Source organism: Equus caballus, chromosome 22 (assembly GCF_041296265.1).
Source record: "Equus caballus isolate H_3958 breed thoroughbred chromosome 22, TB-T2T, whole genome shotgun sequence".
Classification (NCBI taxonomy): Eukaryota; Metazoa; Chordata; class Mammalia; order Perissodactyla; family Equidae; genus Equus; species Equus caballus.
The window spans coordinates 4,472,178-4,543,598 of NC_091705.1; the positions used below are offsets into that span (position 1 = coordinate 4,472,178).

Below are 71,421 nucleotides of genomic sequence, written 5' to 3' on the forward strand. Positions count from 1 at the left end.
AACCAAAAATTATATTAGCTCCAAATTAAATTTTAAGTATTATAACCGTAAAAACCTCACTTCTCAACCATTTATTGTGATTTACATTTTTACTTTTAAGTGACGTAGGCTAGAAGGGAATAAAATGAACATTTGGTCCAAAATCCTACTACCTACTTATAGTTTGAATTTTAAAGAAGAAAACATTTTTTCACAAAGCTCTAAACATTTTAAAAAGTAGTTGGTATTGGCGAACTTCACACCATCTTCCCTCAGGAAACTCGGCAAGTGGGTTTTAAAGACTCTCATTCATCAGCCACCACACAGGAAGTTCTTTTTCCCCCTTGTTGTCTCACCCTGAAGCCATCTGAGATTCTTCAGATACCATTTTCTGAGTCAGTATTTATTAATCACCCTGGAGGATAAGGCCACGGGGACACGTTTCAATATTTATGAGCCTTTGCTGTTGGAACATCTTGTCACTCCATGTCCTTTGTGCTGCCCCAGAATGAATTTTCTTTCCTCCTGACCTCAGCAGAGGTGGAGAGTAGGAGGCCCACTCTTCTGCTGGCGGTCTGTTACGCGCTACTGAAGACCGTTCCCATCCCCACTGCTCCCCGAGGAGGGAGACACCTACCACAGAGCATCCTCAAAAGCCTAAGAAGGGAAGAGCAACCCACCTCCACCCTCCATACTACAGGTAGGAAGCATCTGTCGTGTCTGGCTGGAATGAATAGTACTGGAGTTGCCTGGACAAACAGTCCCTGCAAATCCCAAGGACGTTCTGGATATGCGTCCTTTTGGAGTCTATCAATATTGATGCTGTGTTTACGAAATGAATCATCATCCACCAACGTCTCTCTTCTCCTCTCTAGTCTGTCATATGTAAACACTTCTGCGATTCTAAGTGTGGGGTTTTCAGAAAGCAGTATATCTCATTTCCTCCTTGTACATAGCAAGCATCTGTTCCCGCCATGAAGAGGCCTGTGGGAGGTAACAGGAGACTGTCATCATACCGTTTCCACATGAAGAGCTTAGCGCTCCACCTAAACCACCTTCCAGTTCTGCAGACTTGGGCCAAGAGAACAGGCGTGTCCCACATCTGGCTACAAACAGCTCCCCTGCTCTAACAATGAAGTGGCATTTCCCCCAGGATGGAAACACGTGTTCAGGAGAATAAACAAACCTCTGAATGCTATCTGTAACAGCTCCATCTGCTGGTTCCCAGATAATGTTACAGATCTGACAGGTGGACATCGATCATATTGATCCAATAACAAACAATGCATTATAATAGAAGTCTTGTCGTTTTTCTTCTCAATTCATCCAGAACTGCTCCTGCCCCAGACATCAGCCAGGGTACACAAACAGCAACTGGGGAGGCTAAAATAGAGCCTAAGATTGCCTTGGAAGACAACCTCAATAAACAGAGAACTCTCCAGAATAAAGGATATGACAGAGGCAAAATGTGGCCCTTCCTGCCCTCTCTGTGGCATTAGACAACAGATCTTCCTATTCTGTTCCTTGAGTTTTCCTCCCCCAAGATGGAAGTAGTGATACTTGCAACTCAGATCCGAGTGATGGTAAGAGGATTACAGTAATGAGGCCATGCTTGGTATGCTGTGAGCTCCTAAAAGTCGAGTCACATAAAGACCAAGGCATTCTAATTACATCTTAATATTCACTAGCATTTATTAGAAAGGCCTAAAATCTCCCATTAATTCAGTGAGAATTAGATGTCTATCAGAGACATTCAGTTAGATGCTGCGATATCAAAAAAAAAAAAAAGTAGAGATGGAGAAAAAAGCTGTGACAGGAATAGTAGGCAGAGGTCAGATACGAAGTTCATAGCTGCTTCATCCACAGGCAGAAGGGTCCTAGGTAACTTGCTCGTTTTTCCTAAGCTATTTAATACATAATGCCCATTCTCCTAAAGGGATTGTTATCCCAAATTGTTATTTCCATCCATCTAGAAGTCATATACCTTAAACGCCAAATGCCCACCATCAACTGCACACCCAACCCCCAGGCCTTCATACTCAGAGGCAGGTGCTAGAATCAGTCTAAACATCGGCATCACAGGCACGGCTCGGGGCTTTGGGCCTTCCATGATCTTCATCACTCCCATCCTAAACCCATCCCAAGGGTCACAGATTGAATTGTGTCCCCTTAAAAAAGATATGTTGAAATCCTAACCCCCAGTACCTCAGAATATGACTGTTGTTGGGGTTGGATTTTTACAGAGGTCATCAAGTTAAAATGAGGTCATTAAGGTGGGCCCTAATCCGATATGACTGGTGTCTTTATAAAAGGGGACATTATGGAAGCATGGACAGACAGGCACAGAGAGAACACAATGTGAAGAGATACAGGGAGAAGACCGCCATCTAAAAGGTAAGGAGAAAGGCCCGGAGCACATCCTCCTCTCACAGCTCCCAGAGTGAACCAGTCCATGCCGACACCTCGATTTCGGACTTCTAGTCTCCAGGACTGTGAGAGAGTCAATTTCTATTTAAACAATAGAACACTATCCAGTTTGTGGCATTTGTTACTGCAGCCCTAGCAAACTAATGCACCAAGTAAACATGTGGACTAAGCAAAGACAATGAGCTTGTTAACTGATTGAATAATTTTAGAAGAAGCGAGAGTCATTCCACTTCCTCTGCAAAGGGCAGAATGGTCACATCATTTCCTCTGAAGTGAAATCCTCATGATACAAAAAGTTCACACGCAAACAAATTTAAACCTTGAGCCCAATGAGATCTATAAATTCTCAGAGGATCTTTAAATCGACAAGAGAAAAAAGAAAACTTTTCCCTCATCGCCAAGTCCTTTATCAAATTCACTTCCATGGTGCTTCCCATTGAAATTGAAAACTGTCAAAGAATCACGGAGATTTATGATGAGTTGTTCCTTTCCCCCACAGCAACATCAGCACCGGTTAACATTTGACAACCGTAATCTAGATGACAACGTTATGATTGGGTCTGAACGTAATTTGTTCTTCCTCCACTGCTGTAATTGACAGACCTTATCACTTACTTTATTGTGATATCAGCCATGATACCTTTTCTCCCAAAAGATCACCCAAAGAGCTAAACTCACCAGGGTCAGATAAATATTAACTTCTCCAAGAAAACCCTAGAGGGCTCGAAAGCAGACTTGTAATTCAGCCGACGGATCGCCCATCACCTATGGAAAGCTGCTCGGGATGGGGAAAGTATAACCCGCTGTAATTTCCTGTCTTCAATCGCCTATTCTTAACATGTTAACACACCAGGGAGTCGGTGACCATGAATCCAGAATAACTAGAGGAAATGCCAATTCATTCACTCTCCGCATCTTGTGCTAAGTGTTTTACTTCCAATATTGCAGTGAAGCCAGCTGCCTTCTGGGAAAAGCGAAGCCAGTGTTCCTTCTCCAAGTTGCACAAGCCCAAGCAATATGCCCTCCCTAGGCATTCCTTCCTTAGAGCAGATCTCATAACCCCCAAGACCGATGCAGGACAAAGGAGCAAGTGGGGGCATTGACTAGGATCCATAGTAAGGGAGATAAGGAGTTACTTAAGGAGAACCCGCTATGATAAGAACTGACCATCCCACCCTCTAGACAGCCTTGAGCCTGGCCCTACCTAACCACAGGATTTGATTCAACCCAATCCTACTCCTGTCTAGTGGCTTCCTGTCCATAAGAGAAATACACCATGGAGACAAACTCTCCAAAGCAAAGAATCAGACTTAACTTACATTCCAAATGCAAAACTTCTCTAAACTAACGTTATTTGAAAGTGACATGATTTTCCACGTCAAACTTCCAGAGTCTTCTGCTGCATCCTTTTACTGGAAAGCAATAAAACAACCCAGGAGCCTGTTGTTTACTTAGGCCTGAATGCCAGCAACTGAGACAGTGCCCTTCATTGCCAGCAATAGAATGGACCATGAATCAAAGAGAAAGAAAACATTACAAAGAAAAAAATTAAAAGAAAAGGGATTGGAGGAGAAAAACGAAGAAAGCTCCCTTCAGGGTGAGGAAACACTCTCCAGAATTTCTCCAGCTGCCACTCACTGACAAAGCCATGTGCCATGATGTGACTGTCGAGAGCATGGCTTCTGGGGTCAGGTAGACCCGGACTGGAATTCCAGCTCTTCTGTAACTAGAGCTAGCAATAATGACGATAACCGAAGCAAGAAATTATGGAGTGGCTACCATGCGCCAGGCAGCAGCAGATTCTGTGCTTGAAACACATTATCTCACCTCCTGCTTAGGACAAACTAAGAATAGGTTCTATCGCGAGCTCCATTTTATACATGAGGGAAACGACACTCAGGGAAGTTAAGGAATTTGCCCAAAGCCGCAGGGAGGAGGGTAGATTCAGGCCCCTGCTCTCTGACTCCAGAATCTGTGGGTAACCTCCCTAAACAACAGTTTCCTTCTCTTTACAATAAAGGTAATAATTGGTGTCCCCTAACTCATGAGGTTATTGTGGGAATTAAATGAGATGATACCCATAAAGGACCTTAGCACTGTGCCAGGGACATAGTAAGTGTCCAATAAAACATATGCTCTTAGGATCCAATCCCCTTCTGGCTAGAAGTTAAATGGTAACTACTCAAAATGGCCCAAAATTGTAGTTGATTCCCATTTCATAATTCTCATCATTCTCTTCCAAGAATTAGCCCAATATTAAGGATGGCTTACTCCACATTTGCATGGTTCTTGGAATCCAATATCCCTATTTGGAAAGAAAGCAATTGTATGGCCTTAAAAATGTTGGCAAGCCTCTCAGTTCATTCAGAGAATCAAGACAGAGACCAACATGAGCAATATTCCATTGTTTGAAAGCCCAGGTCTAATCTAGGATGATTAAAGATTCAGGGGTCATGTGTATTCAGCCTCAACAGGGCACATTTTGCCCTCCAGCCTCAAAACAAGTTCCTTGATCTTTTTCCCACCTACAAACAACTGGATATTTGTATGGGCTGTAAATGGCATTATCCTGGCCATGTGCCTTACAGGAAGTGCATCCAATGACTGATTCAAAGTCTGAGGTGTGATGAAAGATATTTACCAGGAATGTCACAATAATAGTCCAGGCCAATGCTAGGAAACAGGAAAGGCAAGATTTGGAGCAGAGGACATGGCACCGTGTGGTGTCTTGTGCTAGAGCTGCTCAGAAACTTAGCTCAAGGTTTTCCACAAAGTCTCAGCGCTCCTGGAGCGAAATTTCCAACATCAGTTGATCGGGGGGTGTGATGGGAATTTTGTGTCAACTTGGCTGGGCCACAGTGCCCAGATATGTGGTCACATATTATTCTGGATGTTTCTGTGAGGATGTTTTTGAATGAGATTAACATTTAAATCAGTGGACTTTGAGTAAAGCAGATTGCCCTCCATAACATGGGTAAGCCTCGTCCAATCAGTTGAAGGCCTGAATAAAACAAAAGGCTTGGACCCCTCCCCTGAGCAAGAGAAGATCCTCCAGCCTGCTGGCTGAACTTGAACTGCAACCTCAGCTCTTCCCTGGGTCTCCAGCCTGCTGGCCCACCCTGCAAATTTGGGATTTGCCAGCCTCTATAATCAGATGAGCCAATTCCTTAAACTCAATCTCTTCCATTTTGTCTTGTTTCAATGGTGTGATACTTGACATACACTCAGTATTTTTATTGTTTTTAATCTGTAACACATTTGAATTCCATCAAACTGCGGAAGAAGAGTTTTTTGTTCCTCTTTTTTTTTTTTTTTGGCTGAGGAAGATTGGCCCTGAACTAACATTCATGTCTAGCTTCCTCTACTTTATATGTGGGACGCCTGCCACAGCATGGCTGGACAAGCAGTGCATAGGTCCACACCCAGGATCCAAACCAGCGAACCTCAGGCCCCTGAAGCAGAACGTGTGAACTTAACTGCTGAGCCACTGGGCTGGCCCCATAAGAACTTTTCTGTGGTTGGTGATTCATGGTAGGTCAAAATGTACACAGAAGTCTTCCCTGATAACTTGAGTTGCTGAGAAGGACTGAGAACGGCTCGTTCTGCAGGTCTGTGGGATTCTCCAAGGTCCTCATCATTTTCTATGTCTCCCTTTTCCCTCAGCACTTCCCGGTGCATTGCTCTGCATCAGACAACTTGGATAATTTGAGCATCAAAATAATGGTGCTAGTTGATGATAACGTGTTAACATTTTCAATTCCATGATGGAGGCTGAGGGAAAGGAAGCTCTTCTTTGCAGAAAAACATCAGCAAGTACAGTAGAAGGAGCAATAGAATTCAGGCAGTGGATGCTAAAAACCACTGAGAACTGGAGAATATGGGGAATATTTACAGAGCGACAAAGAATATTGAGACAACGCCAAAGGATCTCTCACCCCTCTGAGTACTTACTAATCACTTACTGACCCACAGGGGGCGGTCCGGTGGTCACCACCTTAGTGGAGTAGCAAACCCAGCCTCACTCCTAGAGGGCCATGATTTGCTTCCTAATGAGACGCAGTGTGACACACCTCACATGTGGCATTCTTACCCCAAATGTGTAGCATGGACAGAATCCAGACTCTAGATCTAACATCCAGCTTATGGCTGTGCAGCGGGGAGAGGAGCAAGGGAAATGATACCAGGAGAAAACAATCTGGCAAATCCAGAGGGGCGGTATTCTACAAAAGGCCCACAAAACAGTTTTCAAAAGTCAATGCCAGGAGGAAGGAAGGAAGACAGTGAGGACTGTTGTAAATTTAAGTGAATAAGGACATAATTTCCAAAAAAAATGCAGCACATGAACCTTGAATAGCTCCTGGGTCTGGAAAAAATAAATTGGCTATAAAAATATATTTCATTTTGTGTAAAATTTGAGACATTTAACTGAGGAATGAATATCAGATAATATTATGGAATTACTGCTAATTTTCTAAAGTGTGGCAATGGTGTTGTGATTATATTGAGAAAGGTCTGTTCTTAAGAGACGCGTGCCAAAATATTTGGTGGGGGAAGCATTGTGATGTCCGCAACCTTAACTCCAAATAGTTCAGCAAAAAGAAAATGTATTTATATAGAGTGATAAAGCATATGTGACAAAATGTTAACAGCTGTTGAATACAACGGAAGGTATACGAATGTTCACCCTACTATTCTTTCAACTTTTCTGTGTGCTTGAAAATACTCAGAATAAAAATTGGGAAAATGAAAAACAACTTTCAGGATCACTTGTCTCCCCCCAACCCCTCCATTTGCTGTAGCTGCTAGCCCAGCCCTTCCAACCCAGATGAAAAAAGAGATGCATTTGAATTTTTTAACTGCTTTATTGAGATGTAATTCATACACCATTTATGTGAAAACCAATTCACCCAATTTAATGGCTTTTAGTATATTCACAGAGTTGTGCAACCATCAACACAATCAATTTTAGAACAGTTTCATCACCCCAAAATGAAATCCCACACCCCTCCCCGTGGCCCCCCAAACCAAGGCGACCACTAATCTAGTTTCTGCCTCTAGACACATTTGACTTACTTCTTGAAGATTTGACACAACTTGCCAAACTCCTTGGCTGCTGCCAGTGCTTTAAGAAAATGATCTGTGCCCTGCTCTCTTTATTCATCCCAGTCCTCTGCAGGGGATAAGAGGGAGCTGGTATCATTCTCAGCCTCTGGGAACACAGAAGCCTCATAAGACCATGGCTGCTGCCTTCTGGCTCTGCTAAGGGTGCACTGGAGGAAAAGAAGCAGGTCTGCTTTCAAATAAAGTGGACCAGGATTCCACATCAGAGGAGTTCAACTGACACTTTCAGTGGTTGAGGGCACTTGAAGGAGCATCGCCCATCTGCAGGGCCTCCTCCACAGCCCATTTTGTATTCTGATGATAGTTGCAGATGCACAGAGCTTCCTGACAGCTCCCATCCTGTTGTCGGGGGTGGTGGGCACTGACTTTCCTTCAAGTCCATCTCAACTCTCACCTCCACAGAGCCACTCTGGCCACCACACAACGCCCAGGTAAAGCACAAACAAGGCACCTGCCTTCCTCGACTGGGTGTACTGTGTAGGAAACCAAGAAGCTTTAAGAAGGAAGGAACTCTCTCTGTGGGAACCGCTGTGTAACTCTTCTCAAGACAATGCAGTTATATCCTAGCTTGGTTCAAAGCAGTCTAAAGTTTTTGTTTGGGTTGATTGTTTCCTTATAAGTACTGAGAACTGCTCACTCCACAGAGAAACAACACAAGCACCTTGCTGCTGCTGATACCTTTGGGGAACTTCGTGGAGGAAGGTTTTTTCAGTGTGAAAAGTCCATGAATTTTGAGTCCATGGGTAGGACAGGAATGGCTCTGAAGTGACAATAGCATAAGAGACCATGGAACTACAAAAAGACATTGCATGAAATCTGCTTAGGTCTGAGGATGTCTCTGTGTATCAAGTTTAGCACTGGATTGCTAGATGTGCCCAAAGAGAGGACATGTGAGTTGGATCTAAGCAGTTGCATTTCATTTAAATCTTGCTCCCCACTGTATCTTCTTTGTCACGGATTTTTAGTATCAATTACCTAATTGATGCCCTGGTACATTTGCTATTTTTAAATAAGGTTTCCTCAATAGGCAGTCATAAAAAGCCTGACTTGATGTGCTCTTTACTTCACATCTCTCAGTTTTCCACCCCGAAACCACCACTCACTGACTTTCTAAACTCTTTGTCTGCATCTCAGTTCACTGTATAGCCAGTGTCAGCAATACGGGCAGGGAAAAAACACAAGCCTCTCCACAAGGCACTTGTTAGACAAAGATACCCATTCCCACGAGGACTACAAATGTGAGGTCTGTTTTTAAATCCCTTTGGCCAGTTTTGGGCATGAAGCAATATTCTGACCTGAAGAAGCTATTCATCAGTGATCCCAGAGTTTATGCTTGGAGGTGATGTAAACCCACAAATACACTCTAGGTTTAGCTTTATAACCACAAATAAAGACAAAATCTAAGAAAAAAGAGTGAAAGTGCAGTAGTAATTTTCCAAGATTAATAGCTCCTGCAGGCTCGAGTGTAGCCACAGGTTTCTCTGCAGTAACTAAAGATTTCTTGGGGCTCACTCTGTGGCCCAGGAAAGCAGACCTGCTCAGCACTTAAGGGTAAGAGGTTCATTTCATAGCTTTTTCTTGCACCTGTTGAAGGGGGTCCTCCTCCCCACCCCCACCCCAAATCCATTCTCCCTGTCTCTCCCACCCTCTTTCAAGAGCATCATTTTTCCACCCTTAACTGCCACCTAAGGACAGTTATCCAGTGAACACAGACCGAGGGGAAGTGGTAATAGTGAAGCCAAATGCTTATGTTTTTCCCTGCAGTAGGGCAACATTTTTCATCTCTTATTTTCCTTGGCCAGGCGAAAGATGTCATTCAGGGAACCCCAGGTGTTCTGAAGATGAAAAGGAAGGTAGGGGGCCTGGCCCCGTGCTTATTAACCACAGAGAGAATTTGGTTCACTTCAAGAAATAGTAAAATAATGGCACGGGAGAGACAATGACTCTTAATGAATTCATGTGAGTAAAGTGTGCGGTGACCAGTGTGGGGACAGGCAGTCCCGAGGCCGCCTTCCGGAAGAGAAAAACAAAACAATTGTTTTCCATTGCTATACAGTATTTACCTCCCTCTCCTGAGGCACACAGGGCCACTCGGATTTCATGTCCAATGCCAGGATTGCTTCTGTCTGAGTGCCCTGGCAGCCATATAATTTAAATAAGGCCAGTGAGATGCCACACTGGAGCCCACAGTCAGGCTTGAGGTAGGAATCATCTCAGCTGCTCCCTCAGCCAGGTGAGTTGTTCCACTTCCATTTCCTCCCCCCGCAAAAAAAAACCCTCCCTCAGGGACCAGGAGCCCCCCCCCCCTCAAATCCCACCCACCCGCAGGGTTGAACGTCTTCAGCGTTCAAATGCCACCTTTCCCGTTCAGACCAAAGCCCCGCGGAACCTATCAACCGCCTGGAAAATAAAACAGCCTCCCAGGCCCTGTGGAAAAAAAGGGAAAAGAAATAAATCACCGCGGCTGCCTCTAACTCTGGACAGGTGGCACCTTGGCACAAGCGCACTGAAATCACTTTCTTCCTGGGCTGCAGAGAGCTGAATCCCTTTGCCAGCAAGACCAGCATCCCTCAATCTGGAAGGGGGGAGTGTGCTGGGGAGGAGCCTGGAGCTCAGGGCGAGAGGTCTGTGACCTCCCTCGAAGTCGCGCTATCGGCCTTGGTCGGCGTATCTAGTGTAAACGCGGTTTTCACACATAAATAACGTGCCACATCTGGCCCTTCGGTTTTATGGCTTCTTAGCGACGGAGCAATTTATAGATGGCGACCTTGTTAACCAGCAGCCCGGCTCGCCAGGACTGCAGGGTCCAAGGCACGGCTGGGGACGGAGGAGGGGCGAGGGAGACGAGAGACCAGGGTCCCAGATCTCCAGCTCAGGGGGCGCTAAGGAGAAGGAACCTACTCGCCTGTTTGGGGGCCAGGGGCCGAGGGAAGGTGGCAGCCGCCCTCCCCCCAAGCCGGCCATGTGGCAACTGAGAGAGCCATCGAAGCCCAAGTGTGTTTGCGCTCATACCCAATTTATTACCGCTGAACATATGGCCAATATTTTGACTCACGTCAGTCGGGCAAGGAAAACAAACAGAGCGCGCGCGGCGCGGGGGAGCGGCCCCCGCCGCTGGGCTGCGCGGCCGCCGTGGGGCCCGGCGCCGGGAGGGTGGGGCCGCCGGGCCCGGGCCGAGCCGGGAGGGGGGCGCTCGCCCGCCGCGCCGCGCCGCGCCACAGCCCGAGCGCCCGCGGCCCGGCAGCCGCCCGCGGCGCGGGATAAAGAGCGGCCGGGGCTGTGCGCGCTCGCCGAGCCCGGGCTCCAGCGGCGCAGCCGCGCTCCAGGTGAGCCTCCCGCTGGCGCGCGGTGCCGGGGGCACCGGGGGCGCCGTGACCGCGGCTGAAACTGGGCGCTGCAAGGGAGCCGGGCGTCGCCCCTCGCTGTCAGGTGCGGACTGTCGGCGCCTCCCGCCCCAGCTCCCGCGCGGGCCGCCGCAGCCACCGGGGACCGGAACGCGCTCCGGGCGCTGTCCGTGCGGCAGGCCAGGGGAGCGGCTTTCGGGGCACCGCATTGCCCTCCGAGCTGTGCCAAGGTTGCGCGCCCCGCCCTCTCACCGCTCTCGACTCGGCTCGGTCCCCAAGCCGCGGAGTCCGAAAGCAGCAGGTGGACAAGTGCTGGGCGTCTAAAGTCCTCCGCTGCCTCGGCTGGTCACGAGGGGGGCACTCGGGGAGGGACCGAGCCCCGCCAGTCACGCCCGCGGACACGAAAAGTTCTACCTGCCGCCGAGGCCAGGTGCTGCGGCCGCCGCGCGCTTTCCGGCACCGCCCGGGCAACCGGACTGCCCCGGGGCCTGGGCAGGTGCTGGGGACTGAGGAGCGGGTGGAGGGAGGGGCGCGGCGCCGGCGGCCGTGCCGCAAGCCCCGCCCGGGAGGGCGCGCGGTGGGGGAAGGGCGCGGGGAGGGGGGTCCGGGTAGGTGGAGGGCTAGATAAAGACGCGCCTTGAAAGGCGGCGGGGCTGTCGCCGCAGCGCCGGGAAGTGGGAGGCGGAGCGGGCGCGCGGAGCGCCTCGCCAGCCCCCTCCCCACTGCCGGTACCGGATGCTCCTCGGCTGCCCCGGCCGGCCGGCCGTGGCAAGGAAGGGCCTCCTCTGCACCCACCTCCGCCCGGTGAGTCTCCCCCTGGGCGCCGTGGAGGGGCTCGGGATTGAGGGCTAAGGCAGCGGCAGAAGTCCCGAAGGTAATCTGGAGATGGCGCCTAATGGAGAAGACCTGGGCCACGAGGTGGGGGACAGTGAGGAGGAGGAGGAGGAGGAGGAAGGTAAGTGACGGGAGTTGCAGGCAGGAAGGACCAGGGCTGGGGGCTGAGCAGTGGTCGGGGGTCTCTGGGGAAGCGGTTCAAGCATGCACTTTGAGGGGGCGAGTGTCGCCCGGGTCGCGCCAGGCGCCGGACAGTTCTTCATTTGCGTCGGTAGAGATCGCCAGAGGATCAGAAATGAACCTCGGTAGGGTCTGCTGAGGTCCTGGTCTCAGAGGGGCTCCCCCTGTGCTCCAAACCCTTCCCCCGCCACCACCACCACCACCACACGCAACACTGTAAAGAGGCCCTTTGGCGCGCTTCTCGTGCCTTCTGGACTTCAGTGGCGCTCGGGGGTAAAAAGGGGGCGTTGCGTCTGGAGGAGATTTGTGGACTTTTGGTGCTCAGATTGGAGAAGTGAGAGGGCGAACCCTGGGACCCGGCTTCCTCTCCTGCCGAGGGCCTTGCGGGTCGGTCCCTAGTCCTTCCAGGCCCCAGCCCTTCTCTCAGCAGGGCTTCCCCGCGCAGGCGATGGCCACGTTTCACATCAGCCCGCCTGGCCCAGCTTTAAGCGCCGAATACTAACCGTTAGGACAGGCCGCTTGTTTTTCGAAGTCTGTAGTAATGATTGTGTCACGTGTTAAGTAAATTCAGATAAGAACATGCTTTCAGCGCCTTGTTTCCTTGAGAAACCCAAATCTCCTGCATTGAAATCGCCCTTATCGGGGGAAGGTCGGGCTTGGCTGGAAGAACGTTCCTGAAGGCAACACTGACGATGCGTAATCTCATTGTAACATATTTAATCTTTAGAGCACCGCGAACGAATAAAGCAGAGGAGTTTGCCTGGAGGGACATAGTGCTTGGTTCCCCCAATAAACTGGTGACAATGGATTGGCTGGGACAGGCTCATTTGGCCCAAGGGGGGCTTAGAGCTGCGTTTTTAAAGCAAATGTTGGAGGCAAGCCGGTTCCATTTTGCAGCGTGCCCCGAGCCACATTTCGTGTTCAGTTTAACATCCATGAAAGTTAAACGGCTTTTCTTGCCTTTTATTTTATAGGATGCATTTTCAAAGATCTTATTAAAGTGCATTTATCAAAGTCCTAACATATGTCCGCGGGGTCTTACGCCCACACAATGAGGCTGATTAATAGAAATCCTAATTTCTATCACAATTTATGTCCCCGGGAGATATGTGTGGTCCCCCCTTCCCTTTTTTGAGGGTAGGTAATTGGGAAAGTGTTGTGTATTTCGCCTTGAAAAAAGACTAGGGGAGGTAGCTCAGTGGATGCCTGCGTCCTGCACTCACAATTAATTGCAGGGGGGCCTCCAGGTTCTGGGTCCCAAGATCAGCTCTTCTCTCCATGGCTTCACAGAGTTCTTGGGGCTCTGGAGGAAGGCAGGCAGCGGGGCCTTTCCCCAGACACAGAATTTGAGCTCTGTCTCTGGGCCTGGAAAACGGATCTGCCCTATACTTTCTTGATGACTTGGGAGGATTATCCTTCTGGGAGGCACCCAGTCATTCTTCCCCACCTGAGACAATGTTAAGAGTTAACACAATATGGACCAAAGAAGAAAAAACTCACTTTAGGCCAGAACCCAAAGTGGGCTGAGATTTTCTTTCCCTTCCCACTAGCCCCCGCGTTCTGGTCCCTCTGTGCAATGGCTGTGGGTCTCCCCTACCAGAGATTTGCCCCTGTAATGGTCTAGCCCCACAAAAGTTGCACAGTGACAGGCCTTCCCAACCCAGTTACTCCACTCTTCTGCCCCATAGGCTGCAGAGATTTCCAAGACCTGTTTCCTTCTCCCCGGGGCAGAAGGCAATGTCAGTTGGGGCTTGGACCCACCATAGACAAGCCTAACTTTCAGTTTTCTGGGTAGGAACAGTCCCTGCTTGGTACCTGGGCCACACTCGTGGACTTCTTTCACCCGGGACGCCAGAGCTGACCCCCTGCTTCCTGCAGCCCCTGTTCCCCACCTGAAGCTGAAGCCACCATCGGGCCGATTTGGAGGCGAGCGTCTTTATCGCCGGGTGTCAGGGAACAGATTGGGCGACATTTTCCTTCCGCATTGATGTGGAGTGCATGCCACGCTCGAGTCTCCAACCCGCGATAAAATAATCGTTTCCTCCGGCAGAACCTTTGTGTCCGCGCCCGTCCTCGCCTGCGCGGGAAGGGGCCACGCGCTTTGTTCCGGGAGTGAATGAAGACCAACGCGTGCACCTTGGCGCTAACCAGACAATAAACTAATCCACTTGAAGGTTGTTATCTGAGATGGGATGTGAGGGGGGCTGAGAGCTCAGCCACATACTGTACCAGGGAAGGAGTTTCTTTTCAACCTCTTTCATTCCAAAAAAAAAGAAAGAAAAGAAATGAAGTCAAACAAATTAGTGTTTCCAAATAAAGGGAAAAGACCTTGTATTTTTAGTGATTGGACGCGCGTTTGTGGGTGGGGAGGGCGAGGGGTGGCCCCTAGGACTGCTGCCGAAGCTTTGGGCTGCTCAAGGCTGCCCCCCCCCTTTAGAGTCAGCCCCCAAGGTGCACCCCCCCCCCCCCAGGACTTTTCCTGTCCTAAACTGCCCTCGAGGACGCGCCTACCAGCAAGCTTTCACCAGCCTGCAAGGGGACGGATGTGAGCAGAGCGCCTCCCAAGAGGCCCTCAAGCCCTGAACAGAGAGGCGCGGAGTAGGGCGCTGGATGCCGCGCCAGCAAGCCCACTTCATCCACAGGCGCACCAAGCCACGTTCCCAGGCGTGGGGTGTGCCCAGGCCTCTCCTTACTTTCCCAAAGTATCTTCCTTTCTTGCCATGTTTGCTGCCCTTAGGAGCTCACCCCTCCCCCAACAGGGGGCGTAAAGCGACGGTGTGGGGCAGCCAGAAGTCGGGACCGCAGGGCGCGCCAGGGCCGCCCCCGTGCTCCGGAGCTCAGAAAAGGCGCTCGTGTTTGAGCTACCTGGGAAAGTAAACAGGTAAACAGTGGGCCAACTTGGAGGGCCACTTGTCCTGGAGTGGGGCCACTTAGCCTGTGTACATTTACCTCCCCTCCTGGGCCTCCGGCGATTGTTCAGTTCCCCCGCCGCCCTCTCCAGCCGCCCGCGCTTCAGTCCCTCCGGAACCCAGAGCGGCGGAAAGGAGCTTAGCGGCCTGGGAAGCTGCCCAAAGGAGGTTCCCTCTAGCCTCCAAGGAGAAAGATTCTCTTCCTCCACTCCCTCACCTCCCTTCGGCCCGGCGACTCCCTTTGCGCCCATCCTAAAAGTAGGAAGAAAGAGTACAGAGTTCGAGATTTGTAAGGAACCTGGAGCCCCAACGCTGAGAATAAAGACCTCTGGCTGCTCTGGCGACGCTGGCATGGGTGCTAGGTGGTGTGTGCTCACCAAAGAAAACCAAAAGCATCTCCCTCCGGCCTAGAACACGCTGGGATCAAATTTCCTGCACCCTCCTCGACTTCGTCCCCAACTTTGCAGCAGCCGAAGGCCCACTGCAGGGTGCTCACGAGCTCCCCGACGCCGGCAGCAGAGCCCAGAGCCCAAACCCAGTCATGGTGGAAGCCAGGACATTGTCCTCCTCTCCTGGCTGCAAGATGGAACCGGGAAAGAATCTACCAAAGAATCCCCAGTGGGGGAGACTACAGCACATTCAGGTAGAGCTGAAACTGGTGCAAGAGGACACTGATATGTTCAGAACTGACACGGGACATTAATAAAGGGCTCTCAGGAGGAGGCGGGTGCTGGGTCCTCTCAGCCTGCTGGCTATGCAGGATCTCGCGTAACAGGAGACCCCTGGCTTGAAAAGGCCAGGCCGTCGTGATCCTGGCCAGACCTCTTGGGGAGTCCTCTGAACGCAGTCACCGGTTTAATTTGCGTGTTAAGGTGCGTGTGTGGCCTGGCCCCCGCTCTCCCGGCTGCACGAAATCGAGAAGCATGCTTTGGGCGCCGGACTTGCCCCTGGCCGCCAGCTGGTCCCGCGCCGGCCTCCGGGCGTCCGCAGGCCAGTCCTGGGGGACTTGCATTTTATGATCTTCCTCTAACAAGCCGAGTTTCTCCCCTTCAATTACGGGCCTCCCAGTGGTATCCCAGCGCCTTTTCAATTGCAAATGTCAGCGCTTTGGAAGAGGACGCGGGAACCACGCGGGCGACGAAGGGATGGGGGAAAATGGACTCGCTAGGTCCCAGGAGACAGACCCTGGGCATAGCGGATTCGGCTCCCCAGGGTGCGGAGCCGGGCGGCAGGAGACTAGGCGAGGCTCCCTCCAGCTCCCTCCCTGCCCAGCTGCCCCAAGGCCAGCGGAAGGAAAAGCGCTGGCACAGGCTGGAGTGATGGTGCAGGAGGGAGCCGAGATCAGGTCTGGGCGGGCACGGGAAGTGTGGCCCCCGCAAGTGCCCCTGGAAGGGGATCCTGCGACCTGAGGAGCCAAAGACTCCATCTGGTTGAGGCCAAGGGGCAGCCGCGTGGGAGTCTGGCCTTCCCTAAATTGGGCTGGGGGCTTCCTTCTCAAGGCCCATTGTTAGCACTCCCCCCTCCCACCCCACCCCCACCCGCACCCCCCAGTGATTAATTCCCAGGAGCCTGGATTCCGGTAGGAAAACAGAGGTCTGTCTCTCAGGTGCTCTGCCCACCGTGCAGGCTCCCAGGGGGAGGGGAGGGGACGTGGTCAACAGTGGCAGTGCTGATTAGATCCTGGGAGAAAGGCCCACAATGTTGGGGGAAGGGAGGGAGAAGTTGGGAACTATATGGAACTGGGTGGTTCCAAGCTGAGGAAGTGAGCGGGCTCCAGGGAAGGCGGCTGGGAGCCCCTCCCCCGCCCTTTGGGAGAGAGGAATCAGAGGGTTTGTAAAAAGGGACACTTCTTGCCCAAAGACCATTTTATGTGCAACCCGAGAATTGGCCTGGCCCAAGTAGACTCATTTCTGACCCTTCCCCATCCCTGCAGCCTGCCCTGGTCCCCAAGAGATACCCCCCTCCCCCATGGGACGGAAGAATCAGAGAAGGAACCACAGGAAGCTCTCTGCAATGCTTGGGTTGAGGAACTTTTTCTCACCAGTTTAGCCGCTCGGTAACAATGGTTGGGGCAGGCCCACCCTGCCCCTGTTTCCAAACTGGGCCTCTGCGACTCCTGAAGAACCAACTTCCCTCCTCAGACTGGACCGGCCGGAGAACGCCCCCGTTTAAGGGGGGAGGGGAGGCAACGAGAAGGGAGGCTGAGAAAGACGGAGGCTGGAAGGAGAGGAAAAAGCACGAAAAGTAATGGGTTCGAGGAACACGATTCAAACCAGTTTCTAATTCTTGCAGGGGAAAAAAGAAGGAGGGGTAGAAAGGAAAAAAAGAAAAAGGAGGAGAAAGAGGAATGGGGAGCGTCGACATGAAGGGGTTTCCTTAATATTGTGGACGGATTCAGAAATGAATGAAGAGATAGTCCATTGAAAAGGGTTGAATGCCATGACAACTAGGAACAACCTTAGATTTATTCCAAACAGTTAGGACACATTGAAAGAGGGCGTCAATCATGTATTATTTCGCCACTGAAATAAATGCAAAAACCGCGCCGGGACAAAGGCTTCCAACGGGAGCGGGACATTTGTCTACATTTCGCTCATTGTCCGCAGCTTAGCAATCGGTTTGTATTTGTGTTTGCCCGGGTCCGACCACCCAGGACGCGCCGACGAGGGGCTCGCTCGAACCTGGGCCATTGTCACCCACGTCACATACTGGGGGCGAGGCGGCGAGGGCCGCAGAAAGCCGCCGAGCGGCTCGGGGAGAGGCGCCCTCGCTAGGCGCTGGCAACCCGGGGGCGGCAGGGGCACTGCGGCGGCCGCAGCTGCGCGCGAGGGGGACGCGGCGCCCGCGCGCTCCGCTCGCCAGCGCTGAGGCGACCCCGGCCAAGGGCAGAGGGGAGCCCGGACCCCCCGCGCGGCCTTATGCGCCCCTCCCCGCCCCCAGGCCTAGCACCTTCCTGATGCTCTTCCGGCGGGGACGAGCATCAGGTAGCAACCGTCCCCCCTCCCCCAAAAACCCTCGAATCAGGGGTGGGAAGTGCGGCGAGGGTTTTTCCTTCCTAGCGCCGAGGAGGAGGTGCTGTCCCAGAAAAGTTCAGTTCCCGGGCCGGCGAGAGGTTGGGAACTTCACACAAACCCAAGGCGAGCTGGGAGCCTGGAGCGTGTCCTCGAATCGCGCCTAAAGGGGACGAAATGAAAGGACTTGCGTGGGAGAAGGAAACTCTGGACAAAACGCAGCATCCTCCGCCCGTCCCGCGTACCTTCCCCCGGCTTTCGGGGTCCCCATCCGGGGTGGCGACAGCGCCCCCGCCCCCCACCCCTTTCCTCTCCTTTCCCGCCGCTGCACCTCTCCCGGAGGCATAATAGGGGGCAGGAAGGTTGCCGGGCCGTCCGCCCTGCCCTCCACCCGGTGTACGCGGCCCTCGGAGTCCCAGGCGGCGGGGCCGGGGTCCGAACGCCGCCCCAGTTAGAGTCCCCCACCCCCACCCCGCCCCTCCCTTGGGCCGCCTGCAAGGCCGAAAGTGAACTGCGCAGCGCTCCTCGGCCGCAAAGAAATGGAGGGGGTGAGGGGGGAGGCGGAGAGAAGGAAATAAATAAGTCTTTAGCAAATAAAGGGTGGCTGGAGAGGGGGTGTCGCTTGGTGGTGGCTCCAGCCGGCCCCGAGCCATAACCCTCTCCTGGGTTTCGGGCTCTTTCGGCGTTAACTAGAATCAATTACTTGCCTTGTCATTTCTAGTACTCAACCTTAAGCCTCAACCAAAATATTGACCTAGGAGGCTTACAGAAGTTGGGCTCTTGCCATTTGAACCGGATCTTGTTTAGGGAACCACCAGCGATGGAAAGGAGAGATTTCCGCGGCTCAGACTTCGCCCCCTCCCCCTTTTCCACAGGCGCCACAAATCGCCAATTTTCCGGCTTGCTGGGGGTGGGCACGCGGGGGCGGCGAGGTAGGAACCGGTGAATGTTAAGAAGGATTTCTTTTCCCTCCTCTTGGTTTCTGTTTTGTTTTCTCTCCTCCTCAGCTTTTTTTAAGATGCAATTCGTTAAAACAGCCCTTTCAAGTGTATGGACTCGCGAGCGACGCGGTGGTCCTTTGTATGTAAATACTGGGTAAAAAAAAAAGGCTCGCCCCGTCTTTGCAATTAATTGACACGTTACACCTCTCATCTTGCTCTAGAGGGCCGTTGGCTGGGAGCGCGGAGCTCCCCAAAACCCACAATTTCACATCTGCAAATACTGTCTTCATCCACTTGACTTCCAAGACCCGCCCACACGTGTCCAACCTTTGCGTTTTAACGTCTCCCCCCCTTTTTTTCCACCCTTCTCTCGCTCCCTCTCTCGCTCCCCCTCCCTCACTCCCTCCCTCTCTTTCTCCCCCTCCCCCCTCTCACCAGGTTCGTGAGTGGAGCCCAGCCTTATATGGACTGATCGCTCGGGCAATGGCCCATTTTTTCCTCGCCACCAGCCGCCACCGCGCGCCGAGCGGCCGCTGGAGCCCGAGTTGACGCCGCCTTGGCACCCCTCCTGGAGTTACAAACTAGGGCCCGGCCCGCGGCGCTCCGGGGCGCAGGCCGCCAGCTCCCTGCGTTCATTTCCCCGCGCTCTCGGAGAAGACACAGACGCTGTATTGGACTTTTATTTCCCCCCTTTCCCTTCCCTATAGTTTCTTTCTTTTTTAAAAATAATAATTTTCTCAATAATTAAAGCCCATCCCCCCTCCCCTCCCCCAATCCTTCCCCCCATATCCCCTTCCCACCCCAATTGGGGAGCGCCACGAATTGACCAAGTGAAGCTACAACTTTGCGACATAAATTGCGGGGTCCAGAGCCATGTCGCTGACCAACACAAAGACGGGGTTTTCGGTCAAGGACATCTTGGACCTGCCGGACACCAACGATGAGGAAGGCTCGGTGGCCGAAGGGCCAGAGGAGGAGAGCGAGGGGCCGGAGCCCGCGAAGAGGGCCGGGCCGCTGGGGCAGGGCGCCCTGGACACGGTGCAGAGCCTGCCCCTGAAGAACCCCTTCTACGACAGCAGCGACAACCCATATACGCGCTGGCTGGCCAGCACCGAGGGACTCCAGTACTCGCGTAAGTAGCGGAACTTGGCCGCCGCGGCGGTCGCCGCCTGTCTTCCTGTGGTCGCAGCCTGGGCCGGACGCTGGGGGAGAAAGGGGACGGAGCCATTTACGCCGGATCCCTCACCCTGCACCCCTGGAAAGCGTTTCAGCACTTGTTTAGAAGGCCCTAATACTTTCCTCCGCGTCGAGCCCCGCTAGTCCCAGAAAAAGCCTCGGTCTCGGATATTTTTTTCAAAGCGAGAAATTGGGGGGGGGGGGACTACTTCCCAAGGGCTGGTTACAGCAGTCAGCTGGGACTGATGGCTCTAGCTGGGGCTCCCCCGTTCGGACAGCCGGGAGGGACTGGCCTGGAGCACTGGAGCGAGCCAGCAAGCCTCGGGGCATGGGGAGAGGGTGGGGGAGGCTCCCGGCGGCCCGCGTATAAATGGCTCACCCTGCCCCCTGCGCGATCATAGAGGACGCTTTGTGCGGCGCGGAGGGTGTCGAGAAAGTCGAAAGCAAAAACGAAGGCCCCCAAAAACCTGCCTTAAATGGCTGAGCCGATCAATGCCGGGATTGTGGGATTTTTCTTTTAAAAATCTGCCCACGTCTCTCCCGAGAGGAAACTGCTTAAGGGGGCCGGAGCCCTGAACCCGCGATGATCATCTCCGTGCGTCACTCCCCCGAAATACGCACCCACACTGTGCGAACCCCTAGTAACGCACGTCCTGAGCCCCCACTCCCGCCGCTTCTCCTCTTTCCCCTGGGGGAGGCCGATGGCTTTGTCATGCGTGGAGCAGGGCTGGGGTCAAGGCGAAGACAGTGGGGCCGGGCTGAGGGGTGCAGAGGGCTGGGGGCGCACCGAGGATCCCAGGCGCACAGGGTCTGGCCCAGCCTGCGCGCGGCTTCCAGTAGCCTGACGCGCTTCTCTCTCCCCCAGTGCACGGGCTGGCGGCCGGCGCGGCGCCCCAGGACTCGAGCTCCAAGTCCCCGGAGCCCTCGGCCGACGAATCACCGGACAATGACAAGGAGACCCCAGGCGGCGGGGGGGACGCGGGCAAAAAGCGGAAGCGGCGGGTGCTCTTCTCCAAGGCGCAGACCTACGAGCTGGAGCGGCGCTTCCGGCAGCAGAGGTACCTGTCGGCGCCTGAGCGCGAGCACCTGGCCAGCCTCATCCGCCTCACGCCCACGCAGGTCAAGATCTGGTTCCAGAACCACCGCTACAAGATGAAGCGCGCCCGGGCAGAGAAAGGTATGGAGGTGACGCCCCTGCCCTCGCCGCGCCGGGTGGCCGTGCCCGTTTTGGTCAGGGACGGCAAGCCGTGCCACGCGCTCAAAGCCCAGGACCTGGCAGCCGCCACCTTCCAGGCGGGCATCCCCTTTTCGGCCTACAGCGCGCAGTCTCTGCAGCACATGCAGTACAACGCCCAGTACAGCTCGGCCAGCACCCCCCAGTATCCGACAGCACACCCCTTGGTCCAGGCCCAGCAGTGGACTTGGTGAGCGCCGCCGCCCGGAGACTCGCGGCCCTAGGCCCTGGCCCCACCCCGGCGGCGGCGGCGGCGGCGACGCGGACTCGGTCCTTAGGGTGATTATTATTATTATAATTATTATTATGGAGTCGAGTTGACTCTCGGCTCTGTTGGGGAGGCGCGGGAGGTTGCCTGTGCCTCCTTGGAGCGGCAGATTCCACCACCCAGCTCTGCCCCGTCCTCTCTCCTTGTGAACCTTTGGAGAGGGCTGAACTATAAGCCGTGTTTACAGAATGTTTGCGCAGCTTCACTTTTTTGCCCCTCCCCACGGGGACCGAATCGTCCCAGCGTTAACCTCCTCACTTGTGAAGAGAAAAAGACCAACCCACTCCCCACCCCCTGCTTTTGTGAATTTTGTAAAATATATTTGTGTGAGTAGCGATATTGTCAGCCGTCTTCTTTTAAAGCAAGTGGAGAACACTTTAAAAATATCGAGGATTTTTCTCCTTTTTTTAAATAAGAAAATACTAAATATTTATGGCCATGTAAACATTCAGACAACTGGTGGCAGATTTCGATTTTCGTTGTAAATATCTGTGGTGACTGTTGCCAAAATGACATTCAGGACAGGCCTGTTCCCCCTCAGGGCCTAACTCCTTTCTTTGTGGTTTTTTTTCGGTTTGCTTACGTTTGGTTTCTCCTGCTCTCGTCTTTCTTTTTTTATTTTGTTCAGTGCAAACATTTCTTAAATATGAAAAAGGAAAAAGTGTAGGCAAGAAGCCCTCTGCCCCATCTTCCGGGTCCTGAGCCCCGGAAGTTGGAGCTCAGCGGTTCGGTGCGTTTCCCCAAGAGCGCCGGGCGCTGAAAGCTTTCGATTTTTTTAAATAAGAATTTTAATAAAAATCCTGTGTTTAAAAAAACCAAGCCCAGCCCTCCTGTTTGTCTTACTTTGTCGCCCTGCGCCAGGCCCGGAGGCCTTGGGAAAGGAGCCCGGCCAAACGGCTAGCCGCGCTCTCACCCGGCTTCCCCTCGGAGCCGGGGGCCAGGGCCGCGCGAGGCGCTGGATAGACTCCCCGGACAGGCCTCACTCCGAGCTCCGGACCCCGGGCCGGGGCGGAAGCGCTTGGCCTCGGGCCTGCGAGCTGTAGACCCAAAGGCCAGGGTCGCCCGCCCTCTCCTGGGCCTCTCACCCGGCCTCGCGCGCTGTCTGAATCCGGGAGGAAAAGTGGAAAACGAGAAGGCAAGGAGAGCAAACCTCCTCGCTGCCCCAAATCTCCGAGTGGCTCCTTCAGCCTGAGAAGCTGTTGAAGCCTCGATAACTTTCACTTTGTCGCGTTTGATTTACCTCGCGCTAAGAAGGGGGCGGGGGCGCTGAGGTTGAGACTGGTTTGCTTTCTCTCCGCTCCCACCCCCTTTTCAAACTTGGCGGACGCCAGCGGCCCAGGAGACAGGTAGAAGACCTGGGCGCGGGAAGGGAGGAAGGGTGAGGCGGGTTTCGGGGCGCTCGAGGCAATAAGGAGGGACGCGGGGACCGGGACGCGGGGGAGGGAGGGGGGTGCAGCGGCCTCCTCTAGGCTCTTTGGCCGGGAGAGCTAAGGACTCGGAGTCAGTGGCAATCCCTGCAAACGGAGCTTTCCCCCTTCTCTTCCGCCCCCATCCTTTCCCGGTTTCCAGCCCCCTCTCCCTGGACCAGGTCCGGTGCCTCGTCCCCTCCTAGCATTTGGCTGCGCGCGATCGCCCAGGCCAGCTGTTTGGCATGAAGCTGGGTGAACTGCTTGCTAGAAAGTAGGAGTTTGGAGGTAGGGTAGTGCGCCCCGGCCTCCGGGGCTGGGGTGAGGAGAGCGGGCAGTGAGCAAACAGCCCCCGGTTCGCCTGGGGGAGGGCGCATGGTCCATCCCTGGTAGAAAACTGATTCCCTCCCACCCTTGTCGCGGGGAGATCTCCTTGGCGGATGCTAGCGCACACTCGCCGGCGCGGGGGAGCGTCTCAGAGGGCCATGTGGACTTGGGGGGAATGGGTGCCCCTCTCCTCTATTTTTCGGTTTCTGAAAACACCCAGGCTCTGTAGCTCAGGGCCCAGCGGGTGCTCTGCGACGCCTTGGGATCGAAAGTTGGCCCCATTCGGAAATTCTATCTCTAGTTTTCTCTCGAGCTCCACCTTCGTGGGTGGGGGTGTGGGGGTCAGGGGGCGAGGAGGCCGAGGAAAGGGAGCGGTCCCAGCTGACTTTCTCGCTCCGTCTAGTTGATGATCAGATTTAATTGAATATCTAAAGCAAACATGATTATCCGTGTGACCAAATCTGCGCGTCAGTAGCACTCAGCGCAACACGCCCAGGGACGTGATTACACGTTATTCCTGCGTTCCGCACCCGCCCCTGGATAACTGAGGGCGCTGGAGTCTTTCTAATACCCTCCTAAATGTCCTTTCCCGTCTCCAGGTTCATCCGGGTTCATCCAGGTTTTTCTAAATGCAGAAGAGTCTCCCTTTGTTCCCCACATTAGCTTGGAAACGTTTGGAGTTTTATTTCTTGCTGTCTGTAAAGGCCAGGAGAATTCTCCCCCGAATAGTTTGCTGTGCAGAAGTCGAATGTTCAACCTGCCCTAATACCAACCACTCCCCCTCCCACTAGTAACTTCTCTGTAACCCCCAATCCGCGGAGAAGGGAGGTGAGAGTTCCTAGCCCCTTGGAGTGCAGTTGTCACAAGGCCTGAGGCACAGCTCCAAGACTCAGGCCCCAGGACTTCTGGGGGCCAAGAATGATCATAGGAACCCCCCAGACCTCCAAAGAGGAGGGAAGGAGCTTGGAAGGTCCAAATTCTCTAAGGCTTCCACAGTATGCTCGTTGAGGGCGCGTTTTGGGCGGTAGCCAGGCCCGCGAGCCCGCAGTCTGGGTGTGCGCTCGCGCGGCCGGGAGCCGGGGAGGTGGGTCCAGCGCCTGCCTCTCTCTGTCCTCGGGTCCCTATAGAGTCAATAAAAGCGCCCGCAGAGCCCTGTGTGGCCCTAACCCCAGCGCCCTGGGAGCGCACCCGGCGCAGGGTCTGCTACGGCAGTCTATCTTCGCCCAATCTACAGCGGGCCGCACAAAACGGCACAATGGGAGAGCTGGGAGCCGGGGATGTTAGAGGCGTGCATATTAAAAAGGGACAGAGAAAGGATCGCGGGGGACAGAGAGAGGGGAAGAGGGAGAAAGGGCCCGCCGCCCCCCGCACCATTCAGCGCGCTTATCGCGGGCAGTGAATCCCGGAGTCAGGCAGAAGTCTCCTTGGGGTTTTGTTGGGCCTGTCACTGGGTCCCTTTGTCATCCGCGGGCTCCATGCTGGATTCCATATGGCCAGCTGGGCCGAGGGAGCGCGAGGAGGGACCCGCACAAAACCCAAATTGTGTCCGGCTTTCAAACCCTGTATTGTTGTCTGTGAAAGGAAGACGCATTAAAAATTCGTGCTATATCTATTGGGGAGGAGGTTGGAGGAGGGGAAAAAAGCCACCCCTGTCTTTGATGGCTTCAGAGGGCGCTAGCCCCGCCCAGGCCCCATGACACGCCGAGAGCTGGATATCTTTCTCTCTTCCCTCTCTCTCCCTCTCTCTCTCTCTCTTTCTCTGTCTCTTCCACCAAATACTGGCTCTAACGCTCAGGCTCAGGTCTGCGAACCGTATGCCCTAAGCGTTGCGGCTCCTTGAGCGCGCTTGGCGTGTTGCTGTGAGCCAGAACTGGCAGTTAGCTTCTCCTGCCTGGGAGCCCCGCGTCGAAGCCCTCGGACCGTGCCGCTGCAGGAGGAGATCCGAAGTGCCTGGCCCTGGGGGATGCTCGGACCCCGCAGGCTTCGCAGCTCCACGGTAGATGAAATCCAGTCCTCTTGCTCCCGCACCGGAACCGGAACCGTGGCGACGCCTGAGCGTAGAGAGCCACCCTTCCACGCGCTGCGGGAAAGGCTCGGAGAGGCCGAGGGACGGCTCAGTCCTGGGTCCAGCTGGATTTTGGCTGCGGGCGGCTCTGAGGCCCCTTCCACCTAGCCAGACCACCAATCCCCTGTCATTCGAATTATGCGCAGGGATCCCATGGGCATCTCGGTGCGACAAGAAACCAGTTCAAGAACTTCTTTCACCAGCCCCCCACGCCTCATGTCGGAGTAAAGAGGGACTTCCTCTCTGATTCTCAATGTCTCCTGCACCGTTTGGCTAGCAGAAGGCAATGACAGAGACACAGAGCGGAGCTTCCCAGGAATTTGCCTGCCGTTTGCCTCTCCTAAGCAGTCCGAGTCAGCGTGGGGCAGTCGCTGATCTTTGGGTCATGCCTTTCCCCAGTAGCCGAGTCAAAAACCCCCATAAGCATCCCCCAAACGAAAAATATGTGCTAAACAAAAAGCTCATGCTGAGCTCGGTGGGACTAAAAATAGAGCCTGCGCGTGTCCCCTTGGGCAAAGTCACTCAGCCCTTAATGACCACAACTGAGATGGTGGAAATTCCAGCTAATCCAACATATGGGCACTCCCCCTTTTCCTATTTAGTACTACTGTCATATTTAGTAGAATCGGATAATTTGGTGAGAGTAGGAACACCCTTCTCAACCCTCCCCAGCCCCGCCAGGAAACTACTTATTTTCCTTACCTATTGACTGTTGGGCTTAGTTGAGACCTGGTGTGGATTTCTCGAGCCTTTTCAAGAGCCTGGTCATTGAAAAGCTAATCCAATATTTACCGAGCATAAGGACAGTTCTCAGACGTATTTAAGGCCCCTCGCTAAGTGATTACTTAGACTGAAGACAAAGGCCAGGGAAGGGGGCGTCCAGGCGCGCCAGATCCCGCCCCGGGTGGACTCTCCCCACCCAGAGCTAGGAAACCAGGCGCGAACTTGTGAGATGCTGAGGTTCCCCTCCTGTGCTTAAGTGGTGTGTGGATTAGATATTGTGTTGGCCGGTATTTCAGGAAATATGTACTTGTGGCTTCCTGAGAGGCCAGGCGCAATGACACTCTAAACCGTGTCGATATATCATCTTTTATCCAGGATCTGCAAATAAACCCCTGATCCCCTCGGCGCATTATAGCCGCCGCTATCTCTCCAAGGAAGCGATCTGAGTTTTATTGCTTTCACCAACGCCCCAACACACACACACACACCCCTCCCCCGTCTGGTTTTTAAAGGCTCTAATTTTTTTTTTCCTCCGGGGCATCGTTATTAATAAAGAGGCGCATAGGCCTCGGCGCCCCCACCCGAGCAAGTGGGGAAACGCAGACCAGAGGGCCGCCCGCCAGCGCCAGAAGCGGAGTCCCGCAGACGCACTGCCCGGAGTGGGAGAGACTGCGAGGCCCGCACGCCGCCTCGGCCGCCAGGAGGCGCCCCCGCACCGCGCTCCAGCCGCTTGGCTGCGCGCCGGGCCTAGTCCCGGAAGAGCGCCGGGAGGAGACCTGCTCCAGAGGTTCAGGGCTGCATTTCCACGGAAGCATGGCCCCAGGCCGGTGAGGGGGCCGAGGAGGAGTCGGCGGCTCGGAACCAGGATAAGAGCGTGCAAGTCAGACGGCGGCGGGAGCCACCCGCTCCAACCTTGACTTGCCGGTGCACGGGCGGCTTGGAAGGTGCTCGACGACAGGAGCCATCTATCTGCTCTTGATGACGCTCTTTTTCCTCCGTTGTAATCCCCCCCCCCCATCCTTCTACCTCCCATCCCCTCCCCAACTTCCATCGCGAATGGGCACAAACAACAGCAAATTGGTCCTGTGGTCCAGACGCGCGCTGGCGGCTGGGAGGGCTCCACGACGGGCACCAGGGCGCGGTCTCTGCCATCCTGAGCGGTCTCCACGTCCGTGTCCGTATCGTCCCCTGTGAGTGAACGCAGAGTGAGCAGTTCTGTAAGGCTGCGGTGAGTGGGTGTCCAGGGCGTGCAGGGAGCGAGAGAACAATGCCGAAGAGGGATTCTGATTTAGGTTTGGGGGAGAAGGGAGGGAGTCCCAGGAAGAAGAGGCCTCACCTCTCGCCCGCCATCGATTCGGCGCTCCAGCTACTCCTGCTCATCCCCAATCCCAATCAGGTGCCGGTGCTGCTGCCAGCGAAGAAAGACGCAAGAGAAGCCCTCTGCCACCTCACGCTTTTCCCCGGCCATTGGCGAGCAGTGCAGTGGCGCCACCTGGTTACCAGGGGGAGACGCCACGCGGACTCGGGGCCTTGGGGTCTCGGGGAGGGAGGCAAGAACGCCCCCTACCTAAGAGCTCCTTGTGCTGAGGGTTCGATTGGGGCGCAGGGGTATTTGAGAGTGGAAAGAGCGCCAGATTGTAGATGCCTCCTACTTCCAACCCCGCCCTGGTGCCTTTCTGAGAGGCTGGGTCTGGAGCAGCGGACTAGGGGCCGAAAGCGTTAAATTCCTCAATGTCTGTGCTCCCCCCCCCCCCCCCAAAAAAAATAGGGCCTGCAATTCCACCTTGTTTCGCTGATTTTTCCGTGGATGCACGAGGTGGAACTGCCTCCCATCAAAGGCATTCTTGGCTCCAATGGTTGATCCCTTTGCTTTTTTGAGCCCCTCTCTCTCCCCCACCCCTCCCCACCCCTCCCCTCCCCACCCCTCCCCACCCCTCCCCTCCGCGCTCGGCCTTCAACGCTAGCGAATCGATGTCAGATTAGGGACTCTGCAGTGCCCAAGTTGTCCGCGTGGTGGCGCGATTGGATAAGAAAAGACTCCCCCATCGATCACTGTCCTGGAGCGGCGTTCGGACACCTGCAGGATTAAGACATGTATCGGTGAGGTGTGTTTTACACCAGGGCTGAGGGGTCTGTGTGTGTGTGCGCGCGCACGTCTTGTCTGCTTATTTTAGAGAAGAAAGGACAGGTTGCTAAATCTTCATTCTGGAAGAATTAAAACTCTCAGCCCTTGAATTTGGCTCCTGGAGTGTGATGGAAGAGGCTAAAGATATCAATCCCAGCCAACTCCTTATACGCCCCCCTCTTCAGGCTGACACCCATGTAGCCTCCACCACCATGACTAAGTAATAGAATATTTCTATCACCCAAAATACTGCCTCCTGCAGAATATAGGCACCGACTGAAAGACTTAGATGAAAAAAATCCCAGCCCTTTCCTGGCTGCCTGTTTTCACCTGTGGTATTTTTGCCTTCGTTCATAAAATGGTACAAAGAAAGCCACGGTTCTGTGACACCAGCCCCCATACCTGAAGGATGACAACCATCACCATTTATTGAGTATCCACTATGGCCAGGCGCCTGCTAGGCACTTCTGTGTCATCTTATCTGATTGTCACAGCCTATCTGTTCCTTCTACAAATGAGGAAACCGAGTCTCAGAGCAATTAAGCACCCTGTGCATCCGAAGAAGGCAGTATCCTCACAGAGAAAGAGTCCTGGGGGTGGAGGTGGGATTCGCCAGGGTGCCCTATCCTGTTTCAGAAGAGGGGGTCGGGGGGCAGAGACTCTCTCCTGTTCTGCGGGAGGCAGCTGGGTGGCGGGCTTCTCCAGAGCAGGACTCAGCCGTTTCCCACTAGCAATGTGTGCTCAGAGCCCAGCCCGGCTGGTCTGGGTGCGTGGTGCCAGGCCCTTGACTTCCTCCAGGAAACCTGCACACCAGCCCCTCCACTGGGTACTGAGAGGCCATCCTGGGCCAGCAAGTGTTCCCGGAGAGCAAAGGGGGAACAGGCCGAGGGGCCACCTGAGTGGCACACTCTGAGTCTATTCTTACTCCTGAGGCCGTGGCCTGCCATCTCCTTGGTTTTGGTGACATGAGCAACTCCCCTCTCCCCCCAGGATGATAAGGGGAACAAGAAAAATAGATTTTAAATTGTCAATTGTTCTATCCTTAGATGATTGCTTGTCTTTTACCAGATGTGGGAGAAATGGAAAATAAGTTATCATTCTTTTGGGTATAGTGTGGGCTCCCTAATCTGAGAAATTTAGAGAACTTTTAAAAGTACTCTTACTTGAGTATTTACTTCCAGACCTTTCCATGTTTCTTTAACTCTACTAGCTACAACATCAAAGCATTGTCTCAGCATCGCCTGATGTAAAAGGGAGAGTTGGATTTATGAGGTCAAGACAAAGAAATCCAATTTTTGTACCTATGTCAGAGGATCAGACAGCTGATGGTCTGATCCTGAAGGCACCTTTCAGAAATGGCCAGCCCTTCTCCACCAGCTCATCCGGCCACGTCCTCCGAGCATGAAAAGACGTGGCTCTGGGTGGGAGGAAGGGTTTCTGACGGACTGCAGCACAGCGCCCACAGCCCCTGGCACTCCCTGTTCCCACCTGTGCCAAGGGCTGCCTACTGCCAGAGCCTGCAAGTCTGTGCCTGAAGGAGGCGCAGGAGGGTGTCAGACCCCTGAACAGTCGGCAGGTGCTACGAAGTTCATGGTCTTCAGCCAGTTTCAGGTGGAAATTGATGGATAAATGGCAGCTTCCTCGCCCCAGGTGGAAGAACTGGAGACGTGTCCTCTGCCATCTCCCAGAGGTCTGCAGTGGGACTGAAGCCCAGTTGCCCTCAGTCACAATCTGCTCATTAACACACCTGGTATTCCTTCTTTCCCTTCCCTGTCTCACTTCCCCCTTCCTTGTTGGTCCTTCCTGGGACCCTTTCCCTTATTAAGTACTTGTATACAAGTCTCTGTCTCAGGGGCAGCTTCTGGGGGACCCCAAACTGAGATACAGATACTTGGGATTTTACTTCTGCCTTCATCCTGGACTTGGCGTTGGTCTCTCAGAGGTCACCCAAGACCTAATGGCCCATCCCAATGCCCTACTCCCCTACGTGTTTCTTGGGAATGTCCACCATTCATGCATCTTTCTGTCCTAGAGTTTGGGGTGGCAAGGAGTCACTGTGCCCAGGCAACAGTGTGAGGAGGGATACAGAGGCTAACGAGCAGCTGGCCAGCCATCTGGCTCCTCATTGCCAAGGCTGGGATGTACAGACGCCCTATGAAGAGCTGGACCTATGGCTCTCATTCCCTCAGGATCCATCCTCCAGGCCAGTGAGCCAGACTTTTCCCATCAGAAGGGAGCTCCCAGCTGCTCTGAGCACAGCTCACTTTCCTACCTCCCCGGAAAGAGAATCTCCTTGGATCAGGCAGGCACCCTCCAGTTTGCACGGTCCTCATTGGTCAGGTTCTGGGTTCAAAACATCTGATGGGCAGTTGGCTTCCCTGAAGTCCAGCCTGCACCCTGACTTTTGGCTTGGGGACGCAGGACACAGGGACACACCGCCCATGTACAGAGTGTGACATCAACATGCAGAAAGAGCCACTCATTACCCAGAAGAGGCTATGGAGATGGCATGTTATGGACTGAATTGTGTCCCCCAGGGTGTGCACAAAAAGGCTACTCCCAGCCGGAGAGCCTTAGTCAGGGTATTAATGAGATGGAAGAAAGAGGATGTAAGAGCAGATGACGAGTCCCCAAGGAAGTGGACTCCAGGGCCGAAAGTATGGTGCATGGATTCTCTCATGTTTCTGAGACAGATGTGGGAAAGAATACATCCATGCCCGGAAAGGGCTCAAACGCCAACTGGAAAACCCCTGACGAGAGTGGCCCATGTGGCTCAGTGTGGCCGGGAGTGTCTGGAGCAATGAGCTCGCTGTGTGTGCCTGGTCCCCCTGAGGCAGATTTCTTCATAGGTGAGTTGCTTTTCTTCTTGTCTCTGCAGGGCCTGGAGCAGAGTTGCTCAAATTTGAATCACCTTGGATTTTGATAAAATGCAAGTTCCAAGTTGGCAGGCCTGAAATTCTGCATTTCTAACAAGCTCCCAGGGGCTGCTGCTGCTGCTGCTGGTGCAGGACCACCCTTGGGGTTGTGAGGGCCTGGATGACAATGCCAAATGCCTTGCTAAAGATGACCCTATTAAATTATCAATAGGAAGCCTACTCGAATGATGGCCCCCCAAAAACAAAGGCAGGGAAACTTTGTAAAATAATCTTTGAATCATTTGGGAAATAAATAATTAAGAGCCATGTGAGTAAAAAGTAATCCAAAATATATGTTGACCATTAGAGCTAAGAAATCTTAGTATCATCTTGTAACAACTCCCTGCTGGAATTTTCCAGATGAGGAAACTGAGGTGCCCAGAGGGAAACACGCTGCCCAGGGCTGCCAGCCATGTGGAGGATCCCTGCTCCATGCCCACACCCTTCCCACAGTTACCCTGCGAGAGGCACAGCCGAGTGGGCTTCCCTGTCTTCGGAATGAAGACCGCATGACCGCAATACACTTTTACCTCAGAAAGATGAAGTCAGAAGATGGTCTGTGTCACGTGCAACCTTGGAGAAGTTAGTTACGCTCTCTGAGCCTGATTCCTCACTGGCTAAAAAAAAAAATTAAAAAGGATATACCTGCCCTTCTTAATTCAAAGGGCATCACAAGGAGGTCGTGAAGGTATCGAATCATTTGGAAATGGAGGAGCTGGACTCCCAATGGGAATCCCAGCACACACCCCTTCTCATGGCAGAGGACTCCAGTGAGCTGAGGGAGGCGGGCTGCACACCCAGGAACGGGTGAGGACAGAGGAGGTGGGGAGAAGAGGAGCAAGCCGGAGGGACAGGCGGGGCGAGGCTCTGGAGTGTCGGGTGAACACGGTAAAGGACTCGGGGCGCACTGCCGGTGGATAGTTCTGCAGTGAGGGTCCTGTGCCCGTGCTCTCCAGTACGGTAGCCACCAGCCACATGTGGCTATCAAGCACTGGAAATGTGGCTAGAGTGGCTGCAGAACTGATTTTTAAATTTTATTTAATTTTCATTAATTTAAATTCAAATAACCACATGTGGCCAATGATTCCCATGTTGAACAGGGAAGAGCTAGATCATACCGAACATTTGTTTGGAGCTGTAAAAGGAAAAATATGTTAGCCTTTCTTCCTTCCTATAAATGCTAATTAACATCACTGCAATTAACCTGCTAATTACCCACTATTCACAGCTCTTCAACTGCTCTTATGAAACCTTCAGTTCACTCTGAAATGAATAGCCGTGATGGCAAGGGTTAGGGAATGGGCTGGGAGTGGGGATGTATATTTATCTGTTCACACACTCTTTCTACCCTCAATCACAAATGCCTCAGGCTAGATAAAATTCCATAAAAGATGAGGAGGTTTTTGAAAAATATGTTAGGAGCCTTGGTTGATTCCTGACTATGTAACTGGCTGGGACGGGTGGGGCGGGACATGTGGGGACACTCAGAAATGCCAATTACTGCTCAGCTGGAGGGAGGAATGGAGCCACCTACAACAGGTTCTTCATTTTTTGTGCACCAAAGACCCTTTGACGGGCTGGAGAATACCATAGAACCCTTCTCAGAAGAACGAATTTAGGTCATAAAGGAAATTAGATTGAAATATGATTCTACCCCTTGGGAATAAGGAACTTATTAGAGCTCTTTAATTTAAGCAGAGTGACTGAGTTCCTTTCCTTGGCCACCGCTGTCGCCTCTCTCACCAGCTGCTGCCTTTGCTGACTCAGAGTGAGTCAGGACAAGAAGACACGTCAAGATTTGCCTTCTTCCCTGGAATTCATGACATTGGAAGGCAGAAGGACTGCCTTCTGTGTCAGAGAAGAGTGTCTGAAGTCACCACAGAGTGTGGACCATGGACATCGATCGAGGGACAGCGTTGCCTGAGGCAGGATTCTGGTGTTGATAGGCGTGTGAACTGAGTGAGGGGCGGAGAGATGGGTTGCAGCGATTGCTCTCTTGTTAACCCTTCCGACTCCCATTTCGCTCCTTTCTGTGGACATAATGACATTTCCTAAAATTAGGCATGATATCAGCAACAGGAGAAAATAACAAGGCAAATTGAATGCCACTCTTGATGCAAACACCCTTTTAAAGTTTCTCCCTGCTCCTATGCAATTAGACAGAGCAATTACGAACGCTGTTGTCAGCACCCCCAGACCCACTGGTTAAAATGAAAGGCTCTCATGGAGACTTGGGCAGGACGGCTGGGGAGACTGCTTGTTCAGGGCATGCTGACACAATTATCGCAGCTGGGTTAATTAATCAAATGAGGAAACGCGATACCAATTCATCTTGCAGCAGTAAGCCAGAGCGTTCAAATGCGAAAGGTGCAGAATAAACAAGGCAATCCATTCTTATCTGGATCCCTGTAGTGACTGTAAAGTTGGAGGACCATGCCCTGATGGAGTTCAACTGTGTGGTTGAAAAGTAAGGGAAGGCGATGCTGATGAATGCTTTCATAATGCTCCCAGAATAATAAACTGGTAACAGTACATCTGACAGCGATGTTTTCCATTCTTAGGTTGGCTTTTTCTTTTTGTTCTCCCAGCATTTATAGTATTCGTGTTTATGCCACAATATAACTTCACAGATTCTGATAAAGCAGATCTTAAAAGCAAATTTATTTCTTTAAACATTCTAACACCACATCAATTTAAAAGGTTCTTCAGATTTTACAAGGCATTAAAGTTATTAAAATAGAATTTACATGAACATTTTATTGAATATTTAGTAATGGTTGCAATGTAGCTGTTTGTGGTTGTGTCAGGTACTAAAAACATACTTTTACATTAAATACCAACCTTTTAGAGCTCTCTGCTGAAAATCTCAATAAAGTCTGTTTCTAAAAGGTACGATGGGTCAACTCCTGCTGGCGAAAGTAACAAAATGCGCCATGCCATTTTATACACAATTCAGGCTTTTGATAAGCTTCAAAATATGTGCCCTTTCTGAGTAAATAAATAATTTAGATGCAGTTTTAATAACCGCCGGAACCAAGAATAGATATGATCAAATATGGTATCACTGAGGAGTAGGACTAAGATATTTCAGGGTTTCATTTTGTACCTTCTACACTGTTTGAATATATATTTCTATATGTGTAATACCTCTACCAATGATAATTCCAACAATGATAGCTAAAGGTTTGGCTCTGCAAATACACAGTTGAGCAGAAAAATTCTCAAACTGTTCCAAATGATTATTATGTGAATGAAAATTCCTTTTATATGACTTCAGAAAATTAAAGATAATGCTCACTAAAACCTACCCATCTATTTTAATTGGATTATTGGTTCTTAATGATTTCAAACTTATGAAAGACCACCCTATAGTTTAATACACTCTCCAAAACTTATGGCTAACATTGTTTAGATGAAATTTAAGGAAATTCATCCTTTTCTTCTTTTAAAGAGTATTATCTTCCCCCCACCGCAAGACCAGGAAGTGGTCTCCAGCTTACTAAAAGCAAAACAGTGCCCCTTCCTCCCTATCTGCCAGCTGCCTCCTTGGGCTTCTTGCTCCGCTCCTCCCTTTCTTCCCGAGGAGCCCCACATTCACAGCGCCAAACCCGCTTCTTCCCCAGCCCACTCTCACTTCCAGGCCTTTATCATGGATCAAAGTCTGCATTCTTGAAGATGAGAAGGCCCAGACCACAACCCCACTCCTAGAACCGAATGTGTGCAGAGCACCAAGAATAGTGCCTACCTGCCACAAATGTTCAATACATGGTCATTCCCTGCAGCTGTGTCCTCATTGTCACCATCAGTATTGCCATCTGCATGCCGAGTGCTGGTTTAAGGTCCCGACTCTGCCGTCAACTAACCTTCTGGGTCAAACTTGCTGTTGTGATGATTCTACTCAAAACCTCTACGCCTCCCTTTCTTGTTCTGTAGCAGCCTAGTTACAGGAACACTGGATGGATTAAACGTGATTATGCATTTATAGCCTTTAGCGTGGCCCTGGTTAAGTAAGCTCTCAGTGAATGTTGGATCATGTTATTAGCTACCAGTTGGTCTTGTCTTCAATTTTTTCCCCCAGTCCTGACTAGTTCTACATGTTGTTTCAAATAAATCTTCATAAATATAGTTTTATAAATACTTGCTTTAAAAAGTTGAAGAGCTCCTCACTATCTATTCAATAAAATACCAAGTTTTGCATCTGGACCTGGAAGGCCTGCCCCTCTGGATGCCCACCCACTTTCCAGCCATTCCGCCTCTACTGGCCTCTGCAGCCTAATGCCTTAGCCCCAAAAGTTTTCTCATCAACCCCAGAACTCAGCACCTCTTTCTGTGCTGATACCCAGTGTCTAGATTTTCTTTTGGTTGATGGTGGGGTTTGGTTCTTTACATGCATCCCGCTCTTCAGCTGGGCTGGCAGTGACTCTGGGCCAGATCTGAGTCTCACTCCCGTAGGCCCTCAATCAAGGTTTGCTGTTGCTGCTGAAATAAAATGAGAAAATGCTATAAAACGCACAAAGCCCGGTGGAAATTGAAGGTGTTAATTAAAATGCCACTTTTGCATATAGTACTAATCATCATCTCGATGAAAGAACTCTAAAGTGCATCACCAGTGGAATTCAGGATCCTTGCAGGTGATCCATCTTTCTTCCTGGCATTTGTCACCTAATGAATCTTAAATGTTTAGCCTGTGAGAACTCTGGTTTAATATCGATCCAAGTACTGGGCTGTGTTGAGCTCTCTTGGAGGAATTACCAGGGGGAAAGAGCGCCCTCTTTAAAAAGCTCTGGACCAAACGTGTGAAAAGGAAAGAAGGCTTTCAAATCAAAATGCATACATTTTCCAGTCCCCCCTAATGTCAGTACCCAATGTAAACAGGTTGTATTAGCCTCTGTTTATCTTGCTTTCTGGAGTTAAAACAGCTTTAACTGAAGAGAACACCACCGGGTTTCCTACTGTGCTTTCAAAAGTCAGGATTTGGGATATTCCATGACAGGATGTCAGTTGGACAGATACAAAGTTCTTTTCCACGCAGCTGTCATCACACTTGGCAATACACCAGCGTGTGTTTACATTTACCAAATCAAGCTGTGAAGCGTTTCATCATCAGGAAAACGTTTACTTTTTTGGTATTTCAATTGTTCCCTTAAGGTGGAAGAATCTATTTTGAATAGTTCTATATATAATTTTTTCAAGCAATTTTATGGCTTTACATCTGCCAGGCCAATGAAACCTGCCAAAGCAGCTATATGTTTTTGGAGACTACCTATTGAAGAGAACACTTTTTAATTATTTTTTTCTCTAACTTTGTGTTTTGAAATTATTTTACACTTTCAGAAAGTTGCAAAAATAGTTCAGAGAGTTGCCATCTGCCCTGACCCAGATTCCCCTAACATTTCCCTGTCACATAACCATAGAATGATTATCAAAACCAAGACATTAACCTGGAAACAATACTCCTAACTACACCCTTGATTTGGATTTCACCAGTTTTCCCACTGACATCCTTTTTCTGGTCCAGGATCCCACTTTCCACTTAGGTATTACGTCTCTTTAGTCTTCTCCAATCTGGGCAGTTCCTCAGTTTCTCCTTGTCTTTCACAATCTTGAAACTTCTACAGAGTACTGATCAGTTACCTTGTAAATGTCTTTCAATTTGGATTTGTCTGGTGTTTTCTCATGAGATTGAAATTGTGCATTTGGGGCAAGAATACTACAGAAGTAAGATACCCTCAGAACATGGTGTCAGAGATGTGGATGTATCTTATCACTGGTGATGTTAACCGTGATCATGTGGATAATTTGGCGTCTGCCTGGTTCCTCCACTGTAGTTACTAGTTTTCGCTTTGTAATTCACAAGTATCTTAGGAGAGGGACTGTTTAGACTATGCAGATATCCTGGTTCTCTTCAAACTTTTGCCTTCTGATTTTGGCATCCAGCGAGGGATCTTGCCTATTGCAGTTATTACTGTGATGTTGGCCTCCTGGTGCTTGTGTACTTCTCTCATTCATGAGGACACTTTTGAACAGATTTGTAGGTATTTCAAACAAAGTTCACGTACTTGAAGATTTCTTCCTAATAGTAACTTCCAAAGATCTTAAAAGCTATCTCCAAGGTCAACTCCAGGTATCGCCTTGTCTCTTTTACCCCAATTGTGATTTCTCACAGTGGAAGTTTGGTCTCATTAAACTGAACATTAAAGTAACCTCAAAATGAAATGCTACAAAAATGCGTTATGAACAGCGAGGGGGGTAGGACAAAGTGAACATGTTGATGCTGAGCAACCAACCCAGGATGCCCACCATTCCTCCCCCAGTTTTTATATGCTTTCGAGAAGTGGACATGATTTTTAAAATGAAGTAAATTTAAAATGTGCTGTATATGTCTACATTTGTGGGTACTTATTTTTGTGTTTATTAACTGGAAACTTCTTTCAAAGAATATAACAGCTTGTCCTCAAAACAACTAAGAATACACCAAGCGTGGCCATAAACTCCCGCTTTGCCCTGTTTCCATGATGGCTCTGAGTCCTCATGTTCGAGGAGAGTAGCTTATTCTTTGATTGGCTTCCAGAAGAAACATGGTCAAGGGGTCAGGGTTGTTTGCCCAGGAGATGGAGGATAAAGCAGTCTTCCACCCTCAAATATAAAAGGCTTTATAAGAAAGAACGTGTTATAAAAAGGTCAAGGCTGTCCAAGAGCTGAGTTACTCAAAACCCACGGGGAAAGTAAAGGTGGTTTTGATCGTCATGAGTAGACGTGGAAACAAAGGAGATTGAGAAAGGGGTTGTTTAAAATATGATCTGCCCAGCTCAGCTGAGCTCCAAAGCCTGATTCTGAAGTAATCTTCTTGCTGTCAGAGCGCCCCTCACCTGGTCAGGTGAGCTCTCGCTATTGAAGGAGGGGCACGATGTGGGTGCTGACTTAGCCTCCTGCATTGTGAGGGGGGCTGTGTCTTTAGAGTCTTTGTAATGAGGGATGGTGAGGTCACGACGAATCAGTTTTATATGACAATTGCTCATCAATCTTTAAAAGAAAACGAATTTTAATAACCGTAGTTCGTACTTGTTTAGTATTTACTTTATTCAGGCACCGTTCTAAGTGCTTTACATACATTGCCTTATTTAATCCTTACAACAGCCTTATGTGGGAGGTACCACATAGCGCCTCCATTTCACTGATAGAAAAACCACATCATGGGAGGGTTGAAGTTGCCTGAAATTGCATAGTAAGTGGCAGGCATGGGATTCAAACCCATGCCGTCTGAAGTCAGAGCTCATACCTTAACCTTCCTGCTCTACCAGCTACAGAATAAGTGGCTCATCAGGTAGCATCAGAAAAAGGTGAATGTTATGTCTCGTAATGTGAAATGTTAGAGCAGATGCTTAGAAAAACCACCAGCAGCACCAGCAGTAGTCCCTCTTAGCTGTTACCACTGTACCTCACAGCCATCGCACTGGCCCATGGGCCACACTGCAGTCATGAAGCAAAGGTGCCTCGTCATACCTGAGTGCAGGCTTACCTGAAACGAAACTCCCTTCCCCACCTGCCTTCCCTCCAGGTGCCATGGGATCAGAAAGGGTCCATTGTCATTGGCACGCGAGGTCCTGGCCGGCTCCAGACAAAGCCAATCTCAGCTAACCTGAGAGCTCTTTTAATGAAAATAAGCCCCAAAGCAGGCAAAAGGTCTTTTAATATGGTCATATCTGTGTCATTATGGACAGGAGTAAGTCAAAGTAATGCTACTAGAAGGAACATATATTCTTTACGTAGACTGGAGTCTTTGGAAGAAAACTAATAGCCCTTGGCTGTGGCTTGTTGTGTTTTCTCATAGGCGAATTCAATAGGAGAGCAGCGGCGGCTGCATCGCTGTCAGGGAGTCAAAATGGGAAGGGCAGTGCCCATAGCATGCCCCCAGTGCCTGGGCCCACTGCCTGTGGGGCCCTCACTCTGCAATAGCAGAGCCCTGGGCGGGGAAAATCCCACTAATACCCCACTGAAGAAGGAGCCACCAGAGTTTGCAAGAAAGAGGGAGGAATTGAAATCTGGGACTCTTTTCCTTCTTCTAAGAAGGGGCAAGTGTCCTAAGGGAGGCGGGGGAGTGGGGAGACTAAAGAGAGGCAATCAGAGGAGGAAAGGGGGGATAGAGGAGATAGTTATCCTGCCCACCCTTCAAAGGGTCCATACAAATATCACCTAGATTTCCACTCATGTTTCTTTCAAATTTTTTATTCTCCCTGGAGCAGTGGCTCTCTGAGGTGTCAGGAGGAATGTAGCATCATTGACTTAACTCGCATTGTATACAGAACATCCCACCACAGAGAGACACCAGCTCTGTGCCAGAACCTGCCTCCTGGCTTGAGCTCCACACACCGAGCTCTGCCTGCTTTTCATGGGCTTCTTTTCATCGTCCGCAGTACTCGGATTTCTTCACGCTGTCTCTCACGCACATAGGGTCACCAGTAGCCTTTGGGTTTGAATTTGGAAGGATGGAGTAGGGCAGCACAGTGATGTTCTTTGTGTGTGTGACCAATTTCTAATTCAGGTGTGCTGGTCACATATTGCTGTGTAATGAATCACCCCAAAACTTAGTGGCGTAAATCACCATTTGCTCCTGCTCACAGATTCTGCTGGTCAGGAGTTCAGACGGCACAGTGGGGACAGCTCACCTTTGCTCCTCAACGTCTGGAGCCTCAGATAGTCTGAGCTGAGGCTGGAGCCACTGGTGCTGGAGGACCCCCCTTCTAAGAGGGCTTCTTCACTCCCATGTCTGGCGTCTGGGCTGGGGTGGCTGAAGGATGGGCTTGGCTGGGACTGTCAACCAGAATGCCTCCATGTGGCTTCCCCAGCAAGGCTGTCTCAGAGTAACTGAACTTCTTACATGGTAGCCCAAAGCTCCAAGAGTTAACATTCCACAGGGAAACACAGAAGCTTGAGGATGTTTATGACCTGGAGTTGGGAGTCACATAGCCTCACTTCTGCCAAGCACTACTGGTTGAAGTAGTCAGAGTTCACAGGGAGATTCACAGGGAAAGAAGAGAAGCCTCACCTCTTGATGGAAGGAGTAGTAAAGAATTTGTGGCCACAAATTTTAAAACTGCCACAATGGGGTGTTTTTTGAAACCAGAGACTGCTTCTGCCACATGTTTATTTCTCATGAGAATGTTCCAGAAAGCTACTTAGACTGTTGCTTTGGGTATATTCAAGTGGTTCTTAAATTGTAGAGTGTATAAGAATTGCTGGGAGCTCATGAAAAGTACACATACTCCGGATCCATCCCCAGAGCTCCTCTCTTCTGGGTCTACTTATTGCCTATAATCTGCACCCAGGTCATTCTGATACTTCTGGTTTATTATTTGTTATTTTTTCTTCTTGTATCCTTTTTTTCCCTCTTAATTGGTTTGGAAGTTATACAACCTATTTCTATTCATCTAGTGGAAACCTCAAAATTTTACCTTGCTTGTTTACTTTAATAAAGTCTAATGCTAATACCTTAACATTTCTCCTGGATAATACCTTAGAACATTTAACTCAGTCACTCACTTCTTGACTGAAATCCTACTGTTGTTTCATATTTTAGTGCTACACATTTTGGGCTTCAGTCTTGTCACAGATACTGTGGAGTGCCCTGCCGTATCTCCCAGTCCACCCTGGAGGTCATCAGCAGCTTCAATGGGCAGTTCTTACATGCACTGAGGGCTTCCTATCTCAAGCACCTGCATTGCTCTTCTGAGGGTTTTCACCGGTTGCAAGAGTACACTTCACCTGCAGCAGGCCAGAAGAGTGACACGAAGGAGCAACTCTCAGCCAATGAAGGACGAAAGTTACTGGATACATACTCCAACTTCCTCACCTCATGGGGAAAAAATTCTGCAGAGTGCTACCCACAGACTTTCAGAGGATCTTAGTAGGCTTGAGTCCCAGTTGTCAACAGCAGTTACCTGCTCATTAACCTGCCTTCTGCTGGCTTCCTTCTCTTCCCTCTCCCACTTCTCCATTCACATGGCAGTGCTTTCTGGCACCACCTCCCAAATAAATGACTTGCAGTCAAGCGTTTGTCTCAGAGTCTGCCTGGGGAGAAACCTGAACTAAGATGACCCCGTAAATTAGAGATTTTTGTTATTTTATGCAGAACAAAGTTTAGATATACCATGCTTACCACCAACTTCTTTGCTTATCATTTCTTCTTCTATCTCTGACCTTTCTTCTAGAGAATGTGCTTTAAAAGTTCCTTGGTGAAAAACTGTTTGGTTTTGTTTTTACTTAAATGTCTCTTTATTTCACTTCACTTCCATCTTTGAAGGATATTTTGGCTGGGCATAGAATTCTAGGTTGGCATTTACTTTATTTTTGCTGGCTTCCATTGTTGATTTTGTGAAATCTGCTGTATGCTACCATTACTTTGCAGGTGGTCTCACTTTTCTCTCTGGCTGCTTCTAAGATTCCCCTCTTGGTTGTTGGGATTTTTGCAGTTCCATTATAATGTGTTTAAGTGTGTTTTATCTTCTATTGATCTTGGTAGGTAAGGGTTGCATTTTCTGTACCTGCGGATTAATATCTTTGGTCAGTTCTAGAAGATTCTCAGCCACCATCTTTTCAAATGTTACCACTCATTGTCTCTTATCTCTTCTGGAATTCTTATTAGATATCTGTTAAATCTGCTCATTTTATCCTTCACATCTCCTTATCTCTCGTTCATATTTTCTATCTGTTCGTTTCTCTGTGCTACATTTTTGGAAATTTCTTTAGCTCTATCTTATAGTTTACTAATTTTAGACTATGTGTAATCTTTAGTTTAGCTTACCCAATAATTTTCTTTTTATTTCCACAACTAAATTTTTATTTCTAACTGGTTTTTTCAAATCCACCCTGTAATTGTTTAGTCTCAATTGCTTCCTTATTTTTGTGAGTCCATTCTTCATACATAGCTTTTCTATGTTCTGTATGTGAAATTTCGAGATTTCATGTCCTGGAGTTTAAATCTGTTACTTGTTGTTAATGAGTACTCTCACTCATGGAGAATTTTTTCCTTGTATGTTTGATAATCTTTGATTTTAATCTCATATTTGGTCCATTAATGTGTAGAAAACCTAAGAGTCCAAACTGAAGATTCTTTCCTCCAGAATGGATTTGTAATTGATTCTGCAAAGATCCAGGGGTACTAATAACCTGGGATCCTTTTTGTCCCCTTCCTGGGCTCTCAAGGTCTCTTCCCATATCACCAACTCCCCTCTCCTCTCAGCACACACATATATACCCTTTAGCCTTGGGAATGCTAGTAATGGCCTTTGTGTGTATGTATGCTTAGCTTATTGTCCTCCACTCTGCTTTAAGATCACTGTTGTTTTTGCTACTCCTTCCTACCTTCATTGGAGGTTTCCTTACATCCTGAAAGCCCAAAAAAGGTCTCATTGTTCACAGTAGAAGGGCATCTCAGGGAGTTTGGCCCACCATATTGCCCAAAGTGGAAGCGATTTATATGTTTCTGTATCTCTGCTTCACACATCAGGTAACACTGTAGATACCACATTATGTGATGTGTGTGCATTTGTGTGTGTGTGTGTGTGTGTGTGTGTTAATTTGTATTATTGTTCAGCAAATATTCACTCTCCCCTTCTTCCCCACAAGAGACGTCTCTTCCCTTTTCTTTTGAAGTTATATTTGGCTATATGATTTTTATATTGGCTTTGGCCAATGGAATGTAGGCAGAAATGACAGTGTGCCAGTTCCAAGCAGATGTTTTAAAAGATATTGGAATTTTCTGCCAGTACTTTTGAACTCCTGCCTATTACCATAAGAGGAATGTGTCCAAGGTAGGCATTGCTCCTCATCCTGGGTCCCAGAATGAAAGACACACAAAGTACTGTTAAACCCCAAAACCTGGAGCAGAGCCTCTGCAACTGAACCACAGATCCAGAGCAAGAAAAATAAATATTTTTTGTTGTGAACCTCTGAAATTTTGGAGTAATTTGTTAAGCTGCATTATCAAAGAGAAGAGGAATAATACAACATGTGTACATATTTGAAGTAGCATTGTGTTGTGTGCAGGGTGAGGTGGGGTGGGGTCATAAGTGACTTTTAGACTCCAAAGTGGAAGGTGGTATTTTTTCATGGTGAGGGCCTTCCTTTGTTTTAGGAGGGATCATTTTGGTAAGCCCTTTCTATCAAGCACATGTGAGGTAGGAAAATAACTTATTTCATTGTTATTGGGGAAGCCTTTCTGATTGAGATATTAAATATCCTATATAATCCTGAAAAGTGTTGTCTTTATTAGAACAGAGACCATATCCACTGAGATTATGAAGACTGAAACTGGTCTTTTATTTCCTGGGACTTGGGACCATGGACACAGAGAAGGAAGACAGAGAGAAGGGAATCCCAGTTTCAGGGGATACGATGTTTGGTCATCAGAGCTAGGCCCAGGAGGGAATTGTGTGTGAAGGATCGTATACTGGACCATAGGAATAGTAGTAGTAATATTCCCTTTCAAACCTTCCTTTTCTGTGCTGTAGCTTCGTCTCTCTCCTTCAGAGAAGTTTGCAAGCATTTTGAGTTAGTTGTGTTAGTCTTATTTTCTGTTGCTTTGGCATTCTTTGGGTCCACCCTTTAAGACAAAACATTCCTGGCAGAAATGCTGCTTGATAGAGATGGAATAATAAGATAGACAGAGGGGATGGATGTTGAAGCCCCATGCAAGAGGCACCAAGTGACCACCAGTATGCATTTGTGGAACTTGACAGTATTTCTGGGAATTCTTAGGAATACAAATAAAAAGGAACCAATGAAAGACAAGGACCTCTCAGCAGATCCTGAAGATGAGATCTTGGACACTGACACTATTAAAGGTCCTTGAAGTATGAAGACAGAGGACAAACAGATGCTTACCTATTATCTTTTCCTATTTTTAAAGTTTAATACTCACTGAAAAAGAAAGACATATGACAAGTGTATAGCTTGATGAATTTCTGCAAAGTGGACACATCCATGAAACCAGCATCCAGATCAACAAAAAGAACATTTCCAACTTCCCCCAACTTTCCTAGAAGCCCCCCGGCCCCTCTCAGTCACTACCCACCCAAGGGTAACCACTATCCCGAGATCCAACAGCACAGATTAGTCTTGCTTGGTTTTGTACTTTATATAAATAGAATTACACAGCATGTATTTTCTTGTGTCCAGCTTCTTCCACTCAAGATTATAACTGTGAGCTTCACCTGTATAGCTGCATATAGTTGTGGTCCATGAATTCTCATTGCAGCATTCAGTATACGAATATAGCACAATTTATTTATCCATTGTATTGTAGATGGGCATTTGGGTAGATTCCAGTTTGAGGCAATTATGAATATTTTTATGGACATTTTAGTCTATGTATTTTATTGAACAGATTTATACATTTCAGTTACACTTCAGTATACCTAGGAATAGAATTGCTAGACTTGCTTATTTTTTTTTAAATATCGCCTATTTCCAAAAGGAATTCGTGATGGATTAAAATAAGAATGTCACAGATACAATAAAATTTAAAAGTGTTTATTCAAAATTACAGGTCCCAAAGAAAAGAAGGTAGTGTATTTTTATGCATGCCCACAAAAAAATAACTATCATTCCCGAGCATGGTTCATCTTATTTACCTTCTTCTCCTCAAAGAACTAAAACAAATTCTATCCTTTAATGATGGATTAAACTAGACTTCTGAATGTCCAGGCTACTTTATGTGCAGTTTTCACTTCTAATCACGTTAGGGGCGGGGAGCAGTCCATTATATATACTGCATATATGCATATATACATTATGAGGTGGTTTATATTTGTGTCAAACAAATTATCACATAGTAAACATAGACCAACTTCAGCCACATTTTATTGGAAAAACACTACAGCGCTAGGTCTATATTTGCCTTAATAGTATTGTACCAGTGTCAATTTCCTGTTTTGACTGTGTACTGTGGTTATGTGAGATGACTATTTTTTGCAGCTTCTTGTGTCTTAAATTATTTCAAAATAAAATGTTTTAAATAGCAAAATAATAATAAAAGGTTTTTGAAGGTTTCAAATGTACTTTATTCTTCAATCATGTCACATTTTAATAGGTACACAGTGCTTTCACTTGGCATCAATTATGAGTTGGTTTTGAAACCATTCAGTTTCACACCAGCTGGGATGATCTCTCATCTCTCCACTCCTTTGGGGTGACTCTGCCAGCAGGGGACAGGATCCCTTCTACTCCAGTTTGTGCTCCTGTAGAGGCCCATACAGCAGGACGGAAAGTGGCTGTACCAGCTCACACAGCATTCCCACATTGGCCATGGAAGTCAGGAGTCTGTTTCTGGTAGCTCTGCCTTGTCATTGTTTGCTGAAAGCTTCAAACTGGGAGATGATTTAGTGTGTTTGGGGCCAAGGAAAGAGGGCTGAAGACAGAACTGCGGCAACTGCAGCTGCTGGTTTGTTGCAACTTCTTGTCAAGTATCCTTAATAAAATTTTTAATTACCTATAAATCCCCATCTACCAGGACTATCTTAGTGCATATTTCCTTCTACTTTTGTCCCTATAAAGTAAGTGGAATTTTATAGTCTACTCTTTTCTATCACCTAATAGATTGAAAATATTTCTCCAAGTTTTCACATCAATCTTTTCTAATGGCCGCCCCAGGTTTAATTCATCCTGACCATGAAATGTTTAAGTTGCTTCCAATTTTCCGGCCAAGGTAAACCAGAGCCATACTGCCATTAACACAAGCTTCACAGGGGAGGAGAAGGCAGAATGAGCCTGAGGTCCCCCAGGTGTCTCCATGGGAGACACCTCATCAGCATCAGCTCCGCACGGAAGAGAGGGTGCACTGACTGAGCCACTTGTCCTGAAAAACAGCCATCAGGTTCTTGCCCGGCAAGTCCATTGCAAATTTTAACGCAATAATTTTTGAAATTTGTATTCTGAGAACTATTCTGTGCGCAACAAACTCCCTAATCCACTAAAGGCAGAGAACCTAATATTTCACACAGATAATACTTATCAAATCACCAGTGAATCATGTCCTCTGGCCCATTAGTTCCACTCAACTCTAGACATTAATCCAGCAGATATCATCACCCCTCTTCTAAATGCGACACACAAGTGAGGTTGTTCTCGGCAGCAGAGTGCCCACCAACAGGACGCTGATTAGGTGAATGATGGCAGATCCTTAAAATGGAATATTATACTGCTTTAAAAAAAAAAAGAACAAGGAGGCTCCCTTTGAACTAATGTGAAAAAATCTGTAAGACAGATGATGAAGTGTAAAAATGCAAGTTGAAGTACTCCAGTATGCTACCATATAGGAAATATATAATAGTATTTGTTTGAATTTACATAAAACATCCACATAAGACACTGATAGTGATCCCTTGTGAGGAGGAGAACATAAAAGCTGGGGAAAGGGATAGCAGGAGAGAATGTTCACTGAATATCCCTTTTGGTAAATTATCCCCTTTGATTTATGAGGTAGGTAATATTTTCTATTTAAGAAAAAATAGGTGCTTATTTCTATTAAGAAAGTAAAGTCCCAAATTTTTCAAATAAGATTACATTTCACACAAATAATTACCACTTCAGGCAGTTTGCTACATGTGCTTTTGCCGTATTCAAAACATAGAGTAATGAGAGAGAAGAGGAGACATGAGTTGTCACTGGATAGCCAGAGTATAGACAGGAGTATAGTTAGGAGAGACAGTTATACACAGCTCTGCACACTCACACACATCTTCCTTGTCCCCACTCACCTTGAGAAAATGAAAATGTTATTAGTCAACAGGACCCTTCACCATGGATTTACAGATACAGGGCCATCCTGGTTAGAACAAATTCTCCAACACTTTCATAAAACCATTGACAAACCAAAAAAATCGAGGACCAACTATAGTAAATTTGCCATCAAACATTTTTAAAACATGGGGAAAAAAGGATTAACTATGAAAACATCTAAAATGAAATCTTTAACCCACAGAATGGGTCTGAGGTAGTGGTTGGTTGGATGGGCATAGTGGAGGAAAAAATGCTGTGACTCCTTGGAGGGTATTCTGACATGAGGAAAAGGAAGCTAGTGGGAAAGGCCATTCCAAAGTGATGCAAAGGACAGGTGACTCATCCACACTGCTCAATCCCATGCAGACACAAGCTGGAGGCCCCATGGTAAAGAGCCAACACCAGTAAGCAAGAACAACCATGGCACAACTGTAGGTGCAGGGTGGGAATGAAGCACTTTCCTTCCTCTAGGGAATCTGAGCAATCCTTGGTGAGGTTGGCATGGGCAAGGCTTCAGCCCAATGCACCTGGATAAGGTAAGGGCGTTCAGAAAAAGCATGGATTTTTTATAACTGTGCAGATGGGAGGGTCTTCCTAGATACGACATGAAAATCAGAAATCTCTACCAAAATGTCTGGTTGTCAATTTCTCTTCGTAATTCTGTCAGTTTTTGCTTTATCTTTTTCAATGTCATGTTGTTAGGAACATACAGTTCCTGATTTTTATATCATTATTATAGATGGTTACTTTTATCATCATTTATGTTTCTCACTTTAAATTTTATTTTTTGACATTATTGCTATACCAGCTTTCTTTTGGTAAATAATTACATGGTAAGTCTTTTTCCTTCTTCATCCCTACTTACATATTGTGATTACTAAAATATTTGGACTGATACCTACCACCTTATATTTTATGTTTACCATCCTTTTCCTTTGCCTCTTTTTGTTCTTTTTCCTGGCTTATGCTGTATTGATAAAATTTACATATTCCCTCTTTTGACCCTTTGCTCATTTGGAAGCTTTATTCTTTTAATGGTAGCCCTTCAGATATTACCATGCACAATTAACTGTACATTTTTTCTAACAGTTATTCAATATTTCTCACTTCCTATAGACCACAAAAATGACTTTAGCATACTTTACCCATTGAATTCTACTCAACATTCCCTTCCTCATATTATTATTTAGAATTTGGGTTTTATCTTTCTTACATCCCAAAAGAGTTGGGTGGGGTTTTTTTAGTTTTATAATCAATAGATAATTAATTCTACCAATATATTTTACTAATGGACAGTAAATACTCACTTTTATTTCTTATAGCCCGTGATCTCCTGTGGTTTCAATTTTTTTTTTTTACTCACGCAAGTATACTTTTTAAAATGTTAGAGAGAATCTGAAAATAATTTTCTATAACTAAAAATATTTTTATGTTGTCTTCACTCTTGAAAGATAGGTAAATAGTTATTTCCCCCTCAGCACCTTGAAGATATTGCTCTACCACCTTTGACGTCTGTTATAGCTATAAGAATTCTGCTGTCAGTCTAGTCATAACCCTGAGTGATAACCAAGGGATCCCCTCAACCCTGCCCTCCACATCTTTTTTAAAGCAAGGTAAACTACACACGGTGAAATACATAGATCTTGAGTGTACAATTTAAGTTCTGATGAATGTCTACATCATATAACCACCTCTCTAACGAAGATCTAGAACATCTCTATCACCCTGGAGTCCAGAACCTCAGAGCATATTAGGATCGTTGGTTCATCCTTGCTCTTCTTCAGTCTCATTATGGTGGGTCTAGATGTGGACTTATTTTTATTTATCCTCTTTGGTACTTGAAAGTGACCTTTTGACTTGAAGACACTTGACTTTTCTTTATTTTAGGAAATTTTAAGCTATCATCCCTCCAAATGTAGCTTCTCTGCCATGACCATTCTCTTCTTCTGCATTTCATATTATATGACTGCTGGAGTCATACAGTCTGTCATTTACATATATCTCAACTGCTTTTTCACATATATGCATTTCACATATTCATAATTATTTTAAAATCTCTTTCTACCTCTCTTCTACATCTGGGTGAATTCCTTAATTTTAGCTTCCAGTTCACTTATTTTTCTTCTCTTTACTAGATTTTTTATTATGACTATATTTTTATTTTCAAGGTTTCCAATCAATTCTTTACCATATTCACCAACTCCCATTGTATTTATGCTTGTTTCATTATTAGTTATTTTTAAGGATTTGACTCATTTTTCCACATCTTTTATTAGGAAAACTTTTACATTTATAGAGAAGTTGAAAGAATAATAGAATGAACATTCATAATCCTACCAATTAGAATCAACAATGTTAACTCTTAGCCATAATTGCTTTCTCTCTCTCTTTATCTTTTATATATAGTGCTGAAAATTTTGGGCTTGGCTATATCATTTTGATTTCTGCTTTTTATATTTCACTGTTGCTGGTACGTGTTTGGAGCAGAGGAGGTGACCAGAGCATGAATGCCCTGCATGTATTGACCAGAGAGCTCCAAGACGTTCTCATACAATAGACAGGAAGACTCTAGGCTGAATTGGTGAACTTTGGTTGAATCCTGGGAAGAAAAGAACACTATGGTGTTGTTAGTTAACTACCAGAAGTATCTCAGCTAGTGACTACCAAAAGTACTTGCTATCTATTTTGAATAACTATTTAAAATAAAAATGCATCAAACTTTTCTGTATTTTTTACCCATACTCACGTGGTCTTTATGGGTCTTGTGTGTGTGCATATATTTTGAATGTATATTTAAGGGGAGGGGAGGGTGTAGGAATTTAAGAGTATTTCCCAAAAAACCCGAGGATTTAAGGAGATGGAGCATCTAGACTCTCATACACAGCTGGCAGGAGTAGCAGTTGTTAAGTCCACTTTGGAAAACTGTTTAGCAGTGTTTATTAAACTATTACTCTTATCCTATGACCCAGTAATTCTACTTATAGGTATAAATGAGTGCTTCTATCCACTAAGATACATGTGCTAGCATGCTCATAGCAACTTTGTTCCTAATAGCCAAATACTAGCAAAAAAACCTCTAATATCTATCAACAAGAGAATGGCTAGACAAATTATGATATATTCATACTATGGAATACTACACAGCAATAAAAAAGAACATACTACTGGATGTAAGTAACAACATGGATGAATCTCAAAATCATTATGTTGAGTAAAAGAAGCCAGATACAAAAGAATACATATTGTATGTTTCCATTTATATGAAGTTCAGAAACAAGCAAAGAGTAATCTATGATGATAGAAGTTAGAGTAGTGGCTACCTCTGGTGAGAATCCAGTATGGACTGGAAGGGGGCTTAAGAGAATCTTCTAGGGTAATGGAAATGTTCCCTATCTGGAACTGAGTGGTAGTTATACATAGGTGTTTACCTATGTAAAAATTCATGGAGCTGTATGCTTAAGATTAAGCACTATGCATTAGTAATAGTTCAATAGATAGAAAGAAAGGAAGGAAGGAAAGGAAGGAAGGAAGAGAGAGAGAGACAGGCAGGGTGTGGGGATGGAGAGAGGGACCAAGGGAGAAAGAAAGGATGAGAAATAAAAAAGGGACCAAACTCTGGAATGTGTCCTTGCCCAGCTCCTGGGGCTGCTAGAAGTGGCAGATCCAGCAGTCCACATCCTAAATAGGAATGAGGTCTTGAAAGAAGAACTAATTTGAAAACAGGAGAATGAAAAAGCTATTATAAAAGCACTGGGGCTCATAAATACCTCCAATGGTAATGGCAGGGCCAAAACAGGGACATATTTACCAAGTAGCCAAAAAGAAAAAGGAATTTTCCTATACCACCATTTGAAAGTCATGCTCGGTGTCACTGCGTGCAAGTATAGGCTCTGCAGGAGTAGTGTTCTCTGACACTGTGCCAAGCCCACATTTGCCAGGGGCTGAAAGAGGTGCCATGAGATTATTTGCTGCTGCTGCTGCTGCTGCTTCGGAGTCTCAGAAGCAATATGGAAGCATAGCAGTAAAGATTAGTTTCATCTGGGAGTGACAGAAAATTCCAAATGACAGTAGCTTATATCAGAGAGAAATTTATTTTTCCCTCTCGCAAAATAAACCTAGAGGCAGACAGTCCAGGAATGGTAGGGTAGCCCACGGATTCCTCAGGAACCCAGGCTCTCTGAAGTTCTGTTCTACCATCCCTATAATGATCCTTGTCCTCATGATCCAAGGTGGTGGTGGGAGGCCTAGTGATCATATTCGTGCTCCAGGCTATCTGGCGAAGTAAGGAACAAAGAAAGATGTTCACACGACCCTTCTACTTTCAACTCATTGGCCAAAACCTAGTCACATGGACACACTCAGCTAGGAAATTGGGAAATGTAGCCTTTTAGCAGATCACAAGTCTGTCCTAAATAAAATTAAGCCTCTATTATAAAGACGGAGATTCAGACACTGGCTGGGCCAGCAAGGGAGGGGCCGTGGAGCCAGAAATGTGCTAGCAGGAGGGAGCTGGAGGGGGGCCGCTCAGCCACGCAGGCTGTGGGGGATCACCCAGCGGGTCCCTGGCCAGCAGCCGGGCCTTGACTGCTTCTGAGGCTGCTCCACCTGCTAGTCAGGGGTCTGGCCACCTCCTCCCTCAGGCCTGTTAGGCAAGGCTGGCCCTGGATCTGAGCACTGGACCCCAGACGCTCCCCTGGGTTCCTACAGGGCACACTGAGGGCAGAGGGAGACAAGCAGGGCTGGGGGTTGTGGGGTATCCCAAAGGCAGTGGTCTGTTCTAGTAGGAAGAATCCAGGATTGGGGCCAGGTCTGATGTTTTAATCCAAGCTGCTCAAATTTCCAGCTGTGTGGTTCAGATTCCTTAACCTGCCGGAGCCTCAGTTTCCTCATTGGCCAGACATCTGCTATTCAACTTTGCCAAGTTGTTGGGGGGATTTGATGAGCTGCATAGGTATTGGATGTAGCCAGGGGCTCAACAGACTGGAGTCCCTCCTGCCTTGTGTTCAGGAAGGACTCCCCTTGGTTCCCTGCCAGGGACTGGTCTGAGTTCAGCTAAGGGTTGAGGCCAAACTCTTGTCCCAAAGCATCCCTGGGTCTCTGAGTGTAGTTGCATCACCATGATGGTCCTAGCCTTCAGAGCCGGCAGGGAGGAAGTAGAAGCTGTGCATGTGTGTGGGGGAGGTGAGTGGGTGGGTATAGCCCACTAGGTGTTAGGGTCTCTTGGGTTCAGGGGCTTGGTCAGCTGTTGAGGACCTCTGGGGAATGACAGGGAATGGGGTTTGATCCATGGGGAGGGCCTGGTCACAGAAGTCTCAGTGTCAGAACCCCTGAGCCTGGCTCACATACCAGCAGGGTTGGGTAGGGAAACAGACAGAAGCTCAGCTGGGTAGCCTGGGCCCCAGCTGGGGATGGGGCAGCTGCAGCTGAGAGTGGCCCCAGCCAAGAGGGGCCAGGAATCACTCCAGACAGAGACCACTCCCCCATCACCTTTCAGTCCTTCATGGAGTGAGCCAAGCCTCCTAGGAAGGGTTTTCCCCATACAGAGAGTGCACGGAAGTGGGGCACACAACCCATGTGGAAAGAAACTAAAAATAAATTTTAAAAAAGAAAGAAAGAAAGAAGAGGTTTCTTGTAGACAAATAACAGTCTTCCACAGAAGCCAGTAGACATGAAGAGTTTAGAATAATTTCTTCCACAGTACATGTTTTTATCTATTCATAGAGTTACCTATATTTTAAAAACCTTTTTTCAGTTGTCCTTATATGTCAAAGATGCTCATAATTATTTTGTACTTGAACTGAGTCTGTGGAGTTGAAGCTCGGCAATTGTCCTGATAACAATATTGAGAAAATAATCTCTAAGTCTTTATGTTAGCACTCACAAAATCTCAAAGACCAAATAATGGAGAGAAATATGCAATTTTTCAATGAATTTTGGATAATTCTATCTGTATTACAAAGAATAAGACACCCCACTCACCTCAGGTGAACTGAGGGATTAAGGATAAAGGACAAATGAGGAAGGCTTAATTTTCACTATTTTCCTACCATCTCAAAGAAATTTTACCATCTACCTCTATCATCTTTCCAAGAACAATTTTTTTAAACAAAAAATGCGTGAGCTGATTAAGAACCAAGTCTGCTTCGTTTCCATTTACTTGGAAGAAAAGTGGGATTTGAGCGATTTGGGGTTGGTGAAGCTCATGGACAGCAGAACCCTCGCACCCTCCACCATAGATGGCTCACGCGGGGAGGCGTAGCTTCGACACGACGGTGATGTTGCTTTGGTCATGTTATTACAATAGATGTCTACATGTTTAAATAGAACCCGTTGTTCTCCTCGTGACTCATATTATAGTTTAATAAAAGCCTAAATCAAGTGATTCTAGCGCTCCCCCTTTCTTCAAGGAGCCAGTCCTTGGCTAGACAAAGAGCAGGTTTAGGCTTGGCCGTAGTTTACATTTGAGTAGCAGTTATTTATGATTCTTCTGTTATGCATATTCTAAACTCTACTATCATTTAAGCAAATTTGCTTTCAACTCTCCACTGAGTTCACCAAAGCCAGTAATCCTGGCAGGATTGAAGATTAAGCCACCCTGGGCAATTAAGCGTATCCCAAGGTTCAGCTGGTATGCTGCAGTTTACATTAATTACAGCCATTTAGCAAGGTTCTACAGCTTACACCCTGCTTTGAACGAGGATTTGTATCCTTCATTAGCATTCCCATATCAAGCTAGGATGCTGTGGCATATACCACTGTCAGGCTGTGTCACAGCATTATAAGATTAGGGCTGCAAACTTCACCCTTCTGCCACTAGTGGAACCCTCTAGCACTTGGCCTCTGAGCAGCTGTGCCAGTTTTTGAAGGGAAAGCTGGAGTGGGTGCCAATAAGGAAATGTAAGCAACCAGGCTTGATTAACAGAGTTATGAAATTTGAAATTGGGAATTCAGTTTTGAAGCAGGGCCCAAAATAGGTACAAATGAACATAACTTTCAGGATCTTCAATTTGGTATTTTTAAGAAGAGTCCTCCAAGTATGGTAACAATATGGCCTATCAGTTAACTATTGCTGCATACTAAACCTTCTCAAAAAGTCTCAGGAGCATGCAACAATAAGCATGCACTTAGTTCACAAATCTGCATGTCTGGGCATAGACCAATCTAGCCTGAGTTTGGTTAGGGTGACTCAGTTCTGCTCCACAGAACTCTCATTCTCCTCCTGGGACTGGCAGGTTAGTCTAGGCACATCCCTCTCATGATGTTGGTAGAAGCAAAAGAGCAAGAGTTCACAAGCGCTGTCCAAGCTTTTGCTTGTGTCTCATCTACCAACATCCCATTGGGCAAAGCAAGTTATTTAGCCAGAGTCAAGGTGTGTGGAGGTATACTCCACACTGCAAAGTTATATGGCAAAGGACACAGATGCAAAAATGGATGAAGCATTTAATGCAATCTACCAGATGGGTCAAAGAGACTTAAAAATATACCCCTGATTAATGATGAAGAAAGAAAATGAGTCAATGAACAATTAAGTCCCACATTTTTTTTAAAAAATTCTAACAGAAGACTGTCATGTATATTTAGGTCCTAGAGGAGCACAGAATAGTGCAGCTGGAACTGAATTCAGGGTCGCTGCAGACCAGTGACCCTCAGCCTTCCTGAGGTGTGGACTCTTCTTACATGCATGCATAAACGTACACATTCCATAAGCGTTCTGTGGATTCTCTGAAAGCCATCCGTGAGCCCCTGGAAATTCATAAGCCCAGGTTAAAACTGCATCTTAAGCCAACCTTTTCAGTAGGGAAACTGAATTACATAATGATTTCTTGAAGCCTCAAAGAGCTCTTTCAGCTGGTGTAAGATTTATGCATTTGGTTGAAGTTGGTGTTGAATTGAAGTGAATACAAACCAGACTACAACACTCTTTAAACTGCTTTAAAGCCTCCTGAGGCATTCCTTCACACGGTATAAAATCCTACTCCTTCCCGTGGCCTTCAAGGCACTCCAAGAACTGATTCCTGCCCACTTTCACAACCTTGCTTTCATCTACCTTCCCTCTTGCATCCAGCCATACAGGCTTCCATACTGTTTCTTGTGCTTGCCAAGTTTGAGACTTAGGCAATTGCTGTTCCCTCTGCCTGGAATGTTCTTTTCCCGCATATTCACACTACTCCTTCCCTTGCTTCATTTCCAATTCTGTACACACAGAGGCCTTCTCTGAACACTACATTTAAAGTGCCACCTCTCAATCACTCTGGTTTTCTTTTAGTCATTTTAGTCTTTTGTTGTTTCTCTCTCCCTCTGGTGGGTAAAACTACTTGAGGGAGGGTCTTGATGTTGTTCCCCAGTGTATCCCTGGCATCTAACACCAAGCCTGAAACAGCAGGTACTCAAGTAGGTATTAGATGAGTAAATTGACACGTTACACTATAAGGTATATATCCATAGAGAAACTCAGAAAAGAAAGTATACCTGAGTATATTGCGCAACCACATTAGAAAAGGGTTTATACAGCCCAGTCTTGTAAAGAAAGTAGAGCCCTTCTACTAGTCTTCTGGATGACTTTCATTTAAGAATATTAATACTTAATATCAGAGCAAATAATGGCAATTCATCAGATCAAACTATTAGTCATAGCTAACTAGCCCTATCAAGGATTTTGTAGGGTTTTTATTATTTGGTAACAGACCTGTTGGTACCAATGGGAATATTTTCTGAATAAAGCTTTGGAGTGAGAACTTGTAACTGACAGATCGATGGGGATGTTGGTCCCTTTATAGGGGGTGCCATAAGGCTCAGTTTCTTGGTATGTGGCTTTCTTCTGTATTACCAATCTGAAATTTGTAGCATCTTATAAAACACCAAATGGAGATGGTGAGTTGGCTGTGAGGAGGTTATAAGCTGTCCTTTGTGGTGATTTATGGAGGCTCTGATTTCAAAGGTTAACAAAGATCTGCTTTGGGTTTATGTGCCATTTTCCAAAGTCATTCTGAACTGACAGATAAATGTGTAGCCCTCTTTGCTGGCGCCTTTTATGGGTAGGTGCAGCTGGATGAAAATCAGCCACAAAGGAGATCCCGGTGTTATCATTAATGGTGACTTTGTGTAACAGATGTTGTCTACATATTAGAGGAGGCTGCTTAATTTGTCTCTTGCAAACATGAAGCCTCTTAAAACTATTATGTACTAAACATTGTCCGGAAAATTCCATTCTTTTGTAACACAGTCCTCCTTTAGGAAGAGCAGCAGTTTAGAATTAAAAGAATAAAAGAGAGACTCAAACGAAGGAATACTACATCCATTACATTGTGTTCATCATGATTACGGCAAAGAGAGAGACCAAAAAGAAAAAAGGGACATTACGGTATTGCCAAGGGAAAATACACGTATTAAAAACAAAAGTCTAAATGAATAGGTGCTGAGCAAGTGATGAGGAATTAGGGCGGAAATGAGGTTTTGCCTCCTGTCGTTTGCAAGCAAGCATCCCCATTGACTTTACAGAGTGGGTGACAAAGAGTTGGAAATCTTGCACACAATGGTGGGGAAGTGATTTCACCCACTCACCATCTGGTCAGCTCAGCCTATGTTTCAGGGAAAAGCTTAATCATTTGTTAGGTACATTAAGTCCCTATTCTGCACACTGTCCACCACACACACATGAACACAGCACACTGCTGTGATAGACCCATACCGCATTTCTTTACCTTTTCTTCTCTCTACAAGTTTGTATGAATTACATTTTTATTTTGGGCATCTTTAGGGAGGTATCACGCATATCATCAGACAAGTGGCTTCCACCTTTCTCTTAATAAATAAAAGGAGACTTTCACAAGACCATAAAGAAGCTGCAGACAGTAGAATTGTACATCGATATAACCACTTTGGAAAGAAATTTGGCAGTTTTATCAAGAATTAAAAAGACTTCAAACATTGTGCCCAAAAGCTCCACTTCTGGGAATCTACCCTTAAATAATTCAAAATAATAAAAATGCATATCATAAAAATACATTTTTATTATAGTAAAAATGGCATTTTTATAATAATAAAATTAGAAGCAAACCCAAATTCTTACATTAGTTTATATTTAAATAAATTATTATAAATTACCGAACGAAATGTTTTTCAGCCATTAGAATTATGAGTATCAAGACTAATAACATGAAGGCATTTATGCTATCTATTAAATGAAGAAAGAAATGCAAAATTGTATATATATTGATTTATATCCTGGTAAAATATAAATATGAAAAAAGACTATTGGGAAATATACCATAAAGATAAATATTTTTGTAAAAAAAGAAGGAAGCATGATTAACCTTAAGAGCAATCGTTTTCCTCACTAAGCACCAGCTAGTGTATCTTAGAAGCAGTTTTCTGCACATTAAACTGCTTTATTATACACTTATCATTCCTGGCAACCCTCCTCCCTCCAGCCACATTTTCAGATTGTTCATTAGATCATCAGTGTAAATACAAGGGTAAATGTTTGAATCAGCACTCATTTCAACACTGAAAACAGCACACTTGTTTCTCCTCTTGACTTAAGGAGGCCAAAGTGTGGAAGTCCCTCCATGCGGTTCCCAAGGAACTTCCAAGATTCTCAGAACAAAGGTTGATATGGGAGAGTTGCAGCAATAAACTGCCCTGCAAAGTTTTACCTAATTAATTCCTCAGCATAATGATTTCAAGGTATGTCATTGCAATATATATGCTCAATAATAAAGACTTTTCCATGTTGAATCCTTTCAGTATTCTAAGTGGAGAAAGGTTGGTTGACTGAAGAGATTAATAAAGACTTCCAGGGCTGCTCATACTTCACGGGTCAATACAAAACACCTGATGTCCACAGGTCCTAAGCGTTATCACTGGCTGCCAAAGAGCACCAAAGTCTGGGGACAAGGAACATCTGTGGACTTACAGATGTCCAGCCTCAGAGACAAACATAACCTTCTAAAATAGCTCACTTTTTGTTGTTGTTGCTGCCAATGCCTTATTGCTCAAGTGCTGTAAATCACTTAGCTGAGAGATATATTTATTTTGTGGCAAACTTCCCCACCCCAGAGATGAGAAATCCCTAGTTTAAAACAAACAAAAAAAAATCTGTGCCATCAATAGACTAAGAAGAATGTAGATATTATCCAGAAAGGGGAGCAGGACCCTCGTGGAGAATTCCTCCTCAAGCATCATGTGCTCACGAAGCCCCTGCTCTATGCCCAGGACAGAGCTGGCTTCCGGTTGCTTCAAAAGCATTAGGCTCATTCCCTGCCCTGAAGGACCTTAGAATCTGGTGGAGGGACATGATGCATGGATAACTGATGTATCAAGTAGTCCCTACTCAGTACGTCATGGACAGAAATTGTTTTATTTTTCTCCAGCCTCTGCTTCCAACTGGGCTACATCCATGCCTTTGTTCTGGTCCTTAACATCTTAGGTCCATCACATAACTTCCTCAGTTCAGCCACTATGGAAAACAGTATGGAAGTTCTTCAAAAAATTAAAAATAAAACTACCGTATGATCCAGCAATCCCACTCTGGGTATATATCCAAAAGAAATGACAATAGGATATGGAAAAGATATCTGCACTCCTATGTTCATTGCAGCATTATTCACAACAGCCAAGATATGGGAACAACCTAAGTGTCCATCAATGGATGAATGGATAATGAAGATGTAGTATATGTACACAGTGGAATATTATTCAGCCATGAGAAAGAAGGAAATTCTGTCATTTGCAACAACCTTGGATAGACTTTGGGGGCATTACGCTAAGTGAGTTAAGTCAGACGGAGAAAGACAAATACTGTATGATTTTACCTATATGTGAAATCTAAAAAAGCTGAATTCACAGAAACAGAGAGCAGAATGGTGGTTACCAGGAACTGTAGGGTGGGGGAATTAGGAAGATGTTGGTCAAAGGGTACAAACTTCCAGTTATAAGATGAATAAGTTCTGGAGACCTAATGCACAACATTATGATGATAGTCAATAATACTGTATTATAATACTTCAAAGTTGCTAAGAAACTAGATCTTAAACGTCACCAAAAAAAAAAAAGATATGTGATATGATGGAGGTGTTAGCTAATGCTATGGTGGCGATCATGTTGTAATATATAAACGTATCTAATCAACACGTCGTACACCATAAACTTACACAATGTTATATGTCAATTATAGCTCAATTTAAAAAAACTTCCCCAGTTGCTTTTGGTGATGAAATTCAGTCCATAGAACTCTATTGAAACCTCATTCCTTCCTGTCCCCAGTGGGCTTCAGCAGGGACTTCGGCTGTATGGAGTATGGGGGTCTGTGTGGGTAAGCGTATTGGGATGAAGAAAGAAGAGAGAACTGTATCTCAGCGGGCCTTCTCCCTCCCCGGTGTCATTGCTCCCCTGGCTGGAAGTACCTGGTCCTGAGGCCCTCAGTGAGGCAGGCTCTAGGGACCAGCTCTCATTGGGCACTTGGGTAGATGTGGGTCACATCCAGCAGCAGCACTTCCTGCCAAATTTTCCTGACACGGGAGAGCCACTCCGCTAGGAACTGCCTGTCGTTCTCCCTTCTTGCAGGCCCCCATCTCTGCCAGAGTCCTAGGAAGCCTCCCTGTTTGCTTGGCCTGGGGGCAGGGAGCATTTCCACTCCACTGTAGGGAGGAAGAAGATAACCTGACCTTGCTAACCCTTCCCTTCCCCAAGGATCACTCTCCTCTCCCAGAGTACTCCTGAGGCAGAAAATGAGGAGAGAGCTGGCTGCTCGGAGGAGGGTTTGTTGAGCTATTTCTGCCACTTATTGGGCAGAGTGTGGGGAGATGGGTTCTGGCCTCAGTTGTTAGCTGCTCTCTTTAGCATTAGAACAGTGGTCTCCAACCTCGGTTGCTGGTTAGAATCACTTTGGAGGGCTTTTTAAAACTACCAACTCCTGGGCCGACCCACCTCACAACAATGACATCAGAATCTCTGGGCATGGGCCTAGAAGGTTGGGTAATTTTTCAAAGGTGGTTTGAATATGCAACCAGGGTCTGGAAGACAACAGTGTTAATATGTAGAGCAGACTAGCTTGGCTGCACATCAGATTAACTAGAGGACTTTAAAAAATACAGATGCCTTGGTCCCACCCCAGAGATTCTGATGTCCTTGGCTGGGCACTGGGATTTCTTGAAAATAACTCTGCTGCTTATGGGACCCCATGCTATCTGGGGCTGGCATTGCAGAAGTCCCAGGGGAAAGCTCCAGGGAGCAGGGGTGCTTCAGGCCACAGCAAGCATGCAGGCCTGCAGAAGCTCAGTGATTCCGTCCAACTTCAAGCTTGGTCTCCTCTCCCGGCGCGAGCTTTTCCAATAATCCTCCCTCCACCTTTGCCCTCACTGCCTGCCCACACAGATGCTTCAATCATACACTGGCCTGAAAAAGGAATTTTCACATCAAAGTGTATGCCTTGGCTCATCGTGATGAGGATGATTAAAAATATAAGTTGTACTAACAGAGGAAATGTCATGTTATCTCCTGGTCAGACTTGGTCAGCAAATACATCCATTTGGGTGAGGCCATTATTTATGTTGCCGTGGCAACTGCTGTTATCCAGTTTAAAAAGAAAGTTTGTTACAAAAATTTTCAAGCATTCGACAGAAGAATATACAACAAACTCCCATGTAGACATTATCTAGTTTCCACAGTAACCTAGACGTTGCCACATTTACTTCATCTGTCCTTTTTCATAACCAGTTTTTCTTGTTGAAGTATTTTTTTTTAAAGATTTTATTTTTTCCTTTTTCTCCCCAAAGCCCCCGGTTCATAGTTGTATATTCTTCGTTGTGGGTCCTTCTAGTTGTGGCATGTGGGACGCCGCCTCAGCATGGTTTAATGAGCAGTGCCATGTCTGCGCCCAGGATTCGAACCAACGAAACACCAGGCCGCCTGCAGCAGAGCGCACGAACTTAACCACTCGGCCACAGGGCCAGCCCCTCTTGTTGAAGTATTTTAAAGCAAATTCCAGGCATGTCATTTCACCCTCCATGCCGTAATACACGTCTCTAAAAAATATGGACACGTTACATAACCACAATGCCCCCATTAACACACCTGAAAAAATCCTTATTTCTTCCCCAGATTGTCTTTTGACTTTATTTTTGGTTTTGGTCATGCAGCACTCAGAAAGAAGGAGCTCTAAGACACGCTACTGAGTGAAAAGAACAAGGGACCAAATGTGTGTGAGCATATATTTATATTAAACTGTAACAAGTTATATATACATTCCAAGAGAAAGGTCTGAAAGCACACGTGACAAATTGATGTGTCTAGAGACCCCTCAGGAGACAGAGAGAGAATCAGGCTTGCGGGAAGGGCAACAAAGGTGAACCTAATCTTCTCCATAATGTTTCATTTTGTGCACAGAAAAACAAAAAAAGACTTCTTCTCATTACTGATTTTGCAATTCAAAATTAATTTTCCAAAACTTATACTTTGTTAAAAAAGTAAAAAGATCTTGAAATTATATTTTCAACATGGATGGCTGAATGCTCTGTGTATACTTGTTTGTAGAGAGACCAGTCAGAATGAACAAGCAAAATGAGAGAGGCTGTCAACAGATAAATGTGTTTATAGACTGCACATTGTCTGAAAAGCACAGGAAACCATTGAAGGCAGGGTGAGATTGGGATGGCTGCATAAGGGGGAGACCTCTGTGATGTGATAGATGTGTTAACTAACATTATTGTACTCATTTCGCAATATATACATGTATCAAATCATCATGTGTACACCTTAAACTTATACAATGCTATGTGTCAATTATATCTCAATAAAGCTGGGAGGGAAACATTCATTATTTGACAAGGCTGAGAACAGGTGAGGCAAACAAGGCACTAGAGGGCGTAAAATTTAAGGAAGCATCGCTCTCAGGGATGTGAGGCACAGGGTCAACCCCTGAGAGTAGGTGCCTCCTTAAAATTTGCACCCTGAGGCACCTGGCTTGCCTCACTCTAGCATCAGCTCTGGCATTTAATATTCAGTCCATAATTGTATTTCCCCTCTTGTTTCAAAAATTTCAGTTTCTAATTGGTTTGTTCACATTGGGATCCAAAGGAGCCAGCACTTCCTCTGGGTTGCTATATATCTACAACTTTTATTTAGGACACCCTCACCCCTTTCTGTTTCCTCCTCTTGATTTGTCCAGATACTGGTCACATGCTACATTTGTCTGTTCACTCCTTATTGACATCTTTAAACTTGTTTCTCTATTCCCTGTATTTCTATGAAGACTGAGGTTCATGGTGATAGAAAAACATTCAACTTTACACCTATTTTATAGAAAATATTTATGTCATCTATGATTTTTTATTTATTGTTATGAATTTGCCCACAATATTGTCTTAGAACTCATGTTCTACGCATCTATAATTATATTCTCTTTCTCATTTGTAACAGATCTTCTCTTTGTTTCTTGACCACTACTCTATTTTATTAATATTTCAATGAACGAACTTTTAATTTTATTGAACCACTCTCTTGGGTTTTTTGTTTTGTTTTCTCTGTTTTATTTTTAATTATTGTCATTATTTCCTTCCTTCTGCTCTGCTACCCAACATCTTGCAGAATCGAGCGGCAGATCTCCCTGGCTGCTTCCGGTTCCGAACCTCAGGTGGCCCCGTGCAGGCCCCCAGAGGAATACCTTGGGATATGCTTCCTTCTTTCAGTCAATTCCACTTGCCTTCCGCCTTTCAAGGATTCGTCATTGTTCCAGTTACTATTGCTGCATAAAAACCATTTCAAACTTGATGGCTTAAAACAATAATGATTTTATTTTGCTCAGGAATCTGCAATGTGCATACAGTTGGTGAGGGACAGGTCATCCCTGCTCCATGTGGCATCAGCTAGGAAGGTCCAACTAGGTCCTGGGGGATCTGCTTTTAGACGGTCATTCTCATAGTTGGTAACTTGGTACTGATTGTCAGCTGGGAGCTGAAGCAGAGCTGTGGGCGAGGGGCCTTGGTTCCTCTCCACAGGGACTTCTCCACAGGCTGCTTGGGTTCCTCACAACTTGGTAGCTCTATCAAGAGAGCAAAGCAGGGGGCCGGCTCCGTGGCCAAGCGGTTAAGTTTGTGCGCTCCGCTGTGGTGGCCCAGGGTTCAGATCCTGGGCGCGGACATGGCACCGCTCGTCAGGCCACGTTGAGGCGGCGTCCCACATCCCACAACTAGAAGGACGTGCAACTAAGATATACAACTATGTACAGGGGGGGTTTGGGAAATAAAGCGGGAAAAAAAAAAAAAGAGAGAGCAAAGCAGAAGTGCCTGGCATTTTTATGATCTAGTTTCAGACATCATATGACATCCCTTACTCTGTCTCTATTGGTTAAGTCACAAAAGCCCATCCAGGTGCATCAGAAAGAGATATACACATTGCCACCAGACAGGAAGAATGTTAAGACCACATTGTACAAGAGCATATAAGAAGGGAGCTGTTGCAGTCATGTTTGGAAAAAGCTTTCACTCATTACTGCTGATCCTTTTTTATTTTCCAGTACTATTGTGACTTCGTATTGAATAAAACTTTCAATTATTTCTGGGACAGGAGCATATATTGATCACTATTTTCATCTTATTTGCTTTTCCAGATTAGAATTTTTAAGCAACATATAATCCTTATTAACGTGCATTAATGAGTTACTAGGTCAGAGTTTTTGTGTCTTGGCTGGGTGTCAGACCTTACTCCCTGAAGCACTGTGGATTAGCACTTTCTTCTCAATGATTTGCGGGTCCCTTTTGTGGAAGACACATGAGTTTCCTTTCCGAAGGCTAGTTGCCACCTGGGTTCTGTCCGGGGCTTTATTCTCCATCTAGATTAAGGGGGAAGGAGAGGAAGACCTGGAGTTTAGAGGCCCCGACACAAAGATTGTCTTTCTGCTGAGAACGATCAGCAGCATAGCTTGAGCCTGTGGAGTGGAGCACAAAGGAACAGTAACTGTGTCTATCCACAGGGAAGAGGCGATCCTTGTCCCTCGTCTCGCTGCTGGGGATTCTCCGTGGGGAGCCCAGGCACATTTCCCCCCTGCTCTGCCTGGCTCTGCTCTGTGCCCTGGGAGGCTGAGCTCTATAAGCCATGTTATCGGGGCTCCTGTGCCCTCTGGCTCCCAGTTGGAAGATGAGGGAGCAGGAGGAGAAAGGATTGGAGGTATTTATTGCCCCCTCATACCTTCTCTCATCTCTGGTTAAAGAGAAAATCCAAAGGAAGGGGAAAACAGGAAGAAGAGTAAAATACTTCTTAGAAATGATCACAATGAGATCCTATGTACTTTTAAATACCATTAAATATTTTTTAAAACCTATGGTTTAATAAAGTTGATACCTGGGTATTTCTTTGTCTTTGGTTAGAAGAATCACTTTTAGCCTAGACTTAAACATACCTTCTACTCTTAACTGACTGAATTGAATTCAAAGAAGCATGAACACATGGAAACTTACTTTCAAATGCTAACTGGCACTGTGTGAAAGGTTGTAAAGCAGCACTGATTCACTGAGTTTTTCAGCCTTTTATGTCTGGTAAGTCTTAAGCCAAAATTTGCAAACTATTTCTTTTCTTTTCTTTTCTCCTTTTTTTTTTTTTTTTTGCTGAGGAAGATTTGCCCTGGACTAACTAACGTCTGTGCAAATCTTCCTCTATTTTGTATGTGAAGTTGCCATTACAGCATGGCTACCAATGAGTGATGTAGGTCCATGCCCGGGAGCTGAACCCAGGCCGCCAAAGCAGAGCATGCCAAATTTAACCATTAGGCCACAGGGCCAGCCCTACAATTTCATTTTTTTAATATTTGATTATTTGGTAAAACACAAAGATAATATGTTGCATTTCTAATGAACCAAATAATGACACTTGCTAATAGGACAACAATAATGATAATATTGCTGTGAACAACTCTATTTCTGACTGCATTTTGGATTATTTCTCACTATGCCTTCCTAGAAGAGGAATTACCAGGTCAAAGGCTATTAACGTTTTCTGCTCTCAGTACACATTGCCAAGTCCATTTCCAGGTTGGTGTACCAATTCACGCTCCCACCAGCCATTATAAAAGCCCCAGCCTCAACACATCCTCAACAGCATCATCAATTTTCAGTCTTTTCTAATTTAATAAGCAAAATGGTATCTCATAACTGGGTTTTTTTTAATGCTTTTGGGTGAGGAAGATTGGCACTAAGCTAACATCTGTTGCCAAACTTCCTCTTTTTTTTCCCTTTGTCCCCAAAGCCCCGGTACACAGTTGTATATCCTAGTTGCTCTGTGTGGGATGCCTCCCCAGCATGGCCTGATGAGTGGTGTGTAGGTCTGCATCCAGGATGCAAACACCAGACCACGGAAGTGGAGCCCGCAAACTTAACCACTCTGCCAAGGGGCTATCCCAGTCAGTCATAGCTATTTTAATTGACATTTCTTTCATTACAGATGAGACTGAACTTTTTCACATATTTATTTTTCATTTATATTTATTTTGCAAAATTATCTTTTCTTGTTCTTTACCCATGTGTCTATAGGGATTCTAACGTATGAATTTTTTGTAATTTAAAGCTATCTTATTTGGAAGTCTTATTTTTTCATATATTTTGTTTACTTTTTAGTATTTTGCCATTTTTTAAACCTAGAGATAAAAGTTTATAAGCTGAAAAATACTGATCTTTTTCTTTGTGATTTTTTTTCATTATGCTTAGAAAATGTCTCCCCTTCTAGAGATCAATTAAATATTTATAAAACTTTTTTCAAGTACTATTACTTTTTTATGTTTAACTCTAAATTCATCAGAAATTTACATAAAGTTTTGGCAGAGAAGGAGAATCTATATTTTCCTCCCAAATAGTTTTCCAGCTTTTTCAAGACGTTTATTGAATATGCATCTACTCTCTATTGATCTATGCTGCTTCTCTTATCAAATGTTTTCCTGTACAATCACAATCACGTAGCTATCTATTCTGCTACCCTTATCTACTTTGCCGCCTTAACCACTCTGTTTTGCATAGCTTGGCTTTAAAGCACGCTTTTACATTTTATAGAGGATCTCCTATCACTGGCTGGACAATACCTGCCCTTTTTTTTTATCTCTTTCAGGTTAACCTTAGAACTATTTTCTCAAAGTCCTCAAAAATGAACCTTATATTGACTTAAATAAACTATCTAATTTGAGGGGCCAGCCTGGTGGCATAGTGCTTAAGTTCATGTGCTCCACTTCAGCAGCCTGAAGTTCTTAGGTTTGGATCCCGGGAGCAGACCTACATACGGCTCATAAAGCCATGCTGTGGCAGTATCCCACATACAAAATAGAGGACGATTAGCACAGATGTTAGCTCAGTGACAATTTTCCTCAAGTAAAAAGAGGAAGATTAGCAACAGATGTTAGCTCAGGGCCAATCTTTCTCACCAAAAAATAAAAAATTATGTAATTTGAGAAGAATTAGTTGTCATTACCAATTTAGCCAGCCTTCCCTAAAACACGTGTCTTCATTTATTTGAGGCTTCTTTATATTTCTTTTTTATTGCTGAGACTTCTCGTTAAGATTAGAGATTTATTTTTAAATCTAAGTACACTAATCCTGTTACCTGTAATATTTTCAAATTAGATATTATATGAATAGTCTTGAAGCTTTCAAAAGAGTCAGTTGATTTTTTCCCCCTGGTTGGTATGTGCGTGTTTCCATATTAATTTCAATAATGTTATCTCTAATCGTCTCTTTTGGATTCTATCTATACAGGCAAAATATAATGAAGAAACAAATTTGAGACCAAAAGAAAATTTACATAGATCTTTAAGACAGAAGGGAAAGAAAGGAGAGTGCTGCTTATATGAACGGGATCATTGGTACAGATCTTACCTTAACTTACCATAGGTAGACATAGCTTATTAAAAGATATACCACTTGACTTTGTAATGGTTATTCTAGTTTAATATTGATGCATCTGTGTAGAATGTGAAAAGTTAAATGTTCACAGTGCTTCTTGAATGTAGCTTTTCTTATGATGCCTTTGGATTTCTAGTAAGAACTGCTATATCAAATAGCTTCAAAAGCATTTGGGTTTTGCCCTATTTGGAATAACTGAGACAAGTCTGAGTTAATATGACTCTCTGATATTAAAGGCACTGAAGAATACATTTCCTCCATAATGCAGGGGTCCATATGGAAATATTACATTGTATTATACTTTCCTACTACTGTATTGTATTAGTAATCCCCCAAAATGATTTTGTTTCATGGCGATCCATTGTCCCTATACTGGTGACTTCTTCATCTTAGTCTTGGACAAGTGGAGGCACACACATTTGTTAACTTTGAATACATGAGTGTCACCACTGGCTTCTTTATAAAATAGGTTCATGAATTATATCCTAAAATTAAAAAAGAAAATTGTCTTCTCAAACATTTTTTAACTCCAGACAATGTCATAATGGTTCTCTTTATCAGAAAGCTTTCATTATCTTCACTTAGGAGAAACTAAGTCTTCCGAATGCAGAAAACTTTGCTAAAAATGATGAGAGATTTGTAAAAATTTATACAATCAACATGGTACATAAGAGAAAGTCTTTTATAGATAACACTAGTTTTTTATTCTAAATGTTTATGAGTTTACATAACTCAATATATATGGAGCTTAACTGCCACAGAGACATTTGCCCTCGTGTCTCTCAATCTGCACTTGAATTTTCTACCTAGAGAGTCTCAGCAATCGCAACTCTTTCTTAAGTACTTAATTATGGTCAGTGATTTTTGAAGTTTTTCAACAATTTGCTTAAGTTCCACTTCAGACACACCTTGATCAACATCTATATCAACTCTCCCCATTTTCCCGCAACAAATGCTTTCTGAAGGATGTTCACAAGGCCTAAATTGCATCTCTGCTTTGGAGAGAGCTGAAAAAGTCATCTGACTTAAGCTCGAGAGAGCTGGACACTGCTTGATAGGGTGTCGAATGATATATTTTTTATTTAGAAGACTAAGCAATTCTTTTGAACAATTTTAAAGAGACCAAGCCATGTGGGGCTTTTTGTGGAAGCCTAATTGATAGTCAGCTCTCCAATTAGACTGAAATTCCAAATAATCTTCCAAAATTTCTCATATTGATCAATACCATTTTGAATATCTATGATTAGTTTTCTGAATTTCACCTTGATAAAATTATATCCATGGGCAGTTCTTTTTCTTTCATTGCACCTTCAACCTATAGCACCCATCGTCTCTAGTAACCTTTTTTTTTTTTTCAGTTAATAGCACTGTTTTGGTGATTGATAGCTTTTCTAAAGTACCAATAATAGATAGAGGAGTAGAGTATATATGTTATCTTAAGGCCAGGAAACATCTCTCTATGATCACACTTTGAAGAATGTCAACAAGTTTTTGTTTTACTCTCCATAATTTTTTTAGAAGAAACCAAGGATATTAAATATTCAAAGAGGTAAAAATGAGAAACTTTCTGTAATGACCTTATAACTACAATTCATCTTACAGACAATCCAGAATTAAAACACCTTTTGGGGATCCCTGTCTTACTCAATATTATCATCATCAAAATCATCAACAAGAATCACAAGCATTTGTGGTATGTTTCCTATGTGTCAGCCTGTGATTGGTATTTATATGGATTAACTCGTTTAAGCTACACTATTTTCCTTTCAGGAAGATGCTATTTTTATTTTCATTTGCAGAAGCGGAGAAGGTTAAGCTCTTTGCAGGACTTCTCAGAGGTAGGAACTGGGAGCTGGGGTATAAACCCAGGTGGATGGATACCTGAGCCTTCAATCTTCATCAGTCATATACTGTCTTGCTTTCCTTCCTCGAGGTTCAACCAGGAGCCCATCTTTGAATCTCCCTTTCCTCCATCCCCTCTATTCAATTACTCAAGTCCCATTGACTCTAACTTGGCTCTCAAAACTGCCCATTCTTGGCTCTCAAATCTCCATTCTCCCTATTGCTGGGCTTGCACCAGTTTTCATCAAACCTCTCCTCCATGACTGCAACTGCCTCCCGGCCTCAGTCTCCCCCTACTCAAATCAATCCTCTGCACTGGCACAAAGCAAGAACCCAACCAGTCCAGATTTCATTTAACAAGAGCAGAGATGTGACCATGTCACTCCCTACTGACAGTAAAGTTTCAAACCTTGAGAATGGTATTCAAAGTTCTTCGTGTCCAAGTTCCAACCTACTTTTCCAGCTTGATCTTCTGCCATTCCGTCTCTGAGCCTGTGGTCCAGTAACTTGAGATTACCAATAATTACCTAGACAAGCCAGGGACTTCCATGACTCTGTGCCTTTGCTCAAATTCTTCCCGCTATTTAGAATATTCTTTTCTCTATCTTATCTCTAATCCCCATTTTCTGCTAATCAAAAGACTACACTTTCAAGACCCTGCTCAAGTACCATCTCCTTTGCAAAGCCTTCCTTTACTCCTTGAGTTGGAAGTACTTGCTTTCATAGGACTGTTTATACAGCTCCACACTCCTTTATTCACTGTTCAGATATGTAAAATGCTCTGAACATCAAAACCTCTTTTTGTAGTTTTGATGAAAACTATTTCAGTAGCTAAACCTAATCCAAACTCACATGAGACTATTTATAGTGTGAAAATTCACATTTCACTTTAGAAATAAAAATTGAGTGTGATTGAAGGTGATGTCAGCATCCTGGCAGAGTAAGTTCTCCCGGTAATCTCTCCCCTCCACCATACAACGAAAAGGACATTCATACTCCACCAGAGGACATCAAAACAGAACACAAAAAACATTGGAGAGACCCACGCAGCCATATGATGGAGGGCAGAGAGGCTGCAGGTCCCCTCAGAGGAGGTGGAAATGGTAAGAGAATACTTCACTCCCTTCCCTAAAGACTGCAATCCAGGACCATGGGAGGCCTCCGAGAGGGAAGGAACAGGGGAGCGGACATTCGTTCATGGGAATTCATTCAAGGGCCCTTGCAGCCTAAGGGAACCCCTCTACCAGGGTGAAAGGTTTCACCGGGGTGACTGCATCAAGCCAACACACCAGAAAGCAGATAGGGAGAGCAGACCAAGAAAACCTGAAAGCATGCAGGAGGAAGCGCCCCTCCCCCCACCCACCCACCCAGGCTCCTGTGCCTGGGATCTCCACTGAAGTCAGAGGGCTCAGAATACACTGCTCTTGACCCCGACCCAGTGGCAATAGGCAGTAACTGTGACCAAATAACACTAGGATGTGAAAAAACAGAGCCACTCCCTCTAGCAATATCAAACATTATATTAGGTCTCCAGACCAGAGAGAAAATGACAAGTACTCAGAAATAAGTCCTGAGGACACAGAAATATGTAATCTAAATGACAAAGAATTCAAAATAGCTATCATCAAAAATATCAACGAATTAAAAGAGGATGTAGAGAAACAATTCAATGAGTTCAAAAGCTACTGCACAAAAGAGATTGAAACTATAAAGAAGAATCAATCAGAAACATTAGAGATGAAAGACACAATGGAAGAAATAAAACAAAATATGGATTCCCTGAATGTTCAAGTGGATATTACAGAGGAATGTATGAGCAAAATCGAAGATAGACATGTTGAAAGGCTCCAGATAGAGAAGGACAGAGAACTAAGACTAAAAAGAAATGGAGAAAGTCTCTGAGAAATAGCCAACTCAATTAGGAAATGCAACATCAGAATTATAGGTATTCAAGAAGGAGAAGAGAAGGAGAATGGACCAGAAAGCTTGTTCAAAGAAATAATAGCAGAAAACTTCCCACACCTAGGGAAGAAGATGGAAATCCATGTGGAAGAGGCTATCAGATCTCCTAAATATGTCAATGTAAAAAGACCTACTGCAAGGCATACAGTAGTGAAACTGGCAAAAGTGGATGACAAAGAAAGAATACTAAGGGCAGCAAGGCAGAAGAAAATAAACTACAAAGAAACCCCTATCAGTCTTTCAGCGGATTTCTCCGAAGAAACTTTACAGGCTAGGAGAGACTGGAATGATATATTCAAATCTTTGAAGGACAAAAACTTTCAACCAAGAATACTCTATCCAGAGAAAATATCCTTCAGATATGATAGAGAAATAAAAACTTTCTCAGACAAACATAAGCTAAGGGAGTTTGTAGCCATGAGACCACCCCCCCACAAGAAATCCTCAAGAAGGCCCTCATACCTGAAAAAAAAGGGAGAAAGGGGTTACAAAGCATAGAGTAAGGAGATAAATAGGTAGACAGAATCAGAACAGGATAGCAAATACTCAAGTATAGCATTAAAGACAAAGGGAAGGAAAACACCAAAAACAAAGATAATCTTGTCATTTTAACTACAAAATCATAACACAAGATGGAATAAGATATGAGAAAAACAACTTAGGAGGGGAAGAGGAAAGGGATTAAATTGGTTTAGGCTAAGGAAATGAGGCCATCAGAAAAGGGACTATCTTATCCACGAGATTTTGAATGCAAACCTCATGGTAACCGCTAAACAAAAAAGCATAACAGAGACACAAATAATAAATAAGGAGAAAACAAAGAAACGCAACATAAAAAACTACATAACTTGACTGGTAGACCAAAATACACAGGATGAGAAACAGAGAAAATGCAGGAGAACCAGAAAACGAGTAATAAAATGGCAGCATTAAGCCCTCATATATTGATAATCACCCTAAATGTAAATGGATTTAATT

General features: G+C 46.4%; 1 protein-coding gene and 1 long non-coding RNA gene across 5 annotated transcripts; one reads left to right on the forward strand and one right to left on the reverse strand.

The window, feature by feature from the left end:
* Positions 1 to 10,702: 10,702 nt before the first annotated feature.
* NKX2-2 (NK2 homeobox 2) lies at positions 10,703 to 45,038 on the forward strand. Of its 3 annotated transcripts, none has more exons than XM_001489173.5 (3): positions 10,703 to 10,853; positions 19,185 to 19,878; positions 20,788 to 22,243. In XM_001489173.5, exons 2-3 carry the CDS (start codon positions 19,620 to 19,622, stop codon positions 21,348 to 21,350), a joined length of 822 nt encoding a protein of 273 aa, XP_001489223.1. In that variant the 5' UTR covers positions 10,703 to 10,853; positions 19,185 to 19,619; the 3' UTR covers positions 21,351 to 22,243. The 3 variants fall into 3 exon arrangements, with proteins under 3 accessions (XP_001489223.1, XP_070102962.1, XP_070102963.1); XM_070246861.1 differs by lacking the exon at positions 10,703 to 10,853 and adding an exon at positions 11,539 to 11,675; XM_070246862.1 differs by lacking the exon at positions 10,703 to 10,853 and adding an exon at positions 40,563 to 45,038 and having other exon boundaries at positions 19,266 to 19,878; positions 20,788 to 21,099.
* LOC138919986 (uncharacterized) lies at positions 17,242 to 19,295 on the reverse strand. 2 transcript variants are annotated; one of them, XR_011430569.1, is made up of 2 exons: positions 19,182 to 19,295; positions 17,242 to 17,968 (listed from the first exon to the last, which is right to left on the reverse strand). It is a non-coding gene; the product is annotated as an uncharacterized lncRNA (long non-coding RNA). The 2 variants fall into 2 exon arrangements; XR_011430570.1 differs by lacking the exon at positions 19,182 to 19,295 and adding an exon at positions 18,137 to 18,262.
* Positions 45,039 to 71,421: the final 26,383 nt, after the last annotated feature.

What these genes read in the sequence shown, in the direction of transcription:
- NKX2-2 (XM_001489173.5), top strand. Translation starts at nt 19,620, where the DNA reads ATGTCGCTGACCAACACAAAGACGGGGTTTTCGGTCAAGGACATCTTG. An exon ending in CGAGGGACTCCAGTACTCGC is followed by an intron (nt 19,879 to 20,787) that starts GTAAGTAGCGGA and finishes TCTCTCCCCCAG; the next exon opens with TGCACGGGCTGGCGGCCGGC.